General features: G+C 34.0%; 3 protein-coding genes across 4 annotated transcripts in view; all 3 read right to left on the bottom strand.

Moving 5' to 3' along the window:
- Positions 1-13,852: 13,852 nt before the first annotated feature.
- LOC147073431 (pfs47 receptor-like) lies at positions 13,853-31,859 on the bottom strand. 2 transcript variants are annotated; one of them, XM_085945543.1, is made up of 4 exons: positions 31,723-31,859; positions 17,995-18,197; positions 16,019-16,162; positions 13,853-14,017 (listed from the first exon to the last, which is right to left on the bottom strand). In XM_085945543.1, exons 1-4 carry the CDS (start codon positions 31,727-31,729, stop codon positions 13,931-13,933), a joined length of 441 nt encoding a protein of 146 aa, XP_085801669.1. In that variant the 5' UTR covers positions 31,730-31,859; the 3' UTR covers positions 13,853-13,930. The 2 variants fall into 2 exon arrangements, with proteins under 2 accessions (XP_085801669.1, XP_085801668.1); XM_085945542.1 differs by lacking the exon at positions 31,723-31,859 and adding an exon at positions 20,601-22,052.
- Positions 31,860-33,773: 1,914 nt separating this feature from the next.
- Positions 33,774-50,753, bottom strand: LOC147073430 (putative peptidoglycan muropeptide transporter SLC46). The gene is made up of 9 exons (XM_085945535.1): positions 50,657-50,753; positions 47,830-48,037; positions 46,292-46,585; positions 42,999-43,151; positions 41,839-42,028; positions 38,775-38,876; positions 37,612-37,749; positions 37,404-37,487; positions 33,774-35,315 (listed from the first exon to the last, which is right to left on the bottom strand). The coding sequence occupies exons 1-9, from the start codon at positions 50,710-50,712 to the stop codon at positions 35,119-35,121; spliced, it is 1,422 nt and encodes a 473-aa protein (XP_085801661.1). The 5' UTR covers positions 50,713-50,753; the 3' UTR covers positions 33,774-35,118.
- A 9,945-nt stretch (positions 50,754-60,698) lies between these two features.
- LOC147073429 (putative peptidoglycan muropeptide transporter SLC46) overlaps positions 60,699-72,089 on the bottom strand; it is a 20,480-nt gene continuing 9,089 nt past the window's right edge. The window contains exons 3-9 of the mRNA XM_085945199.1: positions 71,562-71,855; positions 70,097-70,249; positions 68,999-69,188; positions 68,471-68,569; positions 67,736-67,873; positions 65,644-65,727; positions 60,699-62,140 (exon numbers count right to left, since the gene is read on the bottom strand). Coding sequence (XP_085801325.1) covers positions 61,863-62,140; positions 65,644-65,727; positions 67,736-67,873; positions 68,471-68,569; positions 68,999-69,188; positions 70,097-70,249; positions 71,562-71,855 — 1,236 coding nt within the window. The 3' untranslated portion in view covers positions 60,699-61,862. The remainder of the gene's footprint in view (positions 62,141-65,643; positions 65,728-67,735; positions 67,874-68,470; positions 68,570-68,998; positions 69,189-70,096; positions 70,250-71,561; positions 71,856-72,089) is intronic.

Here is a 72,089-nt window from a genome sequence, read left to right as displayed (position 1 = left end):
TTGGACTTGGATTGTAACCCTGAAAACAAATTACAAGACAACTGAATGAACTGCACTGAGAAAAATTTTCACCCTGCTGAATTAAGCGGATAGACAAGGTTCTTGAATTACTATTATGATTACTAGATAGATGGAGCAATGAGATCTTTTTAAAATTTATGTAGAAAGGATTTTATTCTTTTCGTCATAAATTTCATTTCATACTCATGTGATATATGAAATTTTTATCATAATATTTACATTAAGTATGTAATTTTATTAATCAGACATAATTATAGGTTCATATAATTTCTTCATGTTTTCTTTACAGACTTAACGGCCCACATGCTCAGCGTAGGTAAAAATGGAGCTTTTATGGTATTCTTTTTCTTTTTTCTTTCGACAATGTCCGATCCTAATAGGATCATATGGGCCTCCACAGAGCAGAGGTTTGTATTAACAGATTTTGTTTTTTAGGAGAAATGGATTTCAGCCATTTGTTCAACCTATTAGGTATATTCAGAGCATAATCCTGGACATTCCTTAAACGTTTTAGATAATCTATTTATATAATTTTGAAGCCTTATTATCCTTTATATTTATTTTAAACATTTGATGACTGCATTAAGTATTTTTATTACATAAAATAGTATTTTTTTAAACTTTTCGCTCTAATGTTTTAGAATATAAGTGGTCATATTTCGGTACATCCATGTGCAGTGGTATTAATATTTTTTAGATTCATTATTTTTTAAACGCATTTACAAAACCATTAGTAAAATTAATGTTAACATTATATAGTGACATATTTACGATAAAAAATTATATTTAATAATCTTTGTGATCCCAAATTTAACAAAAATTAGGCATTTTATTATTAAAAAATTGGCATGATTAACACATTTGAAGATAATTCTAAAGATATTAATTATAAGCTATGTCTTTGACCATTCAAATGTGATAAACATTCTACGAATAATGTTTGCTTTATAATAATTATTGACCTAAGAATAAGGTACTATTTTTTGAAATACGCCATATTTATTGGCATTTTCCAGTGGTTAAGCTACAACATACGGCCGTAGCCATAGTTTTTTTTTTCTACAATAGACTGTTTACCCTCGGAAATTGATGGTGACATTCTAACTTTATTACATTCCATGCGTAAAATCTTATAAGTACTTACTACTTACGCCAACATTGACATTGACCCAGATGATAAGTGGGATCTCTCTAGGCGAAGAATACTGAGTATTTTTTTTCATCTCATGCGGTAGGTAATAATTGTTCAGGATCCAACTTCGATCACCTAAAAACAATTTAGATTAGGCAAACGACATTGGTTACGTTAATCACATGTCATAAAATGAAGTAAAATCACATCACAAAACTTTAGCTAGTTCAATGTAATAATTATAACGAAACTATACATTCAAAACACTACATTATTATAAAATAAGTGATGGTTTATCTTTACACTTATTATCAAAAATCAAAATGTTTCGAAGTCGCATGACCAGGCACCTGCAGTAGGTACGAGGAACGAGGAACTAAAGAATGACGTCATTACATTTTAAGCGAACTAAAGTAAAAAATAATTGCGCTGTACTTACCCGTGTTATGGGAATTCACCGTCTTCGAGCTGCATTAGAAAACTTGGGATGCCCCGTAAGGAATTATTGCTTTGCCGTAATCTATTTTCACATTGCTGCAAAATTCATAATAATATATTATATTTTCTTATAACGAATAATCGTCAACTTAACCCTTTGTCTATTGTACGGTATAACGATACGCTACGGCCTACGCCAATCGATGTATGAAGCTTCTCTAAGTAACATAGAAAAATAATGAATCATTTCAGCGTATAGGCATGTGGGGCTTATAAAATTTATATCAGAAATACGACTTGGAAGTTAAAGGCTTAAAATAGTATACGATCACTTCGTTATAGTTTTTTAGATCTGCTAACACATAAACAGTAAAAAATAATGATTCATATTATAACACAGCATAATAATTATTAATTATTAATGATTTGCTGTATTTTTTGACTAACAAAGATATTATGGGTCAATGAGAAATGGGACCAGTCTCAGGAAATAAAAACTACAATTGAGATCGCAAGGAGCGCCTTTCTCAAAATGAGACGCCTCCTTAGCAATCGAGATCTTAACCTAGGTCTGAGACTGCGTATGGTACGTTGTTATGTGCTCTCAATTCTTTTCTATGGCATGGAAGTATGGACGCTAAACCAAGAGATGTCACGGAGACTTAAAGCTTTCGAGATGTGGCTGTATAGACGCATCCTCAAAATTCCTTGGACTGACCGGGTGACAAATGTTGAAGTTCTCAATCGAATGGGGAAGGACCGAGAAATTCTACGTAGTATCAAAACCAGGAAACTACAATACCTCGACCACATTATGAGAGGACACATATACAGCATTCCCCAACTTTTCATTCAAGGAAAGATCAATGGGAAGCGTAGCAGAGGACGGCACCGCATTTCGTGGCTTAAGAACCTCCGTGATTGGTACGAGTGCAGCTCCACCGAACTGTTCCGGGTAGCAGACGACAAAGATAAGATCGCCTTGATGGTGGTCGACCTCCGCTAGGGGATGGCACAATAAGAAGAAGATGGGTACCTATCTCTATAAGGTTTATAGATTTTTAATAACACAGGTTTTCAATACGCCGTAAAAAATCAAATTATATGTGGGTACTTATAATATAAGTATTATTATAATTTAGGTAACTATTCTATTCATACATATACTGCATTCCTAATCGCTGAAAAGCCTCAATTAAAATAAAGACTCAACTCGGTGTTGTCGGCAAGTTAGGTACCTAGGTACCTATATCTCGCCTTAAGAGGACGCTCTACAGAATCGGCCTTGAGAATTGAAAATATGATTTTTTTACATGTGGTCCATAATAACTGGTCTACTAGTTAATATAAAAAGGTTGCCGCCAATGTTTGTCTCGATAAACTCCCTACAAGTGAAGCTTGTGAAGTGAAGCTATGGGGTGACCAAAAAATAGTACTTTCTAATAAATTTACTAATAACATTTAATGTTACTAAATTCAATATGTTTATCAGTTCTTTGGTGGGAAGTATTGCAACTGATATAATGGATATGATAACTTTTTTGATTATGTGTTGGCCACGATATAAACTTAATAATATATTAATAACTTTTTAACCTGAAATTGTCCGACAACTAAACATACGAAGGATGTTGACATACATATCAACCTACATTTTTATTTCATGTGCTATCCAAAAAACATTACTAATGAATAGTGCTTATTTGTAATGTTTAGGACCTACATATAAAAAATAATAGGTATTGTTTAATTCTAATGCATATTTTTTAAAACGTAGAATTTACTGTCTGCCTATAAAAAGAAAGTGACTTTGTATTGCCTGCGCAACTTCACTTTTATACTAGTGAAACAAGTGGTAGGTAAAGCCAATGGGCGAAATTATATATTATATTAAGAGTGCCTAAAAATAATTATTAACATACAGTCACTAGACACATTATTTTTTTATTAATCCATCGGACTGGCGGGCATATAAAAAATGACTATAAAAAATGACTGTCGCTAGAAAAAGTGTCTGACAGGGCTGCCGACGCAATTAATTATATTGTACTTTTTAAATTTAATTTATAATATATTTTATTTAAGTTTTGTGCATCTAATGCCGGGTCCACACTGGCGCAAAACAATGTCGCGCGACAACCTCGATAAATTTTACGATAATTATCATAATGGCTTAAAAATTTTTACGATAATTATCATACTTATCGTAAAATTTAACGAGGTTGCCGGCAACATGTTGCCAATTTGGACCCGGCATAATATCCACTGTGGTTCACGTAGTGGCATGTACCTGTTTTTCTGGGGTCAACTAATTCAAAAAGTAAACACCCATAATAGAATTTTTCCAGTTTTGGTTGCATTATATTCCAACTCATTTCCGATATTATTAATGGAAATTTCTCGGTGTACATAGTAAACAAACCTACGAATAAAAAAAGACAGTAAGGAACACAGTGATTCATCGCAGTAAAAACTGGCAACCAAAATGGATTATATAATATATTCCATCGTATTATTTTCTCGAAATCATAAAGATACTATAATAGTATTTGAGTATCAACCTATGTTCAATTTGAATTGGGTTATAATAATAATATACCCGTAGATATATCAATAGTATGTTTACCACGATATCCACCCAAGTTATCAGTATGTACTTGCACAGGTTTGATTAAAAACTATGATGAAATTAACATTTTACAAATATTATATTATTTTGACAGCCCTGTTTTCTGATCAGCGGACACGTGCAGGTGGTGTTTATCAAATAATAATGTAAGATTGTCCACAATAATAATAATGTAGAAGGTCGACAATAGTAATAATACTAATAATAATGTTTTTTTTTAAAATAAAATCTCCGATGATTAGTGATTTTTGCCAAAAGATCGATTTAAGTTAACGTGCGTACGACGCCGAGGTCGATTTCATACTAAATTATATTTGAATACGGAGCTCTTCAGCTGCCCCTTAATGCCCTTAATCAATCTAATATTACGTTCAAAGCTGACTGGAAGAACGAAATAATGAGTTTAATAATTCTGTGAAGATAAAAAACAGGAAGATCGCCTCTCTTCTAAGGAATCAATCATTTTGAGGCTGCTGTTGAGAGATGTCCCAAGACTACAAAATGTTATAAAGGTTTTCGCAACGCCATTTTTTCATTGTACCTAGTCACCCAAGCATTTTGAACCTATAAGATACCTAGACGAAATAATATAGCTTGCCAGCGATTATTATTAAATATATTTTTTCCAACATTTCGATGCTTTGGTAGGTACATTTGTGCCACATTGTTATGTATAATATTATATTCCACTAGTTATTTAATATCTTTGTATTTTTCTATTGAACAATAATAATTATGTGTGTTCTAAAGTGATAATTACTAATTTAATTCACTCAGTACATCCTTTATGTAAACTATTAACGAACTTACAATGTTTTATTTAATGAAATATATTATCTCTCTGGTTTCGATAATTGTATTGAATATTAATTAAATTAAAATTGTTCTAGCGATATACATGACCATTAACATTATACTGTTTTTTTTATCTATTCTATATTTTTAATGAAAATTTTGTTACGAAGTAGGTAAAAAAAATAGATATTTTATTGATGGTGTAGTTAGTAGTGTTATGTACTAATTTCCTCACAACTTCTTTATTATTCCATTATAAACATTTTTCCTGAATGTTTATTATTTCGTAATGTACATATTCTGATTATTTATAAAAATATCAATAATAATGGGCAAAAAAATATAAAAAATTATACTTAAATACTTTTAAATTATAAAATCTCCGTATAAAAAAATATATATCAATATATCCATATATTCCTTGTTAAGATTTTATAGACATGTAGACTGCATTTAGGACTAGATGCCTAGATTTTTTTATTGAGAGTTCAAATCAGATTTACAAAAGATTCCCGTTTGATTGCCCAGTCATTAAAAATCTTGAGCTACTGAACCCCAAAAATGTACTGGAAAGAAAACACCATTCTATAGCCAGCATTGCGAGCAACTTCCCCAATATCGTGTGTAATAATAAATTGCAAGATTTAGACACTGAGTGGAGGTTGTTAAGAAATACCAAACTAGATGTGATACCGACCATCGCGGTAGAAGAATTTTGGAGTGCTGTAAGATCAATGACTACGGGAGATGGCCAATCGATGTTCCCATCAGTTAATGATTTTATTGCAAGTCTATTGTGTCTCCCACATTCGAGTGCCACTGTGGAGCGTGTCTTTTCAACGGTGAATTTATTGAAAACAAAGCAACGAAATAGGCTGTCAACAAAAACTATTGTAGGATTCATTCATACGAAAAGACTTCTACATGAATAAACATATTTCAACTTCCCTACCGGTGAAAATCTCCTCAATAAAATGAATGTGAATATGTATAAAGATGATAGTTATAGTGATGAATAGTTTTATTGTTGTTATTTTATTTCATAATTATTATTACAAGACCACAATATTCTAAAGTGCATCAAGGTCGTTTGTTATCTGCACAAGGTGAGTTCTTTTCTTATTTTTAAATCATATAGGTATATTGCATTTTCTAAAATCTACTAATATTTGTGTTTTCCATAATGTTTGTGAGCAAAATGATGATTATGTTAATAGTAAACTTGACATGATTAAAGCACGCCTGAAAATTCGGAAAATAAGTTTGCAATGGAATATTTCTTAAAAAAAAGCCCTCGCTAATTATTTTTGAACTTTCTGAATTTTGTCTAAAATTCAGAGACGTTAATTACCTTACGCGGCATTTTACTCTAAAAAAACGAGACGTTACACTTTACGTGTATTTTTTTGAAAATGCAGAAAAGAATTTGTCATTCAATGAGTAGGTATTCAAAATCTGAAATCTACTGATATTTTGTCAAATCTACTGAATTTTTTTGTCACATTCTACTGAAATTTTAAATTTTGACTTGGCAACACTGCGGCCGAGCTTCAAGTCAGTTTCAAAATGGTCGGTAATTGTGATGAATGTACTAACGCAGGCAGATCCGACCCCTTGGATTTCTGTTCAACACTCCACAGTGTTGCCATATTTTCAAAGTGGAATTATAGTACAGAGCCTCCAAAATTAATTACGCGTGAAAAACGCGAAATCCGTGGATGGTATTTGGAATCTAGTTGGCTTGAAGTTGTCAACTGACAAGTCAGGTTGAAATTCTACTTCACCGTATAGACTTTGTGAATGGCATTCCAGGACTCCGGAGTCAGGTTGGCTTCCAAGCATTCCATGTTGAAATTCTCTTGAGGAGTAGTGCGTAGCCAAGGGTCCAACGTAGCTTCGCTCTCAATATGTGAGGATCAGGGAACTCAGAAATAATGAGAACTGAAATACATAACGGGTAAGGCGTTAGCAGGTAACCGAATCGAGTAAGGAAGAATCTGGTTTAAACTTACACACGTGTCAAGAATACGTTTTACGTCGAATACTGAAAACTGCTCTCGGCTTATGCATTTACGCTCATTTAATGTTGGTGTATTACACAGCTATTGCACGTGCATAATGCGTGCTTCATTTTCGTAGGACACTCACACATTCAAAACCCTGCATTAAGATGTGGCGTATTGAATAGGATAGCCTATCGGTATTCTATTTATTATCTGTTCTGTGGTGAGGATGAATGGTGCGGTGTCTCATCTCCTCTTTGCTGTGAGCCCATTAGCTATAGCTCCAGTCGTTCCTATTAGCTATTTCTACACTAGTGTACATAGTGTATCGAATAACGAGCTCTCTTCGTAAAGTGGCATCTGTTATAAATAACTCTACAAATGTATGTTTTGCCGTGATATGGAACTGATAGTCGACACAAAATAGTGCATAAACTCATCTTGGATGTCCTTGACAGTTCTTGATACATTCCGTGGAATGCATCGAAGAGGGCTCATACCAGTATCACTTGAAGTGACATGTCTCCAAGATCCAGAAATTATTGTTTCTTCTGTACTAGCATCTTCATTATCGAAGCATCCTTTGGGTGAATAAAGTCTTACCGAATCTGGTGTTAAACGTATAAAATTATGCAGATATACACACGCAAGCACAATATCGACAACAGTATTTTCAATTTTAATCTCTATAGGCTTCTGAAAAATTCTGAAAACCGTAAGTAGCCCGAACGCACTTTCTACATAATTAAAAACTCTCTTCGGGGATTCTCGATTCAGATCTTTTTATATGGCTTCATGCAGTGCTCGAAATGGAAAATTTCACGAACAGGAACGCTCGACCATTTTCCAAAAATGTGTGATATTAGATATAATAATATCTGTAACATAAAAATATCTTTTAGTTTTACATGATGCACTTTTTTCATCATCATCTTCTCCCAATACACTATCGGCTATAACAATTAGTGGTAACATACAAATATAGACATTTAAGTTTACGAAATCGTTTTCTAAAAAATACATTAATAATTTTACAAATATAAATAATTAAACGTATATGAATCTAATTGGAGTGGTAAACATTACTAAAATACATGAAAAAATAAAAAACAAACTAATCACAATTTCCCATTGGTTTCTTTAGCAGTTTGAATAAAAATATGCAACTAAGAGTGGATAGAAATATGAGTGAAGATTCTTCGTCTTAAACAAAATACATGCCGCTTTTTTCAAAGCTCTGATTTTTCGTAAATTCGAAATATTTCGATTAAGGTAAACTATTTTTTAATCAAATTAAAATCCATCGTATACGAAAAAGCAAGGGCATGGTTTTTAATAAATTAATTAAAAAAATATCTAATACGCAAGTTTTACAAATGTAGCATTCTTTATTAAATATGAATCATTTTAAACAACCTCAGAAGTGTAGGTACATATTATTAGAAAAAAATATATTTACATCATGTGGACATGTAGGATAATTTATTCTAATAGGTTTCCAATGTTATAGAAATTGTTATATACAGGGAAATTTTTCATATATTTATCCCGTTGGATTCTGACTGATTTATTTAAATATTTTTATTTCGTATTGTACCTTAAACAATACAAAAAATTTTAACATGCATACGATGTTCACGAATATGTATCTATATTAATTATGGAATTATTTGATTTAAGTTATTAAATGTATTATTTTGTTAGTTTAACCATCAAAAACCCAGTTCATTCAACCCGAAAAATATCCATATAAAATTAAAACAATAAAAATATATGAGGAAATGAATTTTTTTTTGTCACTCAATGTAAAATATTATAAAAGATTAGGATAAATAATTATTATCTGGCGATTCCGTAACGTTGAGTAGGTAGGTAAAACAGCAAATACGTATGTTCTGGTCACAAGGAAAAGCATGACTGTATTTAATATTTAATATGAAATATTTTACCCCATTAGAAATTATTAAACAACAATTTAAGCTATTAAGTACCTACAAAGAGTTTTTAAACGATGTCAGAGCACAAGTTTTTCGGAAATTTAAAAATTTAGCAAAGCAGCTGCAATAGTTAGGTGTTTTCATGTATGCAATAATAATTATTTAGAACCCAACCCATCAACCTCGGTCGATCCAGTGCTGGATGAAGGCCTCCCTTATTTTATTCCATCTCTCTCGGTACCTACTTAGTTTTTCACTGCAAAGTATTTCCGCTGAACTTTATCAATTCATCAATAATGTAAGAAATATAAAAAATTAATTAGTGTAAAGCAGCAAAGCATGGGGGTTAGGTAATGGGAAACCAAAAAAACACAACTTAAAATGATTAAATTTGGAAAAATAAGGAGTCTAATTTTGTCGCTTCCTCTGATGAAAACGCTCATCATTGGCTGCATACAACTTAACCCAATGTTTACGGGCCGCACAAAATTGTGTTTTTGCTAATTACTTTTCAAATGCAAATTAACACGATAATTACAAAATTAATTAAAAGGGCCCGTAAGCATTGGGTTAAATATTGATAAACGACCAATGAACGACCCCGATTGCATTATGAAATTCAAAAACTATGAACGCGTCAAACCCATGTAAATTTCGCTAACATAATAATACGATAAATGGACAATTCGGTCAATTATGGTTGTCTCGATACAAAATTTAAAGTTTCATTACAAAAAACAATTGGCTAAGAATTTCAACCCTCGGTAGGACACATATAGTATACCTATCTCGGTAGATACTTAGATAGGGCACGTAGTTTTATTCACACTATTTTTACTATGTTATTTTTGTGCAATATTTAACAAATTAATTAAGTCATTTATAGAGTAAAGATAATACATGTATTTAATGTGTTTCGTTTAAAAATTTAAAAGTTCCAGTGTGCATTATAACTATTACGTTATTAACTCACTATATTTAGGCATGTACCTTAACCTTAACTGTATTAAAATAATATGTATGAACTTGCAAAAAAATAAATGTCTCGTTTTATAAATTAATACTACAGTAAATCTACATTCCAATGTAAAATAGCTTCCAACCTTTCCTTACAATCATAAAAACATTTTTTTTTTCAAAATACATTATTGTCCCATAACGTGCGACAATGCAATAAATCTTACCCAGTGCATTTCTTTGTATGCAATTTTATTGTTTTATCACCATTGACGCAAAAGGGTATGTCTATTAGTGCATTCAATGCCAAATTCGTTGAAAACAGTATTGTCTTGAAAAAGGTTAGTTCTCAAATACGTTGTCTTACATTTACTTTATCACTATTTCAAAAAAACTTAAGTACATTATGTACGGGTCATAGAAAATTCAGTGGTTCTAAACCAGTAAAATTATTTTTTAATAAAAAAAATATTGATGTTTTTGTACCTTTGTACCTATCAATTCATTTTCGTAAATTTTAAATCTAACCCGGAACGTAATAATATTAAGTATGACGCTTGAGGATTTTACTAGACGACTCGCTGTCCTTCGGATATTTTACGAACCGGTACGCCATTTTCGAGGTTTTAACGAACAGGAACGCCATCCTTGGAAATCCCACGAACAGGAACGGCGCTCCGGGGCGTTCCGCTCCATTCCGAGCGCTGGCTTCATGACATGTTTTAATAACGGAAATGCATCGTCAGCAACTAATGTATAGGCCAGTGGTCGGCAAACCGTGGCTTGCGAGCTACATGCGTCTCTTTGGCCCCTTGAGTGTGGCTCTGCCACAGATGCTCTCTGCTACACTAACCAAGCAATCCTCTCCCCTATATTTGTCTCAATCTATGCCGCCCGATGGCTTCATCACGTCATATTTTATCAATTTATAACTAGAGGAGCCAGCTGGCAAACGCCAATTGTTCAATATTGCAATGTATCAGCTTTAAAAGGCCTTCAACCGGGCTATCTTTTAAAGCAGGGCTTCCCAAACTTTTTCTGCAATGGAAAACTTCGCAAACCCGGAAATTTTAACGGAACACTTAGCTTATTTTTTAAGATTGATTCGTACTAGCTAAAATTAAAAAAAAATGTTATTTAAACACATTATTTATTTAGTAATTACATATTTTTAAATATACAACTATAATATAATATAAACATAAAAATATGAATAAATAAAACACTAATCAGGTACCTAATGACTTTGGTAATTTTGAGTCCTTGAATTGCATATCTTCTTGATATATTGGTAAGTTGCATTCTTATATCGGTGTGGCGTCCAGCCTGTTCCTGCACTTTGACCTCGTTGCAGCATAAATAGAAAATCCCGCTTCGGATAAATAGATAGTAGAAAACGGAAGTAAAACAATCATGGCCCCCACACCCTGAAGCGGGCCCTCAGGCTAGGATCTTTGGCGGCCCCCCTACCTATCTCGAATGTTAAGGCGAAGTCTTCACTGAGCCTTTTTTAAAGAGGCACCTAGCGGAAAAATACGAAGCTTGCAATTTGAGATATTTTTTTGATAATTTACAATTTCAACTGTATTAATGAATAAAATATGTATCTGAAAACATTAAAAAGAAAAATATTTTTTATTTTAATTCAAAGATAAACTTACAATTTGTAAAAAATGTAATAAAATGTGAATTTGTTGAATCGGACCTCACCCTATTATTACATATATTTTATGGTCATATTTATTATTAAAATTTAGTTTATTAAGTTTTCTAAGCATCACTTAAGAGATTTTTGACTAATTCATAGTTTTAATATTTTTTATATCTATTTTAAAAAACATCTATTTTTATAAAAAATATAAATGTGTATAACTAGAATTTTTTTATTTATATCAAATTAAGCTTCAATATTGGGACCATACATAAATAAAATCTGCGGCACATTTACCTAGTTTTATTTTTCAGATATTTAGATTGTTGCACTCAAAATATACGTACCTTTTATTTTTTTAACGAAGCATGAACCCAGTGGATTGATCAAATACCAACATATATTTCTCGTAAAAGGTTTTTTAGTTCAACTTCTATTCTGTGAGGGGTTTATGCTTGAAGCGAAAATGATGATTTATTTTTCAATCATCATTTGTGAAAATCAAGAGAAGGTAGTGTGTATTTCTCTATTATTCTTACTACTGTACCGATTTCTGATAAAGATGCATTTTATATGGATGTACATAATGTCTATGTCTATTAATAAACTGACAAAATACATTAGCAATATTATTATAATTCTTTATTTATTAATATTTATTAAAATAAATAATGTAATATAGTATATTAATATGCTAGAAAATCATACCACACCAGTTTGATATATTATCTAGAATCCCGGCATCTCTAATATGTATTCCACCTTTGAAAATAGACTTCTCGATAATGTAAATATATTAAATATATAGTCAAGAAATCACAACTCGCCTAGTCTGGCAGCATTCATGTGTCGTGACCATGGTCCCCATATCCTGTAGCAGGTCCCCAGGCCAGAATGTTTGGCGGCCCTCCCCTATCTATCGCCAAGCTTAAACGTAGTGTGATGTCCTACAGAAGTGTATTCCGCGGAACCACAAGATTCCGCGAGATAAAATTAAGAGTAGGTAGTCTGTGTATTTTCGAATAACTCCACTTGCCGGCACTTGGCATCATATCATGAAGCACTAATAGCGACCCCCTTTTGTGGTAGCAAGTTACATGCTACCCTTTGCCATATTGGATAATTAGCCATCAGTGGTGAAGGGTGACTTTTGGAAGAAGGTAGGCTGTGGAGAGATCAGAGAAACATAACACACTTGTCAGGTACGGTAAACAAGAAGATAATACGTTATTACTACTGATGAATAGGTACCTACTCACTAATGATAGTGACAATGAGTAATGCCACACTAAGACGATGAAATTTCAAAAACTCACTGACGATGTAAAATTGAGCGAAGAGTTTATGTTATTTATTATCGTATTTTTCAAAACATTTATACACATCAAAAATCATTAGATAAAATTTATTTTTAAAAACTTCAATTTTATTTATATGCGATTAAACGCCATAGAAATTATTTTTTTAAATTATCCAATTATTAATTATTTTGGACATGACAACAATATTATGCGCGATGGTTTTAGGCTCTGCGATAGGAGCCTACCATTGTCATACAATTCAATAGGCTGGCTGGGGTTATGTGACGTAAAATCCATATGAAAAAAAATTCACAATTACTTGAGAGATAATCGACATTTATTTACGTCAAGACAGATGGCGCGCTATGGTATATTATATTTTTAAATCTTTGCAGATTGTTTTGTATTCTGTGTACTACATTCCTATGTATACGACATCTGTCGTTGGCAAATTAAATTATTTTTATAGAATACAAAATAATCAAATTATAAATATGTCAATATGCAATTAAAAAATATTTGTCTTAATAAGGTAGTCTTTAAATAATCGCCTAGAATGGCGTCTTCGCCACTGTTAGCCATTTATTTTTATTAACCAAGAAATACATACAAAATAATTATGAAATAAATTTCTACACGCGAATTATCGCTAATTAATTACATCAATCATCATATCACACTAAATTGTATCGTACAAAAATATATTTTTAAATGTTAATATTATTAATGTAAAATAGCGCCGCAGGCGAATTTTCTTTCTATTATAGAAACTTTGTGATGAGTGTTTCGCGCCACGCTGCCTAGGCTGAGCCGAGGTCATGGTTGTGGCACACAAATGAAGATTTTAAGCTTGAAAGAACCTAAAGGGATCGTGCCGTTTTGCAATTTTGGATGGGACATGCGGAAAGTTTTTGAAGGAATCAACGTCAGCCCTGATGCTAACGATGATGTCTATGACTATTTGTATATGTCAATTGAAAAAAAATGGTACTGGATTGTTATGTAAACTTTATTTTAATGTTAGTATATTATGTTGTGGTTTATATACGTAACAATGTCAGTGAATTTATGTCGAAACAAGAACTTCATAACTCTGCTCGCTGAGCTCTTTTCCGTCGAATGGGAAGTAACAGCAGCCGTGACTTCTTTGGACCTGAAATTAATAGAAAAAATAGCACACATTATACATATTATTACAATTTGTTTATCGCAAAGCCCACAGAAGGCGTCTGTTTTGCAAACGCGCGACCACACAAGAACCTATCTACTAATACCGGGAAGAAGAACTCACATGTATCTTGGTAGATATCCTTGATCCAGCATCACTTCAGGTTGTCGGGGAAATGTGTGACATCATGGGAGACAGGATCAGTTATAACACGAAAATTTTTAATTTGACAGTTCCTCCGCGCGGAGAAATTTAATTACACTAAATTATACAAACATGGATTGTATTACATTAGGATAAACCTTGATAATTTTAAAATAGAAGTTACATCGAAGATCTTTAGATTAGACATGTTATTATTGCGGGTCCATTGTCGCGGCACTATTAATTTATTCGGCGCCGGCACTGGGACGAATTGATTTATTTGGGCACATTTTTAATTAGATACCTTGTGGTAGTCACTTTTGATTAAATTTTACGAGCACCTGTTATGTATTACAATGTTTATTACGATCTTGCGTAATAGGCGTCACAAGGCAAGATATCTGATTTATTAAATGGGCACTTATATTTTTAACTTTGTATATGAATAAATGCGGCAAGTTACTTTTGAAAGGCCGGTAACGGCACGCGATGCGGTACAGCGTCACATCCCAAAGATCTTTTTTCAACTGCCAGTACTGCCACCAAAAACTATATTTTACAGGGGATCCCTTTCCCTTGCAGGGTAAGGGGAAGTTACTTGAAAAAACTCTCCGAAATATTACGGTTAATTTTTGCCGTCTCCCGGCGAGTTATCATTTCCTAGAAACGGTGCTCAGGTATCTGCCCTGACTGAATGACGGTCGCCCAGCGACGCGTCCCTTTGCTAAATATTTACTTAGGTTTATCAGGGGTTCTAAACATTCTTCAGGGGATTGGATGTTTTTGTTGTTAGATTGTTGATTTGGAATTTGGAACTTTTCTCGCGCTAGGATTTTTTGTTTGATGACACTACTTATAATATTATTACGCAGATACGCCTGATTCAGCAATACTGGGTACGGACGGTCCATTTCATAGCCTAGTACAGTGGTTGTGAACCTAAGGCGCTCGTGCCACTAGTGTCACGCGAGATGATTTTGGATGTGTTTCGCACTTTATTATGGATTGAGAATTATCATGCCTGAGGATTTATATAAAAATAAAAGAACTCTTCTCATTGGAATTTAAATATACGCACAATTATTTATTAAATTATTATTTACTTTTGCATATTTAAATTATCACCAAGTATTAAATAATAATATTAAATATATATTTTAAAAGTACCTATAATTCATGAACGTTTATTTATTTTCGAATTTCATTCGACTGCGTGGCGCCCAGTTGTCCCGGCGCCGAATCGTCCTTGACCCTGAATTGTACCGTGTCCAGAAACGTGTACGTATGCAGTTCGCCTTATCACACTTCACCGTGAAATGTTGTATCGGAAATATATGTACCTCTTTGGGTCGTATAGTACTGACATAAAATTCATGTCTAAATAAAACACGGTTCTTGTCGGTTTACATTGTACAGGAAGCCAAGCAAACTTTTTTTTTGAAAAACCGATATACTCACTGGATTATTTGTTAGGTTAGGTTAAGTTTTCATTTCATTGAATTCATGATTTTTTTTAAAATGAACTATGCAAATTGAATTAATGTTCATATTGAATCTACTAAAATTGGAGACCGTAGAGTTTACGGTCATTTCTTTCCGATAAGAAAGCTCACGGAGAAATATTTTACGTACAACTCACATGTAACCGAATTTCACACCCTAGGCCTTAGACAGCAGCGTATGTGATCTAAAATAGGGTTCTTAATCTTTTCCACGCGACGGAACACCTGTTGTACAGTAATTAATTGTCCATTCGATATAATTAGCATGTTATTTAAATGCTGTAATTAAAAAGTGATTAAATGCTCCGCGGTCAACAAGTTAAGAAGAAAGAATGGTTACCTTTCCTGGAGTGACGGCACCCATATAGTTGACACGTCCTAGATATAGAATTTCACCATCGGCAGTCTGGCCAAATTCGACGGCTCCATTAGGAATGCTGCCTCCGCTAGCCCATTGCCAGGAATAAATGGGAACGCACAAGACCTGTGAAGTAAAATATACCATAAAGATCTTGAAGCATTCTTGTGGTGTAGCACAGCCTACTCTATGTGAAAATTAATTTTTCAAATGTATGACGTACTTTATTTCAGTTTCATTCATTATAAGCCATTCTATTTTCAGAAAACATACATTGCTAATAAAAATACGAATTATAAAATGTTATTACAAATCGATATTTCCAGCTGTCTTGACATAGGGAATGGTTTGATTTTGATATATAAGTTACATGATAGATGATACACTAACATTAACACACATTCCACAAACGTAAGGCAAAGCTTAATGCTACATAAGACATTTTTTGGAAATCGATATTACCACAAGTTTTTGTATGAAGGAATAGTCTGACTTTCACAGCTGATGAATAACAGGAATGTATATTACCACGTTTTTATTAGCTCGTATTCTTGTTTGTCCAGTACATTTTTTTCTTGTTTGTCCAAGATTTGGACGATTGAAGATTTTTAACTAACTTCCCGACTAGCTAGACATTTGAAACTTTTAGAATACCTATATCAGAACACGACGACAATGCATTCTTTTAATACTTTTAGCCATTTTTTAGCTGAATTGCATTCATTTTCAGTTAATTCTGTTTTGTATGGAAAGTTATTATTGTTGGTTGCTAAGAAATTATTAATATATGCGTGCGTTACTATGGAAATCAATATGAAATGTCAAAATGTCATTTCAGTATTCTATAATATTTATTCAGTATTTATATCAAGTACTTACAATAAAAAGTTTTTCTTAATACATAGAATTGTCAAGTTTATATGATTCAACCAATGACATTCATTATTAATGGACGACACACTCAATACAGTAGCTAGCAAGTAAATTCGCGCATTCGCATGTATAGGTAGACGTCACGCAATTTCCATTATGCGATATCACGCATCGGGAATTTATAGCAATATGACCTTTATTGTAATGGCGTTAGAGCAGTGTTTCTAATGTCAATGTTCATTTGAGCGAACCCGTTCGAACCGAACCATTCGGCAGACCGAACAAAAAGCATCAGGAATTTATAGCAATATCACCTTTATTGTAATGGCGTTAGAACAGATTATGCCATTCGGCAGACCCGACAATAAAGTGAGTGTCATTTTCTTTTCCAGATGATTCGTCCATATTAATGTCATTGGATTCAACAGAAAATTTAAAAACGTGGTTTACCTATAAAAAGTTCTTTTTATCTTGTAAATGACTTGTAAATGAGTGTAAATGTTGTGTTTTATTTATAAATAGCATTGCTAGGTAATATATTTGATATACGTTTTTTTATAATTCAATTTAAAACGAGAAAAGGCTTATAATTATGTGGTTTGCAAATCAATATGTCAAACAATCTGGGATCTGATTTTGACAGCTGAACAGTGGGACCACATACTTGAAAAATATGCTTGTGCAAAAAGATATGCTCAGGCTTTGTATCTAAAGATGGCGCTGGGTGTAGGAATGTAATCCAAGAGCTACATATTTCACTATTCAACGGCTAGAATCGCAGATGCAGGCTTTAGTGGGTAACAATAATGGGTAACAATAAAAACAACAATGGAATAAATCTGTTTAAAATATCTGTTTTGTTTGACAATAATTCCCAAATAATTTATCATCCATAGAATACTTCTAATAAATAAAAGTCATATTTTAAAATTATGTTTCGGTATTACTAGATAGTGCCATAGATTTTCACACAAAAATATTAACGGCAATTGTGAACTATTACTATATTCCACCCCAATCATAGTTCACTAAAAAGCGCCGACATATATTATTAAATGAATATTATGATTATTTGAATAGTTCACCTCGAATTGGTCCTTAATAATTTCTTCACCGTTATAAGAGACGTAGGCCACCTGCTTACAAGGAATAACCTTGGCTGGAATATTGTCTCCTTGATGGTATGCGCGACCGGCATAGATGGGGCTTCCATCTTGATCTTGACCGACTTGGAATGCTCCAGGAACATTGCAGTTCGAGGAGGTGGCTCCTACAAAATGGTGCTGGCCTAGAAGTAGACAATGATTTTATGATATTTATTGGTTCATACTCCGTCTAGGTGGCATATTCATATCAATGGGCCGCATATTTAGGTTTCAAGATAGAGGTGCACACAGGAGGAAGAGACACGTCATGTTAATACTTATTTAGGCAGATGGAATATCGCATAGTTAGGTGGAACTCAGTACAAATTTATAAGACGGTTTTGTGTAGCTTATTGTTCTCAAAAATAATGGTTTAAACTAAAAGATTATAATATACTTACAATAAAATTTAATTAAAATAACTGATAATACTGACTATTTATATCGGCCAATGGGTAGCTATATAAAGCAAAATCTATCGGATAACAAATAATATTATGTTGGTTAATAACAATAGACCGTCATATCAATAGACCGTCTTAAATATTAAATTCACCTCTACCATGGTGATATTATTAAAGTATTTTAATATTGCCATACGACATGTCTAAAGTCCCCATTTTGTGCGCGCGCCTGCTTCAAGAATGAAGACACAATCATTTTCATATTATATTGTGAACAGTATTGTACTAAGAGTTGGATATTTCCCGAGAAAATCTCAATCTCGAGATTCGGGATGAAATTTTGAATTCTCGAGATTCGGGAGGAAATTTTGAATTCTCGAGATTCGGGATTTCCAGAAAAGAATTCTCGAGATATCGGGAGATTTTAAAAAACCCTGTAAAAATCGTAAAATCAGTGTAAGACAGGCAAATTAAAAAAAAATATGATTTTTTTTAATGTAAAAAAAAATAGATGTAGGAAAACAAAAATAATTCAAAACATTACTTATTAAAATAGAATTTCAAAAAACACAGATTGTCAATCGCTGCGTCTGACAATCGCGTACGCTTTGAGACACAAAATTCCCTGATGCTGCAAAAATTGCGCTCATTTTGAGTCGACGTTGGCTTAATAATTGTGTTAAATGCCCCGATCAGTCTCAATTTCAATTCTCGAGATTCGGGATGGAAAATCTCGAAAATTTCTCGAGAATTCCCGTCGGGAAATTCCCAAAACCCAACTCTAATTATACTGACACACTAGCAGATTTTTGGAGATCGATTCTTTTTTTGGAGGTTGAAAATGAATTTTCATTGATGATTCCGCAACACAAAATCAATCTAAATTTATTTATTGGTTACGGTTCTTACAATACTTGATTGACTATTATTTCTTTCAACAAGATTAAGATTATTCCTAAGGACGGTAGGTATCGTATCTGTTACTATCAGTAAGGGCACAATACCGACGATGAATATTGATATAAACAAAAAGGATTTAAAGTTTTTATAATTAACTTACATTTCAATGATAAAAGATGAGAAGATGAAAGCATTCAATGAACGCATATTTCATAAGTTTTTGAAGTTATACTTCTTTTGGGGCGTTTGGTAGAAAGTTAAATTGAGAGCTGCGCGCGCACACCGTTACGAAAGTGCGCGACAGTATGAAGTTAGCTGCGAATCAGTCTGTATACAAACGCAAGTCGAATTGTTCCGTATTGTCGGCCATTTGCAATTCCTTACGTAAACAAACGATTAAACATCAGAGTGACAGTTGTAATTTTAAAAATAAAAACAACGAGGAATAATTATATAATTTAGTAATATAAAAGTTAAAGTGTATATAAATAAACCAACGGCGCTACAAAAAGCGGCCCTTTTTATTGAGTGTGTAATTTAACAAGATACTCGTAATTATTAAGAGCTGGTCGAAGAATCTAGGTTATTACAAGTTTTGTTTTTGTTTTGTTACGCCAAAGAAGTATAACCTCTAACGCGCGTACATAAGTAGGTACACACACAGATTTTTTTTAAATTCAAAATTCTTTAAAATTTCTTTGTAAAATAATATATTGGATTTCATATTTTATGTTCTGACCCTAGATTTTTAAGTAGCACAGAATTCGCTCTTAAGACTTATTTATATGTGCGAATAAGAATTTTTAAATTATTAGATACCATTTTATTCATATTAATAGTTAGATACAGTTTTAATATAAACTTAAAATGCGATAATATGTGAAATGACGAACAATGAAACACTATATAGGTAATATATAATTATTCCTCCACCAATAGCCACATTTCATAACATAATGTAACGAGTAATGACACTATTAATTTGTGAATAATTAGTGAAGTGTGTGTTAGGATTAGAGAGTGCAGAATATGATTTCTAGTTTGACTTTTGTGACTTTAATACATAAAAATGAGATAATAATTAATTGTATTGAATAAATAATTAAAAGTAAATATACCAAGCATTTCATTAGAGCCGTATAAAGCGTTAGTATTGCGAATTAAAACCACACATTATTAATGGTTAGTTTTAGAAGTAGTAATATCCCGGATGATCAATAAGCCAATATTAATCAGACTTACTCGTATTCGCTATATATATTTCTTCTTCTTCAGCCTCTAATGAGTCTTCATCACCAGATTCAACAACAGGAGACGTCTCCAATGAAGATGGAAAGCATTCCGTAGGACGAGGAATATAAGGATGTTTATAAATGAATCCTGGCGGAGGAGGTCTACCTCGAGTGTCAATACAAGAAGTTAATTCACAACACCCGTGATAACTCAGAGCTACAGGATCAAATGCGCTGTCTTTTATATTTGGATAACGATTATCGTTGTCATCTGGACCACATGTGTTGTTTGGATGTCCACTTCGAGGATAATACGACCCCGACTGGTCGTGAGCCGGACCAGATATTGTCATAGGGCTCATAAGATTATTTAAAATAATATCGTTTACGTCGAGTGATGGCGGTATTCCAGGGTAGTGATGAAAAGGAGGGTTTGGTGGATTTTCAGAAGAATTAGAATCAGTTGGGGGCAGCGGATGATAACCCTGAGTTGGGTAAGGTGGACCTGGATGAAATTATTTTTTCTTACAATTTTGAATTAATCATTCATGTTAATAATAATTGGTTAAATATTTAATATTAAATTTGATATGCTTGGTATTCTTACTTTTAATTATTTATTAAAATTTTATTGTTGATTTTCAATTAAGTATTATTTTTCACCGGAAAATACCTGCAGACAGTGTTATTACTATTTGTATTTTTAGGGTTGTATGTATAATGTATGTATCGACGAGGGTTTGCAATCCCTGAGACTAAGCAGGCTAGCATCTCGAGATTACTTTTAACAAAAGATAACATCATTAAATTTGATTACAGTGGTTTAGTGGCGCAGCCAGGATTTAATATTGGGGGGGGGCCCAATTTAATTCTCTAATTTCTCGTTTATTGGTCTTTTGTTTATTGCACTCGGTGTACCTACACCATGGCCCCCATATCCTGAAACGGGGCCTCAGGCTATGATATTTGGCGGGCCCCCTACCTGCCGCTAAGATTAAAAGCAGTGTGAAATACTACATTAACGTTTTTTAAATTGTGTTTTAGTTTTAGTTCAAATTAAGGGTAGGTACTTATACAGTGAATAATTGGCGATTTTTAATACATCTACTTTAATAATGGAGCTGTCAAGTATCGACACATAATAATCAGAAAATATATTGCACAATTATATAATCTAAAATGTTCATGGCTATGACTTTTTTTACTATTAAAGGTAATTTATGATGTGTGTTTATCTCACTTATCTGGTCAACCCGACACGCCGGGCCCCCAGGCTAGAGCCCTGTCAGCCTTCCCCAGCCATAACCTACACGGTACCACTCCGGAATTCGGGTAGACACCGAGATTTTTTTGCCGTCTATTTTTTTATTTGTAGGTATAGTTTATTGGCTGTCAATTACAATGCTTAAAATCATTCTCATAATTTTCATGTTTGGGGGGTGCCAGGGCCCCTTGCCCCTCCCCTGGGTGCGCCACTGCAGTGGTTGGTTCATGTTGGCACATCCTGAAGCGGGGCCCCAAGCCAGGATCTTTGTCGGGCCCCCCTACCTATCGCTAGGGTTAAAAGCAGCGTGACGCTCTACAGAAACGCTTTCCAAATGGTGTTCCAGGTAAAATTAAAGGTATTCAGTGTGTTTTTAGCGATTTTTTGTATTTTTCAATAAATCCACTTGAGTTATGAAGTTTTCGAATATCGACACACAATAATCAAAATTTGCATCACACAATCACATATTTTAAAATGTTAATATGTATTCTTCGCAAGCAATATATCGCAGGCGACTTTTTACCATTAGAGCAAACTTGTGATGTGTGTTTATCTCACTTATAAGGTAGTCGCACCACGCGGGGGCCCCCCAGAGCCCGGGCCCCCAGGCTAGACCCCTGTCAGCCCCCCCCCCTTGTGGGGGCCTGGGTTGGTTTGTAGAGCAGATAGTAATGTAGTCTGCAAAATGGACGACGAAAAAACAAAGAAAAGTATCATGTCATCAGTTTTTAGCAGCACGTACATTTATGAGCAACTATTTTCAAGGATGAAGTATCTACATGAATAGTAAAATTATAACACAAATTTCTGACGCGCATATTGAGAATTCATTGTGGATTGCTGCCATTTCCATCGAACCAGATATTGATGAATTTGTATCACAAAAACAAGGTCAAACATCCAACTAGTTTTATATTTCCCTTTTTTTATTCTATAATAAAAAGGTATGTAATGAAATTTTATTACTTATTTCACTCAATGTGGCCCAGGTGAGTTAAAAGACTGGACATCTACGCACTAAATACTTTAGAGTGTGCTAGGTACTAAACGTGAGATTACATAAAATTGTTGCGGCTCTACCTTAAGGGTTCGTAGGGATCATCCCCACATCGTTAGCATGTAAAAAATACACGTATGATATTTTTATCATTGTAATAATATACCTACTTAATTACATGATTTTAATTTATTTTATCCATCTAAACCCGTCGCAATGTTATAGAGATATTTATTGTTATTATGGAAATAAATAAACCAATGATTGTAAATTATATAATCACACAATGATGATTACACTGTATTATAATAATTAATTGAAATAAATACGCCGTGTTTCACGGTGACACCTATGTACAAATTAAGAAAGCTATGGCGTCTATTTTCCGCTAACCGGGGTCACTCAGACTCATCCCGTGCCGCGGTACAAACCTCGTTATATAAATGATGTGAATGTATTGGCGTTAGTATACGCATACTGGGGAGCGAATCAAAGACCCCTAGGTGAGAAAAAACGCTCGCTGTATGTCGTTGTCCAAAACTGACAATGTTAAGTCTATAGTAATTATTATTATTAAGTAAATTATTATTTTTAAGCACGCTTTTAAGATGTGATCAAGTAACGACTAGATAATCATATTATTTATTCTGAAAAATTACTCATTTCGTCATTAATAAAATCATATCATTATAAGTAGATTGGTACCGAATGTATAATATTAGAAAGTAGGTAGGTATATATATTTAATAATTAATGGCTAAACCCTACTACCTAGAAAGTCATCGAGCCGCCACTGTATATTATGAAGATGTCAGTTCCAGAAAGTAAAAATATTTAAACAAAATTTCACTTGGGAATGAAAATACAATTATTAGTACCTAATTGCTGGATTGACAATATTGTCTGGGATTGCTACACCTATAGTCTAACAACATCTTCTTGGCTACGTGTTAAATCTGTGAACTAACAAGCTCCTCCCCTTTTTAATAACAATTCCATTATAAACTAACAAGCTCCTCCCATTTAGTCGATGACAGCGCCTTCCGGTTTTTGCCTAAATCTTCGTGTTGGAGAGTAGTAGGTATTTACATACTTACACTATGTAAGCATTTCCAAGATTATTTATGATTCAGAATTAAATAAATAATGCTTGTTTATAATAACAAGATAGTAAGTGTCTACACCGATATGAGCAATATTATATTTAGTGACTCGGTAAAGTTCCGACCTTATGCAGACTTGAGTGGACTCTACAGAGTGGAGGTTTTTGTTTTTACTAGAAATGGATGTTAGCCACTTGCTCAACCTATTAGCTCCATACTCTGACACTACACACATTGAAAAACAATACGTGTACTTGCCAAACCCAAGATTCGAACCTGGTACCCACAAGCTATAGGCCGACGCTTAAGCCGCGCGGCCATCGTAGGCAATTTTATTCATAATGATAGTTAGGTACAGTTTTAATTTTAACTTAAAATGCGATAATATGTGAAATGACGAACAATGTAACACTATAATAGGTATTATATAATTTTTCCTCAACCAATAGCCACATTTCATAATATATGGTATACAATATATACCTACCTTATAACGCCACTATTAATTTATGAATAGCATACATTAGGATTAGACAGTGCAGAATACGATTTCTAGTTTGACTTTTGTGATTTTAGTTTCCTACTTTAGTACATAAAAATGAATAATTGTATTGAATAAATAATTAAAAGTAAATAGACCAAGCATTTCATTAGAGCCGTATAAAGCGTTAGTATAGCGAATTAAAACCACACATTATTAATGGTTAGTTTTAGAAGTAGTAATATCCCGGATGATCAATAAGCCAATATTAATCAGACTTACTCGTATTCGCTATATATATCTCTTCTTCTTCAGCCTCTAACAAGTCTTAATCACCAGATTCAACAACACGAGTAGTCTCCGATGAAGATGGAAAGCATTCCGTAGGACGAGGAAAATGAGGATGTATATAAATGAACCCTGGCGGAGGAAATCTACGTCGAGTATCAATACAAGAAGTTAATTGACGACGCCCGTGATAACTCAGAGCTACGGGATCAAATGCGCTATTTTTTATATTTGCATAACGATTATCGTTGTCATCTGGATCACATGTGTTGATTGAATGACAACTTCGAGGATAATATGACCCCGATATTGTCATAGGGCTCATAAGATTCTTTAAAACAATGTCGTTTACGTTGATTGAAGGCGGTATTCCAGGGTAGTGATGAAAAGGAGGGTTTGGTGGATTTTCTGACGAATTAGAATCACTTGGGGGCAGCGGATGATAACCCTGAGTTGGGTAAGGTGGACCTGGATGAAATTAGTTTTTCTTACAATTTTGAATTAATCATTCATGTTATGTAATAATAATTTGTTAAATATTTTTTTATTAAATTTGATATGCTTGGTATTTTTACTTTTAATTACTTATTTAAATTTTTAAATAAATAAATACGCCGTGTTTCACGGTGACAACACGTTAATTACAAAATTAATTAAAAAGGCCCGTAAGCATTGTGTTAATATGTATTTATAGTTATTGCATTTATAAAATGCAGTTGTCATATTTTTGTCATCGTTTAACAATTATAAAATAATTTACCTAAACTATAGGAAAGAGAATTTTGTAAATATGGTATTATTTTCAATAGAAATGATCTTAACTAAGGAAATTGTTTCTGCATAGTGTTTTCTGCTAAGGAAATTTTAGTTATGACAAATGTTTCTGCATTCCGCTCCTAGTAGGTATTTACATACTTACACTATGTAAGCATTTCCAAGATTATTTATGATTCAGAATTAAATAAATAATGCTTGTTTATAATAACAAGATAGCAAGTGTCTATACTGATATGAGTAATAATTATTATATTTAGTGACGTCCTAGGCAAAGTGACGCCCTTATGCAGACTTAAAATGCCGACTCATTTCATTTTTAGTAGTTAGGAGCATGGCCCCCACAAGGGGGGACTGACAGGGCTCTAGCCTAGGGGCCCGGCGTGGCGGTTCAACAAGATAAATGAGTTCAATGAACATTCCAAATTTGCTGCAATAGTAAGAAAAAGTCGACTGCGGCGCTATTTTTCTTCAGGGTGTTATGTTCAAAATGAACATAACCAACATTTATACCGTTGGCAACCCCGACGATGATCTATGGTAACGTCGATGGAGCAACGCGATTAATAACAGATGTCGCTGTTGGAATTTCCGGCCGCAACGGAGGTCGCAAGGTGCGAACGCAGCAACGAGGCTTTTTGATTCTGTCTGTCATCCAGTATAGTCGTGCTCTGCTTTGGTTTACCCAACATTTATAATGGACGTCACTTAAAGCAGCACGATTGCAGCCGCAGTGCTTGAGGCCTCTGTGTCGTTCCAAGTTTGGTATTTTAAAACTATTATTATTTGATTCACTTATCTTCCAATGTTTCTTTTAAAACTTAGCTGCTTGCCGTTATTATAGTATTTCCTTAACAACCTTTTAATGTAATATTCTTGTTTTTGCTATAATATAGTTTCGGTCAAGTACATAAATTGCTCTTTCATTTATTATTCCCCCTTTCTTCCTCACTGCTATATAATTATAATCTTTCACGGTATCAAGACCGTGTGGCATCCAGGACTTTAATAAGTACATCTTTAATCATAGATTGCACGTGCCTTCAGCCGTGCAATTCCTTTTTGTATTCTAATTTAATTTTTACAGTTGTCAGTTGCGAGGTTACGGAAGTAATTATTGTTCAGCTTGAAAAGGATGCAAGTAACCCATGGCCTTTGCTTATGTCTCATGCTCAGCTCTTTAACTTTATACTTTATTCCATCCCATCTAGAGAGACTTCATTTCTCTTTTATTTTGTAGTTGTGACGATAAGGATCACAACTACAAAATATTAATATATCAAGGGTTATTGATGTTTTTTAAATATTAGGTTGTGCAATGAAAATTTTGATTGTTTTTATATTGATATGTGTGTGTCGACAACTCCATAATACAAGTAGAAAGATGTATTAAAAATACACAGAATTCACTTAATTTTACCTCGAACACTATGAGGAAAACACTACTGTTGAGTGTCACACTGCCTTTAACCTGAGCAATAGGTAGGGGGGTCACAAAAGATTCTGGCCTGGGGCGCTCGCTTCAGAATGTGGGAGCCATGGTTAGGAGCATATATCTATATCATCCAGTGAGGATTAGAGAATTTCTACGAAATCTATTCTTAAACATCAGTGGTTTTAGATACATGGAGGTCTGAAGGGCTGACTAGTTTGGAGACTCCCTTATGATTAAAAAAAATTGAAATGCCGGTATGTTCTAAAGAGGTGACCTCATCTCTGCTTCATGGAAAATAGTCACTGCTTTCAAATGTTAGCTAGAAGAAACGTTGCATTCTGCAATAATCAATCATACTCAGCTTATTTAATATAAGTTAAGTTACGTATTACATTATATATTTGTCTTTATTTAGTTGTCAGTCAGTCTGTCTGTAACGCAGTACAGCACACACATACACACACACTCTCTCTGCACCAAAGGAGACGAATTGCACTGCATAGAGTTAATGATGGCGCAATCGGGCCCGCGTGGTGGCTGTCTCATGCAACTGTCATTCTGTACGAAACTCACGTAAAATAAACCGGCTTTATCGAAATATATACCTATCAATCTATATTGGTATTCAAATCAACGTGTTATTTAGCTATACATATTGTTACAAAATATTACTTTGCTTATATTATCATTGTCAGCCGGTGGCGAAGGGTGGAGGTAGGCTGTTATAAGCTGAGATCAGTCATAAATAGTGTACACTAAACTTTGTCAATCATACGTACTTCTTTTCATTTAAATAATACTACACTTTACAGACGGTGTTGGTTAGTTCTTAACATTCAATTAAACCCTGCGAAACCAAGCCATACCATATAATTGTCAGAAAATACTCGTATACATAAAAAATATCTAAAATTATGCAATTAAACCATACATAACTTTATATTGATATTTTATAGATAGAATAATATTTGTTTTCTATTATAGCATGGCTTAATGAATTTAGAAAAATGAACCAATATACCAGTAATAGACAGGAGTACGCGATGTAACAGACGTTGCCAAACAGCTGAAATGGAGATGGGCGGGGCACATTGCTCGTCGAAAGGGCGGCCGCAGGACAAATGCCGTCATCCAGTGGTACCTAAGGGGCACGAGGGCACGAAACGGCCACAGGGTCGCCCTAAAAGTCGCTGGATTGACGAACTGGTAAAGTTCGACGGAAATACGTGGCAGCAAACGACACAGTACCGAGAGAGTTGGAGGAAGCTTGGGGAGGTCTTCATCCAGCAGTGGATTGACCCCGGCTGATGATGATGATGATATGAGTAATATGTATTTTTAATCCAACGAAAACAAATAAGTATGGATGAAAAGTGTCCACAATGTTGTCTTATCGCCCAAAGTATAGCACAACTATTATGATTTGGTTTAGGCAGGGCTTAATTGATTTTTGAAAACTAACCAACACCATCTGTAAATTGTAGTTTTAATTCAATCAAAACAAATACGTATGACTCACGAAGTTTAATGTGCACCATTTATGGCGGATCTTAATAGCCTACCTCCACCCTTCGCTACTGTTGTCAGCTTATATTAATATAACTATAATACATCTTTTCGTACATAATTATTCAATATTCTTTTTTTTATTTTTCTTATGTGATTTCTTTCTATTTTATGTTCTTCTTACTTTCTATCTTGTTAGACTTTACTGTATTATAATTTATATACTTATGGAAAATTCGCAGGTTGCAATATCTTCTCTCCAAATTTTTTTATACATATTTATAATCAATGCAACTGTTTGTTTTCATTAAAATAAATAAAATAAAATAAACTTAATAATTCAAGAATGTTGACAGTGATGGCACAGAGATCTAATATTTTTATATATTATATAAGTATTGACTCATTGTCATGATATTCTCATACATTCACATGTGTATTAATTTCATATTTTGATATGTGAGGATATAATCTAATGATAGATAAATTCCAACGGTACCCGAATTTTTTTTATCAAATTTATCACTCAAGCTACGATATGATATCAATAATTAACTATCCAGTAAATGTAATATTTGTGTTGTGTGCATTTCATAATGATAACAACTTTGAAATCGATGATATAATCGTGTCATAATATATTTTTATCATTGATCGATAAAAATGTGATAATATTAAACATACATAATTTGGAAAAAAAAACTTATGAGAAATATAATATTATAACCACTAGAAACAATCTTTTTAAAAAACAGACGACACTAAGCTATGTGTCAGTGGCGAAGGGTGGAGGTAGGTTGTTAAGATCTCCCATAAATAGTGCACATCAAATTAATTTATCGATCATAATATGTATTTATTTTTATTGAAATAAGATTACAATTTACAGATGGTGATGGTTAGTTTTTGTAATTCAATTAAACAGTACGAAACCAAGCCATAATAGATAAGAGTCAAAAAATATTCCTCTATCTATAAAATATCTAAAAGTATGCGATTAAATCACACATCATAACATTGGATATTTTATAGATAAAATATTATTTTTATCTATAGTTTGGTTAGGGCATAATGAATTTAAAAAAATGAATCAATAATAATATGTGTAATATGTATTCTTAATCCAACGAAAACAAATATGTATGAATGAAAAAGTGTGCACAATTTTGTCGTATCACCCAAAATATACTAAAACTATTATGGTTAGGTTTTGACAGGGCTTAATTAATTTTTAAAAACTAACCCACGTATGAATAACAAAGTTTAATGTGCGTTATTTATGGTGGATCTTAACAGCCTACCTCCACCCTACGCTACTGCTATGTGTGTCCTATCTAATCGTGACAAAATTAACTAGCGATTTTTAAAATTCTCTCACTGAAGCGCTTTCTAAATTGCGCTATTGTTTTGACAAATTTTTATCATCAGAAAAAATCTGGTGACTAATGGATGTTTAATAGTTAAAATACGCGTATAGTGGTACCATTCTTAAAGTATTGATAACATAGAGTGATCAATGTGTATCAATTCTCTGTAATAATTGCTTGGAAAAAGGGTACACGATTACGCCAATACGAGTCCGAGTATTTTTTGAACTTCCCATTTTTTTTAAAATACAATTATTGAAATAACTAATCTAGATTTTTGGTTCTGAATATAATAAAGAAGGCTGTTACATTATGTAATCTATTTTATCAACAATCTCTAAACAAGGACTTGAAGCGCCTAGTTTCAAAAGTCCCTAAAACGGTTTTAGGTTGTTCTGAGAAAAATGAGAAAAACGATTTTAGGTGGTTTTGAGAAAAATGAGAAAATCATATCTATTAAATCTGTGAACTTAATGTATTTATTTTTTAATTCGTTACATTCTAAATAATATTTTCGCTTTGCATTTTAGGAGTATTTGAAAAGCACACCCACCCATTTTAGCGGGTTTTGAAATTTACCCTAATTTTTGATCATACGTATTAACGGTTTTTGGCGTTTTATAAAGTTCAATCTTTGGCCATAATATAAGTAACAAAAACATCAATCTAAATACATATCTAACTCAAAAAATTTCAAAAATTGTTTTAGGGGCTTTTGAAACTAGGCGCTTCACTTGTGTACTAGATTTTTTTTTGTGTGAAAATCATTTAGCAATGGAATCCGAAATGGTTAAGTACCTATTTCATTTTTTTTAAACATTAATATTTTCATTCAACAAACATAATTTGAATACACCTCCGAGTAATATATGGGTTACGACTAAAGAGAAAAAATATGAAAAAATAGACAGCATGTAGGATTCGCGCCCACGTGTACCTATGCTAAACGTATTTAATCACAAATGCGATAAAAATTTAATAATGTTTTTAAAATTCTCTCTAAATTGCGTTATTCAAATGTTGCGTTGCATAAATGTTTTAAAAAAAAGAATGTTACATTTTTAAATATTGTGAATTCGATGAATAAAAAAATAGTTTATTAATATATTCATAATCCAATTGAAACTGGTCATAAACTGATAATAAAATTTGTGAAAATATTACTTAGAATGAAAAATAATAATATAACTTTCTTCATTACAATGTCTTTCCACCGAGAAATAACAGTATAAAAATGTCTTATTTGGGTAATGTTTGTAAATTTTCTTCGGCAACGGTATTGAAGATTTAGGGATATAAAATAATCAATGGCATACATAATATCGAAAGTGTTTAGGAAAAAGGACGTAACCCTCGATTTTTCGAAATGTGCTTATTAGAATTAATACACATAAAATACAATGTATACAACTAAATGCACGTTCTATAAAAAGGAAGTAAGCCGCAAATGTCGAATTATTATCTAAATTCAGGTTTTAATTTATTAATTAAGTTTTAATTTAAGGAAAAAAGCATTTAACCTCAATTTTAATCATATTTCTGTAATGACTTCTTTAATTATTATTAGATCGAAAATATATTACACCAAATCATCAATCATCATGCACCCAATGTCTGTGGCTATTTAAAAAAAATATTAAACTAAAATCATTCAAAAAACGTTTTTTGCCCCTCCTGTAAAATTTGTTCTGTGAGGGTTACGCCCTTTTTCCTAAACATGGTCGATATCTAATATTAAAACTTGATTTAGTTTGATTGATTCCTTTGACATGATTATTATTGAAGATGCTATTAATAATTTAATAATGATGTTCTTACGAAAAAAACAGGAATTATAATTATTAAGTGTATATACTTATTTATTATTTTTATAAAATATTATATAAATAAATGAAAATAGCATTTTCAACTTACTGCTCATGTTGCTGTTGCCTGTTGGAGAACAATCTACTATTAGTTATGTTGGTAGCTACGTATAGAGCTTAAAATATATCACTTCATATCTCCTTATCTTATCACTGTTATCGGAAAACTGTTTATCACAATGCCACACACTACAAGTCACCTTTTTTGATTCGAACAAAAAAAAACTTTCTTATAATATATTATATACGTAGGTATAGGTACATCATTTTACAGTGGCACTATGGGTACGGCAAATGCGGCTTGCAGTTGTAGTGGTATTGTTTGCTAGCATTGAATCAGGCATTGTCGCAAGCAATTCAATACACGCGCGAATCGCCTATGGTGCCACTGTAGAATGTTATACCTACTCATGTATTTATTAAAATTGTTCTTCCAGCTGTATAAATAATACACAATATATTATTCTTACCAGTGACGTCCCGTGAGGGTGGGCAGATTGAACATCGCTGGGGGGTGGCAAATCGGAGAGAATCATTTAGTATATTATATGGAAATAGGTACATAAACTGAGTAATAACGAAAATATCTTTCCATTAAAAAAATTAGCTCACTAGTTGGAAACAAAGTGTATTAATTATTAACATAAAAGGTTTAATATGACTGTAATTTTTTTGTCGTGTTCCGCGACGTCTAGTTTACTTCCGTTGCTCTTCGACGTCCTTGGTAACCAGGAATGACACGTGCAGATCGACGAATAATTACAGTCCGATTTATTAAGGCTATACCTCGGTTGAGGCACGGTCTAAAAAGAACGTGGATTGCGGGTCGCGGGTGCAAATGACGCATGCCGACCGAAATATAATTTGTCATATAAATCCAACATGCGTCCATTTAATGTTCTGTTTATTGTTCTATTAGTAACAATAATAATATATTCATTGACATGTTTTCTTTTTCAAGTAAATGGGTAACGTTTTTAGTCATCTTTACACGAATTAAGAATTAATACCCCCGTTGCCATCACGAAACGAATTGACGTGTTCCCAGCTCGACGTTCTCTCTCCTAATGCCAGCGAGTCCAATATTCCGTCGCGCCTATAGTTGAAAATTATTTGCCGTTTCACTGATGTATCGTCTTAACAGCACACGGAAGTTGCGTTGGCCGTCAAAACTAAAGATGCACCCCCTTCTTACAGAGTGTCCCACATGCTCCTGGTCCATGATTTTAGTCTACATCAAAGCATCGCGCCTTCATCGATTATCGGCTTAATAATGCGTAAACCTTTGCGATCTCAGGCTAAAAATATTGACATGACGTATGAAGCTACTGTATTTCCAACGTCAAAAAATCCCCACTTTTGGGGAAAAATAATTTTGTATGTTTTAGTGGTGAATATTTTGTTATTAATGTACTATCCATACAACATATTTCTTAGGTATTGAAGTCATGAAAGGACGATAAAAAATACTGTAAAAAAATGGGCCTGCATTTTGGTGCCGCCTAGGACTTTGTCTAGGGAAGTCACTGATTCTTGTTCATTTTTCTGCGGAAACTGCAATTAAAACTAAAATGTAAAAATAATTATGAAAAATGAGTCCACTATATTATTATAAGCATCGATTTTGAATAAAAATGGTTTCAAGTTATTACCTACACGTTTATTGTTTTAGTCAATGTTTTTTTTCAAATAAATATAAAATAATAAATATTTTTATTGTATTAGATTAAATTTTAATGATTAACATAACCATAGATTAATAACATAGTAGTAAGTAATAAAACGATGGGATCCTTTTTAACGTAGTCAAATGTCATAACATTTTTAAAACTGTAAGTTTATTTTTATCTTTAATGTTTTGTTTTTTATGCTTCGATTATTTTTTAAACTGAGATGTCGATTATGATGCGAAAGCATTGTCTGCTTTATGGAAAACTGCCACTGCCCTCAAAAGTAGTAATATGTATGTGTTTGTATTCGTTCCTTCATTCGCCCTGTAAAATGTGCCGTACTTATGAAACGCATGGCCTGCCTACCGCCACGAGACGTCACTGGTTATTTCACTGTGGGTATACATGCCAAATTAATTATTACAAATCTCCAATAAATAAAATACTTTATTATATTGAGCAGTGTATTGTAACTTATTTATATTAAACAGAAACTGAAATACCAGTCACAGTTTGGCAGCGCATCAACTATTTATTTATAACTCCTTTTCCATCTTTGATCACTATAACGAGATTTTGATATTTATGAAATAAGATGATTTTAATTTCAATTGGGTCCATTGCGGATTTATGAACATTTCATGGTATATTATTTGTATCCAGACCATGGCCCCCACATCCTGATGCGGGCCACCCTACCTGTCGAAAAGGTTAAGGGCAATGCGATGCTCTAAAGCAGCGTTTCTCAAATAGTATTATGCGGAACCCAATGTTTTCGCGAAGTAAACTTAAGGGTATCTATTCCGCATATTTTCAGTGATTCTTTTGTATTTTCAAATAAATCCACTTGAATTATTAAGTTGAAAGCCCTCGGCATCATATAAAGTACTGATCGCGACCTCCATTTATGGTAGCCAATTAACATGTACCATATTGGACAAACAATCTTTATTATTAGGAAACATACTAAACATACTTATAAAAATCCTACACCTGCATCTATAGCAGTGGTTCTCATGTGAAATTTAGCTGTGGCCGCACAATTGACATTGACAGTTCTATGGAAACGTCTCGTGGACGAACCAAATTTCACTTTTGTTATGATTGAAAAAATTAAAACTAAATTTTATTTACTAAAAAAATGAATCAATTTATTTATAGACACGCCCATTTAATAAAAGACATTTGGACATTTGTGTACATATCTATTTATTTAAAAATAATGAAATGGAAATTCCTCAATACTCCTTTTTTCCAATGCGAGCCGCATGACTGCGTCAAGTTTACATCTTTCAACTGGCTTCGATATTTGTTTTTTATGAAGTGCATTAAACTGAATTATCTTTCACAGTATACAGTAGTAGGAAAAATTCGTCAATATTAATAAAGCGATTGTTGCCAATTCTTTGAATTGACTTGATTCTTGGTCAACGTATAACTTCGACCAAAAATTTTCAACCGTGGTATTATTAAAATTGTTTTTAAGTACTTGGTCATGACTCATTTCCAATAACGCATATTATTTAACGTTAGCCCAGTTAATTCAATTAAATACTGAAAATTATGTTGGTGGCCGCACATGAGAACCACTGATCTAGACACATGACACATTATAGAGATAAACATAATAATATGATGTCTAATTGAAATGCGTAAGATATCGGAAGATCGTAAGGATCGGGAAGCGCCTTTGTGAATAATAACATCTTTATTGTATGAATTTTAATTGCTTGTTGCTACCAAGCTTTGGCTAGTACATGATAATTAAATACTGTTTATCTTCTAATTACTTTTCGTTCTACAAATGTGACACATGAGTATATTGTAATTTGTAGAATTGCAGCAAATATACTCAGAAACAAAAAACAGTTTGGGCACCATGATATCGTCTTCGAGTAGATGTAATGAGCCAAAGGAACCACTGCAAACGACATGCATCTATCGGCTAACGCAGTCATAGCATTGAGTTTTCCTGAAATTTAACAAAAACTTATTTATAAATCATTCTAAAACTAAGCTAATTTCTACAAAACAGAATCATTCTGCAGTATATACGACAGTTTTTTTAATTATATGACAAGTAATTATACCTATAAGTAATGTTAATAATTTATTATAGAAAAATAAGTCTGTTTACTGGAAGCCAGGCAAGAGCAGCAGCAATTTTCATAGCCGAATTAGGCAATTTCATGAATTCACCTAACCTAACCTAACCTAACAATTAATCCAGTATATCGGCTTTTTTCAAAATTTGTTTACCGCTGGCTTCCAGTAAATCCACAAGAACCGAAAAATAATATATTATGTGATATAGAGCTATCAAAGATTAGATTAGTACATAATTTGAAAACATCTCATGCATATACCCACTAGACAAAATCTTTTAAAAAATATATACGGCACCCGACGGGACAATGGGTATATGCATGAGATGATGTTTTCATAATATATATGTTCAATATATAGGTATATAATGTTACATTCTCAAATCTTGTGAATTATTCGTTGAATAAAAAAATAGTTTATCAAAGATTAGTTATAAATCGTATAGATATGTACATATTACTACCAAAAAGTCCCAAAGCATGCCACATTTTTTCCCATAGGGAGCAGTACCGGGTAGTTAGTAATTGATTAAATTAACAATACACTTTTTAAAAATATAAATTAGTGTAATAATAACACCTAGGAAACAAGTCTGTGGGCATTCGAGACTTGGGAACCAAGATCTTCCAGAAGAACGAGGTGAAGCTCGAACTTGTCAGTAGACTGAAGAGGGGAAATGCAGAGTTCCTCGCACTGAAGAGTCTATCCAGGTCCAAGCTATTGTCCAAAAAGATAAAATTTCGGGTATACAAGGTGACGTGAGACCAATTGGTCTGTAAGGGTGTAATCCCAATGGAGAAACAACAGATGGCTCTCAAGGTATCCGAAAAGAAAATCATCCGAAGAATACGTCAACCGGTTAAAGAAAACCAAAGGTGGCGCATCCGTACGAATGAGTAGCTCTGCGAAAAATTTAAGCCCAATATAGTCAAAGGATGTAAATTGTTAATACCTCAGTCACCTCCGCTTTGCAGACGACATTGTTGTCTTCGCGGAAACTCAAAAAGAACTCCAGGGCATGATGCAAGACCTCGCAAATGAAAGCTTGAAAGTAGGTTTAAAGATTAATGTCTCAAAGACCAAAGTAATGATAAACCAATTCGCTGATCCAAAAGCGATCTTCATCAACGGCAATCATATCGAGAGGATCAACAGCTATGTCTACCTCGGATAGCAAATGTCTGTAGATGGAGGTATAGATGACGAGATTGCTCGAAAAGCCAAGCTAGCTTGGAGTGCATTCGGGCGCTTAAGTAATATCTTCAAGAGCGACCTTCTAATATGCCTGAAGCATAAAGTATTCAACCAATGTGTGCTACCAGTGCTAACGTATGCTTGCGAAACATGGACTCTCAACACACGAGAGATCCAAAAATTGAGGGTAGCGCAACGTAGCATGGAAAGGTGCATGTTGGGCATAACACGTAAGGACCGCAGAAGAAACCAATGGATAAGGAAGCAAACAAGAGTGAGAGATATGATAGAGGTCACCAAATTGATGAAATGGCGCTGGGCCGGACATATCGCACGGCGAACGGACAACCGCTGGACGAATACAGTCATTCAGTGGTACCCGAGGGGCTTGTCAGGTTTGGTGGAAGTACGTGGCAGAGAAAAGCAATGGATCGACCCCAGCTGAAAATATTGTCAAAGGCCACATTGTTAGATGCGGATGTATCTAGAGCTCTTCATAAAGTTTATGAAGGAACCCCAGTATGCACTCGGTTTCTGGGCCACCACTGCAGGAGACGGACGGATAACATCAGGAGGGATGCAGAGAGGCTGAGTGTGACTGACAAAGTAAAGATAATTCGGGATAGAGATCCTGGAGGACGGGTGAGCAATCGACCATGCACTTGAATGGTCTGTAGCGCCAGCTTAAGTAAGTTAGTAATAATAATAATATTTAACACATTTTTATCTTAGCTCAAAACAAACTGTCAAAAATGCACACCTTGCTCGTCCGCAGTGATTTGCTTATTTAGTACCGGTTTCTCAGCGATGATTGAGCCACGTCCAAGAATCCCAAGTATCGGTGCTGAAATGAATTAAATATCGTATTGTTAAGTTTACATTTTTTATTTTATATAAATGCTTTTACAGAATGAGACAACAAAACAAATGAAAACTAAGGAAAAAACATATTATTGAAAATTCCTTACCCAGGAATACGACGGAAGTACTGTTGGCCAGGATGAGAGTACTCGAGGAAGCCAGGGAAGACAGTGCACCAATTAACCCAATGGTTTCATCATTTAGTTTCATTCCATGTTTTAATAATTTTACGATTAATATCGTTCCTGAAATGTTAATATTATTAAACGATGCCTACGTAGGTATTGATACTCTCGTTATTGATGAGATCTTATAAGAACCAACCAAAAAAATGTTTGATCCAGAGCATGGACCTAATGGGTTGACCGTAAGACTAAATAAAGACCATTCCTCGTAAAAGTAGATCCATTATATTTTACTTTTCTCGTACTAACATCTCCCTATCCTGAGCCAGTCATATCAGATCAAACGGCATGGAAATTCAGCCGAACCACATCACGGATGTTGCATAACTAAGAGAATCTCGTTCTGTGTATGCTTTTGGCGCACTCTACATTTACTTGCATTATAAACTTATAGCGCCTTTACACGTGCATGGATTTACTGGCGGCAATATTGCGTATTTTAAACTATCGTGACAATAACTGTTTACACGTAAAATTGAATTTAAACCCACATTCCGTGGATGTCTCAGCACTCCAAACTTGGCTCAAATTAATCGATGTGAACCTATTTTTTTTCTCCTCAGAAAGGCGTTTCTTAGAAATAGATGAAATTAATGTTAACCACTTTCTCAACCCATAAGGTCCATGCTCTAGGTCCAACACACAGGGATTTGAACTCGAAACCCACAGCTTCATAAGTTGACACATTACCACTCGTCCAGGGAACTCATAAATAATGGGAACTGAAATATCTAACGGGTAAGGCGATAGCAGGTAACCGACTCGAGTAAGGAAGAATCCGGGTTAAATTTACACACGTGTCAAGAATGCGTTGTACGTCGAATACTGAAAAATGCTCTCGGTTTATGCATGTACGCTCATTTAATGTTGGTGTATTACACACACTATTGCACGTGTATAATGCGTGCTTCATTTTGGTAGGACACTCACACATTCAAAAACCCTGCATCAATATGCGGCGTATTGAATATAGCCTATCGGTATTATATTTATTATCTGTTCTGTGCACTCGTCCATCGCGTGGGCGGCTTACTAATTATAATAATTAATATTGCTTATATTTATGATTTGTCAATTTTTCTCACCTGTTAATTGCGAAATACCTCTAAAAGCAGTGAAGTATCCATATTCTATCTCTGTCCAGTTTAATCGAAACCTCAAATACATGTATAAAATTATCATCTCGGCTAGAAAAAAATGAAAATAAACAATAATTCACTTCTATTGTTTTAAGTTCCTAGGTAAATTTTGTTATGAACATAATAAAATACAATGTAACAGATGAAGCGCCTAGTTTCAAAACCCCCTAAAACGATTTTAGATAGTTTTGAGAAAAACTCATCTGTGAACTTTAAGTATTTATTATTTAATTTGTACATTCTAAAGAGTATTTTGGCTTATCTATTTTAAGGGTATTTGAAAACCACACCCAACCATTTCAGCGGGTTTTAAAATTTTCCCTAATTTTTGATCATACGTATTGACGGTTTTTTAAAGTTCAATCTTTGGTCATCATATAGGTAACAAAAATATCCGTATAAATACATATCTAATACAAAATTTTTCAAAAACCGTTTTAGGGAGATTTGAAACTAGGCATTTCATATTTTTTTAATACACATGACTTAACATCGATCAGGTAAGGTTTTGTAAACTCAAAAACATAACATAGTTTATCGGTCGGGTGAGGTTAGAACGTGAACCATCATTATTAAAATCGTTTAAAAACTTGACAGAAGAATGAAACCACATACAGTTGAATATCTTACTGCCGTATTCATACACTTTTGAACAGCATTCAACGCAGTAACCGGTTTATCGGCCAAATAAGAAAACTATAAAAAATGCATACGTCACGAAGATGCGTACAGGAATGCGCACCAAACTTAAAATGGCGGCGATCTCCGCGAGCTGTCAGTGTCACTTTAATATACGTCTAAAACGAGTTCATCACAACAAGCGTTTAGTAAGAGACTTGAAACAAGCCGTTGTGCTATAATCGGATTCATGATGATGCCAAATGCTTGTAAAATGTATACAGATCGTGGATCGATGGAGATGTATGTAATATTGTCAATGAGTCTGCGAAGCTGTATTGCCATATTATGGAAATATTTACTAGGTATACTTTATCATTTTGTGCATTACGAAGTATAAAATAAATATGATTTTATAACAAATAAATTATTTAAAGTTCATGATAATTATTCATTTATAATTATTAAATTTATATGATACCGTTCGCACATTTTTACACCTATTCACAATTTCAAAATTCGGGAAATTTTAATTTAAAAGTTGGTAACATTAGCCACGGCATGACGCGTATTACGTCAGCGACGTGACGTCATTATTCGACAGATTCAAATTAGGTTTATGCATGCAAATTTGTAGTAAATAGCTTGAATGCAGTTTGCTGTTACATGCATACGCCAGTTAGACTACAATAATTATTTTTATAACAACCTAATATGTTATTACAAGCTGGAAAGCTCTTCCAAGGATGTGTGACAATAATCAAAATATAACCACTCAAATAAATGCCCTCTTCACCATGCAATATATTTGTGCAACTAATTTTACATTGCGTAATGATTTTTTTATTTGATTAACATTGCAAAACTATTGTTATTGGTTTTGTAAATCTGTCATAAAGTTTATAGTGTACCGAGGTGAGGAGGATTAAACGAATGCATGTCCACCAGTTATCAAGTTGGGTAAATCGATTTCAAATTTAAAAATGAGACTGTAAATTTAACGTGTCTTGCCTGTTCTTCAAGCCAACCGAATTCCGGCATCATGTAAGGACGCTAAATATCATCCGATGGGTGTATACGGCGGAGGTATGGAATACTGATATGGCCCTGGAAGATGCATGAAGACAGATATTGAATTCTGTTTTACGCATATATAATATCGTCTCTGTTCTGGCAGAACACACTAACTGGAGAATCCTAGTTTTGAGTAATCTGACTTTGAAGTTGTTAAAATGTTTAAAATAATGGTCTATCATGTGAGTTTATTAAGTAATCGTAAAAAGGATGACTTTAAAATAAAGACTTTTTATTTATTAAGAAGGTTTCCAGACGGAAAAGTTTGAAATAAGGAACATTTTGGTACTAACTCCATTTGTCATTTTTTCGAATTAGTGTTTTCTGCCAGAACAGTGACGATATTATGTATATATATTGTGATGTGAAAACTACACCTAATTAATTTTAAATTATGTCACTTGTACTCGTTTAATCCTCAGTACCTTTTATCATATAAGTATGGTAAAATTGTAATAAAGTGAAGTAGATATATGTGCATTCTTTGCTCTACTGCATTAATATAAGATATAATAATTATACTAGGTAGAAAGCTCATCCAAGGATGTATAAAAATATCGAAGTAAATTCTTATTAATTATTAGGAATTTTATACTGGAACCTATAATTTTAAATTTAGAAACGTGCCTCATGGGAAATAGCTGAAAAAGATTGCTTAAAGCTCCCTAAAAAGATGGTACCTAACAACATTATTTCAATTTCAATTTTCAATTTCAATTTTGTTTACCACCGCCTATGTAAATACCTTGCGTAACTAAACTTATTATTTTGACAATAAATATGTTACGAAGTCACCCCAATGTCCAGAACGTCTTTTAAAACCTTCCAATAAATCTTTTTCGTGCTTTGCAAAATATTCCCCATTATTTATTTTAAGGAACCACCGCAATAATGATCAGGAGGTTGCTGCCAAAAGTTGGTAAGTCAATAATTTATATAATTAGAGTTAACAGTGGATTATGTGAAATATGTCTATATATAATTATGTATGCTAAAAAAACAAGGCCATCCGATATATACAACATGTAATTAAAACACAAATAAATTAGCATTAGTTATGCCGGATTTTAGAGGGTACCTATGTCAAACTTTTAAATTGCAAAGACTTAACAATTTTTGTCAGTAATAATATGCACGTATGATTTAATTAACAAAGTGAGTTTAGTTTAGTGTTTTGTTAATCTGTCATCGACTTTAATATTATGTTTTTGACATTAGATCTGCGTAGACACCCCTGTGCATTTCAGGATTCATTTTTTGACACGACGTGTTAAATTATAATATAGGTACAAAATACCAAGGGTATGTAGGGCCTTACTTGCAAATGTGAATGTGGTGGTACAAGGCAATAATACCATAAGCATAACATTTTTCCTCCTGGGTCCCTCTCTCTTTTTAAAAAAACATTTCACAGCTTGTATGGGAAGAGTCAAATTGAAGGGCGATGGAATATTTCTGGTCGGATTCAAATCTTTCACTTTCCATATAGCGTAACAGAACGAGAACGACTGAAAAAACAGTAATAAATTAGGTATGTAAGTATATTTCGACATTTCCCATGTAAAAAATCTGAATAATATATATATTGATTGTGAAAGCTGTTTTCTCATGACTGGTCAATGCACTCCCTAGAGTTGTAGACATTTTTATGAAATATTTATTTTGTTTTTAAAAATCTATTTTATTGTTTAATTTGTATTTTTCTTGTAACATTGTTGTTTTTTCATTTTATTTCTTTTGCCATAAAACTGTTTTTTGCTTTGTTTTCTCTCTACTAAGTTGATTTTTCTGTACTTTTTATTCTAAATGACATGTTGTTAACGTCTTGAATTAATAATTTGTTATGTGCTCAATGTGTCATTTTTAAATAAATAAAATAAACAAATATTTAAGTATGTGATTTTCTCACAGCCTGGGTTTTGTAATTGTTTCAATTATATTACTAAATACACTACCGTCATTATGCCTCTATGCCTGTTATAGTGTTAAAAAGAATATTATATTATGTATAAAGATATGAACGCCAAATTTACAATGTTTATTTTTAAGTTATTCATAAGTGACATGTGCAATAATTTTATCAGATAGAAATTTGAAAAATTAATTTTATTGGTTCCTTTATATACTTTTCATTATCTCCCCAATGCTGACTATATTCAAGCCGTGGTACTGAATTGCGAATTACGATGGTAGTACTGGTTTTTTTTTTAAATAACCATGGCATTGCTTTTTTGTACAAGGTTAGTGGTACTTATTGATTATCTTCGAATACAATACGGGGTAACCTATTCGCGATAAATTAATGAAGATTTTCGATTGTTTATTTCGTTCAAATTACTTATTATCATTAATTTTATTATTTCAATAAGCAACACTCATAATTTTCTACGAACAGTTTACCATATTGCATTAGGAGTTTGAGGAATAACTTCACTACATTATAATGAGTGTAAAATGCATTTTATTTTCATTTTTTACCTCTAAAACCGCAGATATTCCAAAGACCCCTACAAATCCGGTACTTCCAAGGAGAAATGGAGCTGAAAGTGCACCAATAATGGATGCGGCTGAAATGCTGGCACTATTTGTCCCAATCAATGTTGTCATACATCTACCAGTTTTAAAGGAAATCTAAAAACATAGGCACCTGCACAATATTCAGACAATAATAATTACAAGATAAAAAGAACTTTATATATAGGTACAACGTTTTTAAATTTTCTGTTGAATCATATATACTTGACTTGCTAGCTTAAACGATCAAAAAAATTTGTAAGTACTTGATAGAAATAATACTGAAATGTCATTTTGATTTCCATAGTAACGCACGTATATATTAATAATTTAGTTCCTAGGACCCCAGACTCCTAGCAACCAACAATAGTGGATTGGATTACGGATTTCTTCCGAAATAACTTTTCATACAAAACAGAATTAACTGAAAATGAATTCAATTCTACTAAAGATGGCTAAAAATGCATTGGCATCGTGTTCTGTTATATTCTAAAAGTTTCAAATGTCTAGCTAGTCGGGAAGTTAGTTAAAAATCGATTGCAAGATTTGTACTGGATAAACAACCACCGGACAAATAATAATACGACCTAATAAAAACGTTGTAAAAATAAAATAAAATAGCATGTCATTAATTCTGGATATTACGGGATACTATTTTACCGACAGTTCTATGTGTGACACCTTTTGTTTTTATGTTAAATTTTAAATATACCTTATATTATGTGATTTAAGTATATGGTGCTATAAAAAGCCGATATAATTTTACCAGTACCTACTTAATACTAGAAATATAAGCCTAATCGATGGTGATATCACTGATTTGAATCAGTACCTACAATCAGGATACATGAATCGCTTTTTTTAAACTCACCTTTATTGATACAAGATCGTATCTTTGTTGTGAGTTGTGAGAGCTGTAAAAACATCGTACAAATTTGCCGTTTGATATAAAATATAGATTAAAAGAAATAAACATGTCTTGGGAAAGTCATGCTCATTTAGATAAAATAGCGACTGATAGCACACGTTGCCAGGGAAGCATCTAGGACGATTTGGTGCCGCTGACTTGACCCCATCCAGCGTTGCCAATTTAGCGTTTTCTTGCCAGATCTGGCAATTTCAATAGAAATCTAACTTGCAAAATATGCATCTGGCTTGTAGCGTTTTTACTAGCATCTTTTGATGCCTCCGACAGCTTTAAATGTGTTGAAAATACGCTAGATATTTAGTTTATTTATTTACATACGCATCAAATTTCTGACTATCAGTCACCTAGGTAGGTTGGTGCCTATTTTAGAAGCTTCAGAAATAAAACGATATAATTTAACACTTCAAACAATATGAGTATTCATGGCCTTATAGTGGAATGGTATAATATAATTTAATTTGTGCTTATTTAGTTTGATGATTATCGGAATGGCATGAAACGAAACTTGAACGCTGTTGACACACTCAGTGGCGCACCCAGTATTTAATATTGGGGGGTAAATAAATCAGTATGATTATAAATATAAATCAGTCCCATAGGCTCTTTTTCTTCTTCATATAATTATTTTTACATATTTTCACAATACACGGCGGTATATTTGTACAGTTTCTCATAGTTTTTATTAAATTGGAGGCATAACGGCGGTAACCGTTGAGCGTGTCATCAGCGACTGGCGGATTGGAAGTGACTAACAGCAACCATGCTGGACATGTGCGCCTAGTATGCTAAAACATTACTCAAATATTATCGGCTGTGCTACCCGCTTGAACTAGAGAGCTACAATATTAATGCCGAATTCCACTGAAAACAAACATTCTTTGACTTACACCACCAACGACTAGTGGGTGTAGTCGTTCTTTTCTTACTTTAATAATGGAGCTGTCAAGTATCGACACATAATAATCAGAAAATATATTGCACAATTATATAATCTAAAATGTTCATGAATTTTTTTACTATAAAAGCTAATTTATGATGTGTGTTTATCTCACTTATCTGGTCAACCCGACACGCCGGGCCCCCCACAGCTCGGGCTCCCAGGCTAGAGCCCTGTCAGCCCTCCCCAGCCATGACCTACACTACTCCGGAATTCGGGTGGACACCGAGATTTTTTTGACAGTTCCATTAAGGATTGGGTTTCTAAAAAAACCCGACATTAGTGTTTCGAAATTTTTGTGTTAGAAATTAAAATCATTTTTTCGTCGTGTTCTTATTTGTCTAAGCCCAAGGTATAGTTTATTGGCTTTCAATTTCAATGTTTAAAATCATTCTGATAATTTTCATGTTTGGGGGGTGCCAGGGCCCCTTGCCTCCCCCTGGGTGCGCCACTGGAAACACTATAGGCATTTGTTGTCAATTTTGAAATATTATATTTCTGTTAACATGTGTGGTTTTTACATGACGTATAGACATTTTTTCGATTCTTGCACTTTTTTGATATGCGAAAGGAAAGGTATTGACTTTGTTCTTGTTAGAATAAGTAAAATCACTTCCAATTTTATTTTTACCACAGTTAGCAACACTAACCCCATCTAGACGCAAGGACAACGACAACATAATGTTATACCTATATCTTTATATTTAAAATACTAATTTAATAAAGGTATCGTGAATTATACTTCCTAGCTATTTGCTGTTTCGAATCGTAACGTTATCATAATTCTTCATGAATTACATTCACCTTTATCGGCGCCGCGTTGGCCATCGTCCGGTTGAACATGTCGTCAAGATGACAGCGTCAAATCATCCCATAAATAGATCCAATTCATTTGGTTGTCAATTAGATTAGTTAGCGATATCCATGGTAATACTCCACGTATGATTAATTTGATGATAACTTAACCCAGCGCTCGAAATGGAATATTTTACGAATCGGAGCGCTCAATATTTTATGAAAATGTTAACATAGTTATCTAATTGCTTGTGTATTTTATAAAAAATAGTGTGTTATGTCATGTCCACATTGGCATCAAGTTGCTGGCAACCTCATCAAATTTCGATTAAAATAATTTTTAGTCAAACAAATTTTGATAATTATCGTGAAATTTAATGAGGTTACCAGTGTGGACAAACTTTCCGATTTTTACATTAAATGGCAAATCTAGATCACTGTCAATTTAATATGTCCACGAGACGGAGCAATAATTTTGGAGATTTTACGAACCGGAGCAGGGCTCCGGTGCGTTCCGGTCCATTTCGATCTCTGACTTAACCTAACCTAACATTTGGGTATATAACACATAACAAAATATTAAATCTCTTCACTTACATCACCGAGGTAATTGAAAGTGGCCATCATTAACATAGCGTTGCTTCCACCAATTGCAAATGGCATTATCTCCAAATATATCGCCCATGGTACAGATGCCTTAGGGAAAGCTTGAAGTATTAGTAGAGATAGAGAAGTAACAATCATCCCAGCTATTGAGAATAGGATCACAGGTTTCCTTCTTCCACTTGAATCGCTCCAGGGGCCTAAGAACATGATCATCACCACGGTTATGGCTCCTCCGATCAGGTTGGCTGTATGTGATATTGACGACACAATTTGCTGGCTCTGCATCTTAAATAATAAAAAAATGCAGAGCTTATTTCAATGGATTGAAGAGTTTTACTGAACTAAGACTACAATTTACATAAAATATGTTGTTGGTTAATTTAAAAAAAACAATTAATCCATGCCAAAACCATACCATAATAGTTTTGGTATGTTTTGGGCGATACGACCAAATTGTGGACACTTTTTTATTCATACTTATTGGTTTTCGTTGGATTAAGAATACATATTACACAATATATTGTGTATTGTCTGTTAATTTTTTTAAATTCAATAAGCCCTGCGTAAACCACACTATAATAGATAACAATAGTATCAAGGCTCGAAATGGATAGGAGCGCACCCGAGAGCCGTTCCGGGTCGTAAAATCGGCAACATTATCGTTCAGTTTCATGGAAAAAATAATTTTACCGTTTGAGTTAGAATGGCCATTTAACAAAAAATCAAACCCATTTATTTTTATAAAACACAAATAAAATTTGTTAAAAATGTATTTAAATATTACGTGTCAATGAACATGATAAATAATCTCTTAGTATTGTGTTTATACCGTTGTTGTTGGCTATATACCATGAGCTGTTAAAACCTCTCGTATGTCGATTTGTATAAAAATGTATTTTTTTTGCATTTACATTACAACGCATAGTTTAGTACATCCTCAATGTTATAGAAACCTTTTATATAACATATCGATACCCAACTTATATACGCGTCCCGAAACATGTACGTATACAGTTCTACGTATCACACTTCACCGTCAAATGTTGTATCGGAAATATATGGCCGTATATCAAAGACGGTCCAATTTCTTTTGGTAGTAGTATATATAAAATTCATCTATAAATAAAACACGGTTCTTGTCGGTTTACACTTTACAGGAAGCCAGCAGCAAACAGATTTTGAAAATAGCCGATACACTGGATTATTTGTTAGGTTAGGTTAGGTTTTCATCCTTGAATTCGTGATTTTCTCCAAAATCAGTTGTGAAAATTAAATTTATGTTCATATAGAATGTAATACAATTGGAGACCGTATAGTATACGGTCATCTCTTTCCGATAAGAAAGCTCACGGCAAACTGTGCCACGGTGAAATGTTTTACATACAATTTACATGTAACCAAATATTATTGTTTTAAGTAGGTGGCTATTTCTTGAGATTTTCCATTCATATATCGACTGGCATATTGGTTGTTATAAAATTGCGACTAATGACTAATCTAATACAATATTTATATCACGGTCTACTTACTTCAATCAAGTGTTTTACAGTACCATTGGAGTGGAGACAGACATCTTCAGAGTATCCCATATCCACCATGCAAGCTCTTTGGATAAACTGGTTCTGGAACGCGCTGAAACCCATCGTCAGAGAAGCTATGGCTCCGAACCAGAGTGGCTCCATGGTAACTCTGGACCAACATGATGTGTATTCTTCATCATCTTCTTCAATTGGTTCGCTGGAAATAAGGAAATACATATAATTATATTCTTCAACCACTCGCCTGGATACTAAACTGCATTACCAGTTCATATCTTGCAAAATTTCCTCAATGTAGCGCTGTCTCACTACATTGAAGTAATTGACCCCGCCAAACCACACCCGCCCTGCACCACAGCTGGTCTTAATCGGGCGTATTACGTTTGGTGTGAAGCATCGATTTTTTGAAATTAAACTTCTTTTGGGGCGTTTGGTAGAGTGAAATTGAGAACTGCGCAGTAACACCGTTACGAAAGTGCGCGACAGTATGAAGTTAGCTGCGAATCAGTCAGATGTATACAAACGCAAGAAGTGAAAAGATCTTCACGTTGGCAGTATGACGCCGCAAATTTTCTAAATGCAATAAAATTGGCCTTTGTTGCAACCAGGTCGGACGTTCCGATGTTGCCCAACAGCTGGTTGAACCGACTTGAGTAGCTTTTCCCTTTCCGTACACATTTTACGACATTCCTAGAGGATGTGGTTTGCATCATGTATTTCTCTGCCGGTAACCGGACAAAACAGAACATGTCAAAACAGAACATGACAAAACAGAACAGTTACAAAACAGAACAGCCAGGGGAAAAATGAAACATTAATTTTTATGTAATCTATTTAGGTTAGGTTAGGTCATTATTTCGTTGTACCTAGTCACCCAATCATTTTGAACATATTATATTGATTAAGATGAGATATCCTAAACTTGCCGCAAAGTCCCGTTTATTTGAGGCTTTCTAGCGATTATGCAGAAAATAGGTATATAATTTGATTTATTATGGCGTATTGAAAATTTGTGCTATTAAAAATCTATCAACACAATAGATATAGGACAATTTTAATATTAAATTTATATTTTTCCTGAAAGGTCATAGATATATTTATCGTTGTTCTGTTTTTTCACTGTTGTTTTCAGGATGTTTCCCTTATTTTTTTCAGTCTTCCGTCGTACTTCGCTGTCTCACTTCGTTATTGTTATTGTTATTATTATGATGGTTTGATTGGAGAAAACCTCCTATATACACTCTCTCCTACCCAATTTTATAATTATAATAAAGCAAAACTCGAATTTAATTCTGTTAAACATTCTATTGTTAAAAATATTTTTATTCGTTGAATAATTCACAAGATATAAGAATGTAATATTCCTTAATTCCGGCGGCTCTCGTGGTGCAGACACAATATTTGTGTGTTTTTCTCAAAGCCTGGGTATTTGTGATCAACCACCTTGTTCGAAAAAGCAAGGACATGGTTTTTATTAATTCTAAAAAAAAAAATATTGGCCCGCCTGTACCAAAAATATTTTTCTAATAATATGTACGTTTAGGTATGAGGTGTTCTGAATTATGTAGGAAAATTTGTGTTTATTAACAAGCATATTATGATACATTAATTACACTGTGTTTTTTTAAAATCTGTGACACACAAACTACCCTTACGTAAGAAAATTGCCTAAAAGTATAAGGCTGAATCAGAAATATGACTTTTTTATCGATCAGCGTTCATTCGTTAATTTATTTGTAAGAATTAAAAAAAAATAATATCTATATTTTTTAAATTGTGAATATAATGATTACTGATTACGTAGATTAAATTAACGAATTGACAATTAATTCGAAATAAATATTTTTGCATTCTTGCTGATTTATCGATGAGAAATTACCCCGGAATACTCTAATTATTCAGTAGCTGATCATCCAACAGTTGCAGGGGGTCCCTGATTGAAAAAAGAAATGACAGACAGGGAGCTTAAAGTCAGCCTGATTATCTGAAGTGTCAGTGTTTATCTGCCACTCTAATCGCTGCTGTATTTATTGCACATGTCGCTTTTTTGAAAGTCTTTTTATAAGGTCTTCGATAGATTGTATCTGTATAGACGTATCTTCAAAATTATTAACGTGACGACACATATTGACATGTTCCAATGGAAGGGAAAGGACGCTATAGTACCTATTAAAAACAATATCTCTGATATAAAAATATAACTCATTATCCATATAAATTAAACGTAACATAGGAATACGAAGCATTGTGTGGCATTAGAACCTCAGTAATTGAACTATTCAGGGTATCAGACCGTCACTATAGGATTGGTTTGTCGAATATCCGTTTTTGTCGAAATCGACCTTTGAATGCAGAGTGATTTTTTGTATCTAAATGGACCAGAACCATCCTTTTCTTTAAATTGTTTTGTAATGAAAACAGCATTCATTTGCTGTAAAAATAACAATTTAAATACCTTCATGTATTTAAATATAGGATAATCAAATTTGTTTATCGTCTCCTGAACATTTGACATTTGGTCTATTCGACAAACCAATCTAACAACGTTAAAGGTTAAAGTAATGATCGTCCTGATAGAGGTGAGGGTATCACAAGAAAAAGAATAAGATATTCAAGTGAATACTTCCGGATTAGAAAATTTACATAGAAAAACTGTTTTTTACTTGTGTAATTTATTTAAAAAAATGAAACAGTTTTGACAGCTGATTTCTAAACATCGTTCAAACAAACACAATTAAGTATTTCATCAAAATCTCTACTAAAAACAAGTGTACTTCTAATATTTTTTAAGGGTGTGGTACTTTTAAATTGCACTAACCTTACAACTGCACAATTCAATATAGATTTTCCTTCTAGGGTATTTTCATCCTCCATTTTCCTTTAGGTTATCAACAAAAAAAAATCTTATTACTTCTGGCAAATCTTTAGTGGACCGCTAAACTTCGTGAAAATATTTTGGTAAACGTGACTTTTTATCAGATAATATTTTGTTATCTCATGTCAACCAAACATAATTTGAGTTTGTAAAGGTCAGGAATTCCCAACAGCGTGCGCCTGCACCAAAATGTTGACAAAAATGATGATTTTTATTTTAAATACAAAAGTCTTAATTTCGTGTAATTACAAATGTTCGGAATTCGTTAAAATATAGTATAATAGGTATATTGATGTTTAATAACTTGGGCAAATTACCTAGAGCAGTCGAGGTGATATCAACTCGCTAATTTCAGCGCGATACATTATACTCGCGGTGGGTACTTTTGAATAAAAGCGCTGGAACGGGATAATAAAGTTAATACTTACATACAAAAAAACTTTATATTACTTTTTTATAATTTTTCAGAAAACTATATACTTAGTTAAATGTAGTAAAAATCGGTGCGGTAAATGAGAAAACGAACTTCCTTAGAAAGTCAACTTATTTCCCTTCCAAATCTTCTAAATTTCAATAAAAACACATGTTTTCTTCTTGAGTTTCTGTTTTATACAGTAATAAAAATGGCCTGTGGCACAATTTTTTCACTTTTTATTAACCTTCACGAACCAATGTTTGTTTGATCTAAAAATAAACAAGTTGTAATCAACGCTTGAAATAGAAAAATTTAAGAACCGGAGCGCTCGATAATTTTACGAAACTATTAATATATTATTTTTCTAATTTTATGTGTATTTTATAAAAATAAGTGTCTTCAATTTTTCAGATGGTCAAATGTTTTTTCCACGAGACGGAGCAAAAATTTTGGGGATTTTTTGAACCAGGACGGTGCTTCGGTGTGCTCCGGTACATTTTGAGCCCTGGTTGTAATTCGTAAATAAATATTGTTTCCACTCTCTAAAATTAGTTGCATCGCGAAAATATGACGTGTCAACTAGGGGTGGAAAAACTGGTCGATTTTGAAGACTAAGTTTACCTACTACAAGTATAAAAAAATACTTAGTATCGAAACTTGTTCCAAAATACTAACTAGTATTTTGAAGAATCGCTAAAAATACACTGACCCGATTCCATTGGCTTTTCGAAATGTCCCATTTATTATAAAATTTGTAACACATTTTTAATTTATGAGTTATTTTTTGTTAGGTGATAATATTTGTGTTAACATAAAATGAATATACAATGATTTTTTTAAATTTTAAACACGTTTTGAGCTGTCATAACGAGCCCGTGCCGACACCACATTCCCAAGGGAATATGCTGCCAATTACACAAAATTTATGACCTATCGTTCATACATAAGATTATAACATTCGAGTGCATAGACTAATAAATTAAAATATACTTGAAAGTCTACCAACTAGCCAGCGACTCGCGATGATCTCATCGCATGCGTTCGAACAAGTTTTTTGGAACAAGTTTATTGGGCCACACGTACTGAGTATGGGTAGTTGCATCCGAGACTTTAGTACACACACTGGTGACAGTATTTCCAACTCACCTCTAGTGTCCACCATTTTCGTGCTGTTTATATAAATGTGCTCTTAGTGAAAAACCAGTTGATATCCCCTGGTGTAGGATACGAGAATTTTCTAAACATAATACTAATTACAAGGCCACGAATAGCCTGAAAATAAAATTGATGTATTGTTTGATCCATACCTACGTAATGAAAGTATGCCGCGAGAATCTGGCAACACCATGAAATTGAAACTTTAATCTTATGTAAACATGGATTAGTAGTATGTGATTAACGGCATCAAAGGAAAAATAAGAAACGTTAGATTTAATACAAATAAACTAGCAATAAAAACAATTGACGTTGACACGACATGACATAAAATAAGTGTTAACAATTTTTAAAATAAAAATACAGAGAAATGTGAGTTAATAATACAATAAGAAATAAAATAAGAAAATAAATAAAATAAAATAACAAAAATAAAAGTAGATGGAAGCACACAGAGTGAACTATTGATAGACCCTATCTTAAAAACTCATAAACGTCCACCTAAATTCACCTTCACGTAAGTGGAATATATCAAGCGAAGCGATTTCAATAAACATGGTAATTGCCTTCCCAATTGGCATCACTAATGGCAGGTTAGTTCTGCACCTTGGGAGAACAAACAGTGGATGCCCTCGATTCCTAAGGTCATTATCAGAGACACACAAGAATGGCAGAGTGCACATTTACTCCGCGTATAAGTCGGAAAAAACATGTAGCTAAATAAAGATCCCTTCTAAATTTTAAGCTACAGTATGTTAGCATACCTAAGAGAAAGTCAGTCGGATAGAGCCATGTATAATATCCATACAGCCGAAAGTAAAGGAGTCTCAAAAATTTATTTTAGATTCTCCACCATAAGTCCGTACTTCAACTGATGCGGGGTTCAAACGACAGACCCACAGCCTGCTTCTAACTAAGGAGCTATAGAGAATTTTTAGAACGGTAACATCCGAAAAGACCCGGGAAGTACGCAAGACAAAGCCCAATATTTTTAGCGCCTTTTTACAAATGGTACGGACCAAAACGGCAGAAAATAGGATGATGTTGAACTATGACTAACCATTGTTCATTAAATCAATAGGTACCATGAACAACAGAACAACACACGGTAAATTGAGTAAAGATCAAGATACTATGCAAATTTAAACCTATCGTAAATACATCGTGGTAGTATATTATAAGGCAGCGGCGAAGACTCCATACTTGGCGATTATTTAAAGCCTACCTTCTTAATAAAAATATTTTAAATTGCATATTGACATATTTATATGATCACTTGATTATTTTACATTCTATAAAAATAATTTAAATTGCCAACGAAATATTTTGTCGTATGACGTATATTATTATATAGGAAATTATTATACAGATTACAAAACAATCTGCAAAGGTTTAAAAAATATATAGCACAGCGTGCCATCTGTTTTGTCGTAAATACATGTCGATTATTTTTCGAAATTGTGATATTTTTCGTATGGACTTTACGTCACGTAACCTCAGCCAGTTTATCAAATTATATGAAGTATGGTAGGCTCCTATCGCAGAGCCTAAAACCTTCGTGTATAATTTTGTTCTCTTTGTCCAAAATAATTAATAATCAGATTGCTTAAAACAAAATCTATGGCGTAATATAGATTGTGTTTAAAAATAAAAATAAATTTAATCTAATGAATGTAGGTATACATATTTTAAAAAATACGTAAGTAATTTAAACTCATCGCTCAATTTTTGTCGTCAGTGAATTTTTGTAATTTCATCGTATTAGCGTGTCGTTATCATTAGTGTGTACCTACCTATTCATTAGAAGTAATATCGCATGATCTTCTTATTTCCCGTACGTGACAGGTGTGTTATTTTTCTCTGACCTCCACAGCCTACCTCTTTCCAAAAGTCACCCCTCGCCACTGTTATGAGGATTTCTTTGCGTATTGCGTTAGCGTCTACTAAACACACTAAGTCGAGCCTTATTGATAAATTCGATAACAAGATTTCAGTTCGATGAACTCAAACAAACATTATTGACCACATGTTTGGAGCACTAGATCGCCCTCATTTCTAATAAAATGTATTTATCATTTATTTTTCCAGGGCTGGATTTGAATCCGCGACCTATGGATGTAGATGTGAACGTTTAGCCACCACTCCATTGCAAGCACACAAGATCTGATGGAATCTTATTGCTTGTATGTGACATCGCCCCAATTTATCATGTGACATGGGGTAAATATTTTTTTTCACCTTCAAATCCAGATCGCGTTCTAACTGTAGTGATAATAATTTCGATTGGAAGCTTATCTTTAGAAATTGTTCAGTCATTTTGACTGAAATAGACTCACCTTTGACGCGAAGATCCAATACAATTGTTGTGGTTCTGTTATGTCCCTCGGGGAGGAGGGCAAAGGAAACAGGTAGCTTGTGTTGACAGGAACCTGATGTAGCGTGATGGTACTCGTATTACCTTTCCTTCGTCTCCTTACCAAAGACAAGACTTCTGTTCAACTCCTGATGTAATACAGATTTTACGCTTAGAGACCATCGTTTTGAAGGTAACCGTAAGGTAATTTACCTTCAAGGATGTATTTAGACTAGATAGCGAGATTAATGAAAGAAGAAACAATAAGTTTTCACCAGTGACGTCCCGTGGGGGTAGACAGATTGAGCGTCGCTTGGGGGCGACAGTTACTCGATGGGCGGCAAATCGAGAAGAATCATTAGGTATATATAGACATAGGTACTGATGGGTATGGGTTTACGTAGGGTGTTGATTTATATTTTTCACTTATTAAAAACACTGATTCAGGGACAATGTAAGTATATTTCGCTTGACAAGTAACAATTAATTATTAATAACATTTGTAAACGCACGCTTTGGCGCAAAAAGGTGGCAAATCGTATTTATAGACGACTTTCAAGGCTCAAGTGTAGGTTACCGACTGACCGTACCTACTCTCGACCCTTCGTTCGCCCAGAAACAGATAACGGTAACTTTCTTTTTCTTTGTTTCGCTGTGCATCCTGGTCTAGCCTTGACTCATTTACAATTACAATAATATCATTATATTCCCAACTCTGTCGATTGGAGGATTTTTAATGGGGGATTTAGGCATTATGATATTTGGTATCAGTACCTAAACATAGTAATCGCGGAAATATCTCTCCAATTAAAAATCAGCTCACTGGTTGGAAACTAAATGTATTAATTAACATAAAATGTTTCACCGGAGTGTTTCTTTGTCGGGTTTACGATGTCTAGTTTGCTTCCGTTGTCCTTGGACGTCACATCCTTGATGACCAGTAATGACACGTGCTGATTTGAGAATTATATTTGAATTATCGGTAGGTAGGCACATTCTTATTTAATTAATTTATCCAATTATTCTTGCCGTTCGCGAGTTTTGAAAGTTGTCAGGTTTATATTTTTAAATGTATCTGAAAACCGTGGACTCACAATATTGTCTATTGACGTAGAGATGGCATTTAAATTAGATTTAGTGGTATATATTTTGTTAGTAATGTATCCATACAATACTTTTCTTAGATATTGGAGTCATGGAGGATGATAAAAAATACTGTATAAAAAATGGGGTGGCATTTTGGCGCTGCTTAGAGGTGGCATTTTGGCTAGGGACGTCACTGGTTTTCACGGAAGAAAGTTTTTTCAATCGGAAATGCAAGTAAGTACATAAAATGCAGATTCTGTCCTTCATATATAAGCGTTATAAAGACCTAAAAATACATGACAAGGGCGCAAGTTGCGTGTCCTCTTTTACATATTATTTTTAGTGATAACATTATTTTAATTACTTTATTGACGTCTCTTATTGACGGGTACAATTTCAAATTACTTCCGATGCCCTACACATTTGTGTTTATCAAGTTTCAGGGCTTGAAATGGACTGGAGCGCACCGGAGCGCCGTTCCTGTTCCTGAAATCTGAAAAATTATTGCTCCGTCTCGTGGAAAAAATAATTTGACCGTCTGAGCTAGATAGGCCATATAATAGAAAATCATACTTATTTTTATGAAATACACAAAAAAATTGATAACTATGTCTTCTAACTATGCTAACTATGTATAGTTCTTCAGAAAACTGTCGTGCGCTCCGGTTTGTAAACTTTTTCATTTCGAGCGCTGTCAAGTTTAGAATATTATGTAAGAAACTGTATCATATTACATGGTTATAGTTTATTAACCCTTATAACTTATAAAGTTTGGTAGGTATAATACCTATGTTATATTTATGATGGATTGAAATGCAACAACGTGAAGAGCGAGAGTGAAGTAATTTATTTCCGTTCATAGACAATACGTCAATAAGTCAACAAGCTTACACATCTACATCATAGATGGTGCTATTAGTAAAGACATGGTTATTTTGAGCAGATTTCAACAACCTACATAACAGTTCGATTAGGTGTGAAGATCTTGTTTTTTTATATAAATATATTCTACAGTTTGCGTCTACTTTTCATACAATATTATGTCCTTCCGTTTGCAATCCATAATAGTGACAGGTCAATTAAGTAATAATGTAATAATGATTCTATTTTGAAAATGATGAAATACTAATGTAATATTTTATTGTCTGATTTCACCAGTGACGTCCCTAGATAAAATGCCGCCCCTAGGCAACGCCAAAATGCCACCACATTTTTAATACATTTTTTTAATCCTCCTTTCATAGACTAATTATTCGCAAATTTTCACGTGTAGTTTCTAGTCACCAAAGACGTCGAAGGGCAACGGAAGTAAACTAGACATCGCATAAACAAAAAATAAAGTCCTGTTTAACCTTTTATGTTAATTAATACATTATGTTTCCGACCAGTAAGCTGAATGTTTAATGGAAATATTTTGGTACTGTTCGGTTATACGGAATACAGCGGAAAACGCATTTTGAAAATAGCCGATAAACTGGATTATTTGTTAGTTTGGGTTAGTTTAGGTGAGGTTAGATTGGGTTAGGTTAGGTTAAGTTGGGTTATGTTTGGTTAGGTTAACCCAACAAATAATCCAGTTTATCGGCTATTTTCAAAATGCGTTTTCCGCTGTATTCCGTATAACCGAACAGTACCAATATTTTCGTTATTACTAAGTTTAGGTGGCGATTTCTCCTCGATTTGCCGCTCTTCAAGTAACTGCCGCCCCCAAGCGACGCTCAATCTGCCTACCCCCACGGGACGTCACTGGATTTCATTTTTTAATATCTAGCAGCCATCATGGGAAAAATTGCGTGAGATATAAATCTCATCAAATTTTTGTTCGTAACAATAATCCCATGTCGCTTCCATTTTGATAAACAGTGTAGGTTTTTATTATATTTAGAATCCGATCCTGATCTTTGAGTAATTACATGTATGATACGGGCGCGCTATGTGCCTTTATGGACTCTACTTTTTAAACCACTCAACTGCTGCATAGCTTTCGACCAGACGAGTGAGATAAACACAGACCACAAATTTGCTCTAATAGTAAAAAAAAGTTATAAAGTTATAAGTTATAAAAAAACAATTATTAATAATTAAAATATTTGATTGTACGGTGCAACTTTTAACTGTGTGCCGATACTCGAGAACTCCATAATTCAAATGGATGTACATATTAAAAATTGGAAAATTTTATAAGGGTATAAGTAGGTACTTCCTTAATAAATAAATTCGTAAGGGTTCGTTGTGTTGTTGAAGGCGAAACCTGAGCTCGTACCTACCTCACCACAATAGCTCACTGTACACTGATAGAGTCACGGAAAGCCGTGTGTACCGTTGTCAGTGTAAGCAAGACTACTATGCTGAGTCAAGGCCAAGCTGGCCCAAGGTTAACTAATTTGTTTGGGGCTGCGTAGCGCCTTATATTGCCATCCGGGCGACCCTCTCCTCGCCGTCCAGCTGAGACGCCGGCGCGCGCAGGTAGGGAACGCCTCGATGGGAGGCGCCCGCGTGGACTGTAGGCGACGGCCGCGGTGCGAGGGAGAAAGTATTCGGTGCGAGTGAGAGGTCCCGCGCTACAATCTCCCCCTCTGGATCTGATAAGCGCCCCGCTGAAGATCCAGAATCCGCCCCTTGATGTTTGTTCTAAGCCGATCCTTTCTTCGGTCTTTCCCGTTTTCGTAGAGGAATTATTGGTCCTGGTAATGGGGTTGCCCTCCCGTCGTAGAGCAAGCTTGGACCTGAAGCCTTTTGATGCGTTGCTGAGTACATGCGACGCAATTCGTACGGCGTCTCCCGGGTCTGGGTCAGGGTCTGGCCTACGTTTGTGGTCGGCATATTGCTTACTGATATCATGCTTATTGTCATCCACTGCCCTAGTGCGTCTGAGAGTATCGGTGAGTTGGAGTAGATTCGGCGTTATCTCGGATATAACATTCTCTGACTCCGTTGTTGAGTAGTTTCTCCCTGCGTGTGTGAGTAGACGACCAGCATGTTCTACTGGTTGCTCTTCTTTTCCCTCCCCCTGGAGTGAAACAGCCCCTGATGCATTACTGCTTGCATCAATTTTGAGCAGATAAGAGGTTGTTTCGTCCACTTGGCGTTGTGGAGTACCGGTTATCGGGCTCAGGAAAATGTCCGGTCCGTATACTCCAAACTCTTCACTCGGTATTGGTTTCTCTGTTGAGAGGTCGGCCATCGCCATCTGAGTGTCTGCGGTTGTTTCCCACTCGAATATTGTTCTTTCACTCTCCAGGTCGTATTTTCGCGTTGGTTGGTAGTGGACCTTGGTGTCACATTGTCCTTGTGCATTAACTGCACAGAAACTTAGCTTTATCGGTGATAATGGTTGCTTTTTTGGGCAACTCGGGCAGTTGGATCTCATTACGCCAGGCTTGCCGCATCCGTAACATGCAAACTTGTCGGTTATGCGTGTCTCGATGTTCTGTTCGGTTGGGTTACTGTTATGTTGTACCCTTTTCTGGCATGCATCAGTTTGGTGTCCCTTCCTGTGGCACAACGAACAGAATGGAGCTGGCGTGTGGTGATTCTCATCCGGTTGCGTCTTGTATGATTTTTCTCTCAGCTTGTCCTCGATCTCTCGAGCCCTTTTGATGAGATCGTCGAAACTTTTGATAGTGTTTCGCGGCATTCCATCGCGTATTTGTATGTGCAGTTGAACAAATATCATGTCAATCTGCACTGATTCCGAGTATGCCGGAGCTGGGAGTTCTGCTAACAGAGCTCTTTTCTGGTTGATAAATAAATCAGTCAGTTTGTTTGTTTTCTGACTGACTGTGCATAACTCCGTATACACCTTGTACGCGTGCCTTTTGGGTACAAAAACGTGCCTAAGCCCCGCCATTGCATCCTCCCAGGAAGTGATGGTATCTTTCACTCCCATCCACCATGTAGCAGCATGTTTCTCCAATAGAAGCTGTAATCCAATCAGTGAATTATACTAGTTGATGTGTTCGATCGTCCTGAACACAGTCGCAGCTGCGATGAATGCTTCCACTTGGCTGCTATTGTTGGTCCCATCATATCTTGCTGTACACTGCGCAAAACTTCCATGTTTTGCGTCTTTTGTCAGCTCTTTTATCAAATCCTTAAACTGATCGCTTGTCAGATTTACGGACGCCATTTTCACTTTCAGCCCCACGTTGGGCGCCAATTTATAAGGGTATAAGTAGGTACTTCCTTAATAAATAAATTCGTAAGGGTTCGTTGTGTTGTTGAAGGCGAAACTATGGCGAAACCTGAGCTCGTACCAACCTCACCACAATAGCTCACTGTACACTGATAGAGTCAAGGAAAGCCGTGTGTACCGTTGTCAGTATAAGCAAGACTACTATGTTGAGATGAGTTTGCAAGAGTAGCTCACTGTACACTGATAGAGTCACGGAAAGCCGTGTGTACCGTTATCAATGTAAGCAAGACTACTATGCTGAGTCAAGGCCAAGCTGGCTCAAGGTTAACTGATTTGTTTGGGGCTGCGTAGCGCCTTATATTGCCATCCGGGCGACCCTCTCCTCGCCGTCCAGCGGAGACGCCAGCGCGCGCAGGTAGGGAACGCCTCGATGGGAGGCGCCCGCGTGGACTGTAGGCGACGGCCGCGGTGCGAGGGAGAAAGTATTCGGTGCGAGTGAGAGGTCCCGCGCTACAATCTTAATTTTACCGCGTACCTACACCATGGAAAACGCTAATGTAGCGCGTCAGACTGCCTTTACCCTTAGTGATAGGTAGGGGGGTTCTCCAAACATCTTAGCCTGGGGATCCGCTTCAGGATGTGGGGCCATAACCTCAAGTCTCGGTCTTCTTTTTAAGTATAAGCCTGCCCCAATAGGAGTAAGCTCCCGAAACCAACGTGGCCTCAGAAGTTCGCCGCTGAGATCCACTTACAAGATTTAATATGGGCATCATCAGATTCAAAGTCTCTTACTGAAAGTAGAACACAAAATATGGGGAAACAATAAAAATAAATGAAGATTGAAATTTATATAACCCACTGTATTTAATAACAAATAACTATTTACAAGAAGTTATAGTTATAGTTAAGTTATAGACTTGCATAAAATAATGGAGCAATGAAAACAACACAACACAGTTTTACGTTTTCTTTTATGAATTTAATAAATACACAAATTCTCAATTAAAAAAATAATTGATAAATCTCTCATTTTCTCATGTGTAAATTAACAAATCAGTCGATAAAATATTTAAAACAATTACAATTTTTTTTCGGTCCGAATGATTGCGTATTAACATCAAATCGAATTTATCTAGTGATCGACGGATGAAGTCTGGCAACTCGGAGAGTAAAATATCAAACATATTTGAAATCCAACGAGCCTGGTCTGCGGATTAAAAACTCCGCAGATCTGGGGTGCTCCACGCGAAAAAAAAGTCCAAAGACTATAAATCAGCTGACTTGTGTGCCAATGGAGCACCAGCATTAGCTAGATACTGGTTGGAATTTTAGTTTCAGTTCCGTCGGATTTCAGTTGCTCCGTGGGTATGCCAACGTGAGAACTGGCGGTTGCCATTGTAATAAATTCCATGCGGACCATCAATTGAATACAAATTGTTCCGCCAGGAATGTTACATCGTAACAATGTCTGATCTCAACAGCCTACCTCCGCCCTTTGCCACTGGTCGGCACGCTTTCAGTCTCTTGGTTTTTTGGCATAAAATAATAAAACGAAGCCTGCTTCAAAAGTGCTACCGTTCCCCGGCAGGGTAAGCCAGTTTCCATTAATTTTTATCTTCCTTGGTAGTTAATGTACTTTTTTTCAAAATTAAATTATTATTTACTAACAGTAGTGACCATACTTCGTTACGCACGCATAGCTACTTTACCGAGAGTTTACAAAATGTTTTAACGATTCGCCCAAATAAAAGAGGTTGAGGATCACTGTTCTATTGTTTTATTATTGGCTTCTTTTCGGTTTACAGGAAGCCAGCGGCAAACAAATTTTAAACATAGCTGATAAACTGAATTATTTGTTATGTTAGGTTAGGTTTTCATTTTTGAATTCATAAATTTTGTCAAAATCGGCTATGAAAATTGACACGGTTACCGTCTGGTTTCCTGTAAACCGACTTGTACCTGATATTGTTAGAGTTATGTACTTGGCACTGTTTTTTTATATTCCTTAATGCGTATTATCGTTTATAACCTTATTATTCTGGTTATTTATAGGTAAACACAATTCGTTCGTATTACATATTAATTGTTCTATTACTTCAGTCTTGGTTGGTTCCTTTTTCACCAATCCATAGCAAATTAACGGTAAAATACTTCCTGCGATACTTATTAACATAAAACTGCTCGGTAGCAATGTGAGAGTTACATTATACACGTAATTAGCTAGAGGTATTATGACAAAGGACGTGCATTTTGTCAGGACCGCTGTTATGCAGGATATTTTGCCTGAAAATAAAAAGTAATTCATTTTTATTATTTTTTAGAAATGACTTATCAATAATCATTAAGTCACCTACATTTAGCAGATTACTTACTCATTTTTTTTAAAGATTCCAGTTGACCTCCAGATAAAAATTGCAGAAGTCAATCTCAATAAATGTTTGAAGAGTAATGCTTCTTAGAAATATTAACGGCCCACGTGCTCAGCGTAGGTCAAAATGAAGATTTTATGCTATTTTCAGAGCATAACCCTAGACATTCCTTAAACGTTTTAGATAATCAGCTATTTATATAATTTTGAAGCCTTATTATCCTTTAAGTTTATTTATTTTAAGCAGTTGATGACTGCACAAAATATTTTTATTACATAAAATAATATTATTTTAAAACTCTCACTCTAATGTTTTAGAATATAGTCATATTTCATTAAAAAAAATACTACCTTATTCTTAAGTCAATAATTATTATAAAGCAATCATTATTCATAGGATGTTTATCACATTTGAATAGTCAAAGACATAGCTTATAATCAGTATCTTTAGAATTATTTTCAAATGTGTTAATCTTGCCCATTTTTTGAATAATTATTGGGATCACAGAGATTATCAATATAATTTTTTATCGTAAATATTTCACTATAATAATGTCAACATAAATTTTACTAGTGGTTTTATAAATGCTTTTAAAAATTAATAGATCTAAAAAATCTTAGCACCACTGCACATGGATGTATTGAAATATTACTATATTCTAAAACATTAGATCGAGAGGTTTAAAAGAATACTATTTTATGTAATAAAAATACTTTATGCAGTCATCAAATGTTTAAAATAAATATAAAGGATAATAAGGCTTCAAAATTATATAAATAGACTAGCTGACCCGGCAAACGTTGTTCTGCTATATAAATTATTTCTAGTGAATATTTTGGTTGTTAAATAAAAAATAACGAATGTATCGTAAGTGTGTGGGGATGGGATCTATGACAGAAAGAGGAATGGAGCGCTGTAGATGATGACCGCCGATAAAAACAAAAAAAACATCAACCATTCATTTTCTCAATTCAAAATGAGTAATGATGTTCATAATGAATGAATTATCTGTGACAGGATCTCATTGTTTAATGTTTATGCAATATCCGTCTTGTCCATTCCAGAAAATTAGCGGATATTGGAGAGCGTCTTATGAACGGTGTGTGTTAGCGATGAACTCCAGATTATTGTTTCTTCTTCAAATCACGATTTCTCGCGTCGATGTGCGGTCGCCAACTATGATTCCAGCAATGTCGTCAACAACAGTCGCATTGAATTGACGTACGTGCTCTCCAGCTGGTGTTTTATCAGGATTAATGACAATAGCGTGATTGTCTCTTTGCAATTCGTGCATGTGTGCTTTGAAGAATTTCAATAATTCATTGTGCTCATTCAACAGAGTGTCCAGTTCGCCGACGATGCGCCTGGCATTGGGCGAATTGAGGCTATTGTAGCCGCAACGTGCATCCACATGATTGATGTCCTCACCGTCCATGAAGTAGATTTGTAAAAATGTATGTGGTTCGTTTGGCATTGGCAGCAATGAGCCTACTTTGTGGTATACTTGGCCTTTGATTTTGAACGTATAATGGAATTGTTGACCATTTGCCGCAGTATTGTGAACTATTTATGTTGCTCCGGACGAAGTCATTTGGAAGCGTGAATTGAATGTGCGAATGGACTTCAGGAATAGGTTTGAATCTGGAACCGTTCAAATGGTTCTGGTGGTATCTCAATTTCTGGTAGTTGCACTTTTCCTGATGCGCAACACATCCCGGCTGACTCATGTTTGAATTTGAGTGCATGACAATGGGGAAATTATTTGTCCATAGCACCAATCAGCACTTTCGGATGAGCGGAATATTCAATATCTGGCTCGTACTCGAATGCGAGACGAAGGAACGAAGCGGATGTAAATGTTCGATGTACTTGTTGGCGTTGTCGGTCATTTGCTCTGCGTGTGTTAACTACGAACCGGCGCGCTTGGCTCCGTTCCAATTGTCGTTGTTGATTTTGTTCAGCTTGTGCCTCTTGTGATTGGGATGCACGCAATTGCGACATGCTTACACGCACGTTTTTGTTATCTTGTTGGATTTGTTCGTCTGTTCTTTCTGCTCTACTATTTCGCATGTTTGTTGCTTTATTCGTTCTACGGCCCAAATGGCCCCCTTGCGTCTTGCTGGCATTGTGCACTGTAATACACGCACATAAAAATAGATAAATAAAATAAATCGTACAAAATTTTGCACGCACTGCGTTGTGGTATGCCGAATGAAATGTCAAAATGACGCGACGCTTCTCTTGAATTCTTCTCGGACGTAGCGCCATCTGTCATTCAACAACATAAATAATTTCGTTCTGTTTGACGACGGTTAAATTTTTTCATACAAAAATAATAAAATCGCGATTAAAAAATGGGAGGGTAGGGGTAGGAGGGTGAAAATTTGGAGTTATAGGTATTTTTTATGCCAAATAATAAAAAAAATACAAAAAAAAAATTGTCAAAAAAATAAAAGAAAATTTTTCTGGATAGAGATACCTTAATCATCTAGCGGTATGAAATATACTTGTTGACCTATTCTCATACCTAACAAATATACATAAAAAGATTCATAAAAATCTGTCGAGCCATTTCGGAGGAGTTTGACCACAAACATCGTGACACGAGATTTTTTATATATATAGAGATTATCTACAACGTTTAAGGAATGTCTAGGATCATGCTTTGAAAATAGCATAAAGTCTCCATTTTGACCTACGCGGCGCACGTACCCCCTTAAAAGGTAAACTGATTTTTGGACACATTGTTTTTATAAATGGAATTCAGGTCAAACATGTTGAGCGTTATTAAGAAATATTATTTATATAGGTATATAGATTCACCAGTGGCGAAGGGTGAAGATAGGTTGTTAAGATCCGCCATAAATAGTGCACATTTAAATTTGTCAGTCATACGTACATATTTGCTTTCATTGAAATAAGATTACAATTTACAGATAGAGTTCGTTAGTTTTTAAAATTCAACTAACCCTGCGAAACCAAGCCATGACAGATAATAGTCCAAAATACTCGTCTATTTATAAAATACCTCAAATTATTCACTTAAATTATACATAATTTTGAATAATTTATAGATAGAATAATATTTTTTATCTATTATAATTATTAATGAATTAAAAAAATGAACGAACGATATGACGTGTAATAATATGTACCTATTCTTAATTCAATGAAAACAAATAAGTATGAATGAAAAAGTGTGTACAATGTTGTCGTATCGCCCAAAATATACCAAAACTATTATGGTTTGGTTTAGGCAGGGTTCAATTGATTTTTAAAAACTAACCAATACCATCTGTAAATAATTGAAGTCTTAGATCAATAAAAACAAATACGTATGACTACCAAAGTTAAATGTGCACTATTTATAACGGATCTTAATAGCCTACTTCCACCCTTCGCTATTAAGATACATACATTGTTCAGAAGCAACAATCTGTTTGTTCAAAACTGGTCGCTCTGCTATTTTTACTCCACTTTTGAGAATGCCAAGGATGGAAACTAATAAATGGGGAAAAAAAGATTTATTTCGATTTAGGTACTTATTCATTATAATGTATTGCATAAGTTTAATAACACGACAGTGGGAAAATGATTAAAAGGTTCGAATACCATTCGAATTCTAATATACGCACCACACATTGCTCTCTTACAACTAAACTGTCACAAGTAAAATAACATGTTTTCAAATTAGTTTAATTATGTTCTATTAATTATTCATATTAGTAATATAAAAATAAATAGACAGAACTTAAAGTTTTTCATACACTAGAGAAGGTATACTTGTTTTGATTTGATATTATTTAAACATTCAATTTATGTTTAAGAAAAATATCAAATATAATTAACTTAGTATTTTCAACTGCAATAATAGAACATAATATTATTATACACCCATATATTGCACCCACGATGGCCGCGCGGCTTAAGCGTTGGCCTATTGCGTCGTGGGTCCCAGGTTCGAATCCTGTATCTGGCAAGTACACATATTGTTTTTTAATCTGTGTATGAGTCAGAGTATGGACCTAATATGTTGAGCAAGTGGCTGACATCCATTTCTCGTAAAAACAAAATCTGTCAATACAAACCGCCACACCACCAGATTATCCTATTAGGATCGGACATGGTTGAAAAAAAATTATTAAATATATATATAAAAAATGTGGTGCGTGGCTGTGCCATTTATATTTGCATTCATCCATACTTCCCACCTCTCTCAAATCCCAGTATTATTGTCACAAGACCAAGTGACCGGCAGTCACGGGTCATGATATACCGTGACGCAAATAACATTGAGTTACTTTAAAACCTCTATAGCGCGTGAAGTCAGCTCAAGAAAACGAATGTGCGTATTGCCGCACAGCGTTATACAGAGTTATTCAAAGGTTAACTCAAAACATATCTGTTCGACATTAGTTGAACGTCGCGTCTAGGGATTGTAATACCAGTATTTCATAACCGGTATTACAATAATTATTTATCGATACCGAAATACCGGTTTCAAAAATCCAATATACCGGTATTTTCGGTATTAAGAAAGAATACACATTTATGTTTTTCCAAAATGAAATTAATGTTTTTTGATATTACTTACTACTATATTGTTTTAATTTTAATTGAATATATGAGTTGTATACTGTCAAAATGCAAATATATTGTCTGATACTAACAAAAGTTAAATTATATTAAAAACCCCTCAAATTTACTCATAGACTAATAATTGTCGCGATTAATCAACATGATTTCGAAAAAGATAACATTCGTGGCTTATATTCCCAAGTAGATAGTATATTCAACAAACGTTGAATTTCAGATAGATTTTTCTGTACCCGGACTTATTGTATTTGTAAAAATTAGCATTTGTAAAATATTATGGTCTATGCATATTTACAAAGGCACTTTAGGTTGCTATAAAATATTGTTTTAAATATATTTTAATAGTCATATTTATTGATAGGTACTTATTTTTTTCTGTAATATGTTTTGACGAATACCGATATTAATACCGGTATTCAATAAGAAATACCGGTATTGATATATTCATTCGGTATTGCACTCCCTAGTCGCGTCCATCATTCATATATCAAATATCATCCATCAACAGTGTACCTTCAAGTAACCCAGGTAACCCAACAAACAATACCGCGCGAGTGACAGTGCAATCAGACCACGGAGCCATCATCAACATCATAAAAGGTCAGTGTCAGGCATCCTGTTACCCCTTCTCCTAGATCCGGAAACCAGCATCACCTTAAAACTATACAGTCCACTGCTAATAGACCAGTGGGTAATAGTTGATATTCTCTGACTTGGGAGATGGGAGACTAGGTGCGATATGTTTTGGAAAATAATTAACCACCACCCAAAAATCTTCATTAGTAGGTACATTAAATATATCATAATATTCCGTAAATACAAATTATTTACATTCAATTATTTATGATAAGAATAATAGTAATTAGTTTTAATACCGAATTGATGCATAATCTCATAACATAACATGACTTACATACAAAAATCATCCACCTTTGAAAACTGAGCATGAAGGCGATTGCTGCAGCTAATTGCGAAATCGCTCCTATCAACCCGATAACTTCGTCTCTCAGTTTCAATTTATGTTTCAGTAACTTCACTATCAAGATCATACCTGGAAAGGTTTAAAATAGGTTTTCACATAGATAACTAATTGATGCAAATAAATATACATTACCTTAGTAATTAAGAAACTTTACTGAGACCCTTCGGTATTATACAAAAAATGTGACATCCTAATGCCGTGTCCACACTGGCAACAAGTTGCCGGCAACCTCATTAAATTTCACGATAATTATCAAAATTCGTTTGAGCAAAAATTATTGTAATCGAAATTTAATGAGGTTGCCAGCAACTTGTCGCCAATGTGGACACGGCTTAACAGTTAGCCAATTGAATTTGTTAATGTTGTGTTTTGCAATATTTTTATTACATTCAGAATTACATATAACTTTGTATTATATTTAGTCGACAACTGAGGTAAAAACATTGTCATTATGAGATTAGTTTTGTTTTAGATGAAAAATGCATTTTATTCTTTATATAGGTAGGTAACTAATTTTGAGATCATAATCGTACATATCCATTCAAAGGAAAAGTAATATATTATGTTGTCATTGAAACTTTTTAGTTACTGATTTCTTATCATAGCTATTACATTGCCTATATATTTTAACAAAGTAAATACATAAATGGATTTTAGTTTTCTTACCAATTACGTGAATAATGCTTCTATACCCTAGAAGTATTCCGAATTCCGTTTCAGTCCAATCAAATTGTTTTCTAAGATATAAGTATGTGATTGATAGCTCTGTTAAAAGAAAAATATGAAATTATTTAAATGAAATATAGGAATTGAGTACGTATTACAATTATAAATAATAACGAAATTAGTTACTCGTATTGTAGAAAGTGAGATGGCCAATTATCTTTGAGAGGTCAAAAATTTATAGTCCAGATACCTACATACCACTAAACATATAAAATTCTAGCAAAAACAGCAGATTTTTAGTTTAATTACTTTTTTTATTAAATGAACAATACACACGATTTAATAATGTTTAATTCTTTATGAAACATACCTATATCAGAACCACCCGGTACTTACCAATATTTTTTTTTTCAAAATCTTTTTGCAATATAATAATATATATATCTGAGAAGTTTAATAAAACAGATAATTAAACAAAAACAGGTGTCACAGTCAATAAAAAGGAGAATAATAATGGAATGTACCCACCTGCCATAACAGCAGAATTGGAGCACGGTAGAATCATCATGAGTATAATTATTTTTCTCTTATTGCCTTCCCTCTTTTTGAAAACACATTTTAATGCCTGGAAAGGAAGGGTTAAGTCCAAAAGATTTGGAACCTTTTCAGATACATTTATGTCATGCACTTTCCACATGGCATAGAGCAATGAGGACACCTGTAATTTATGTGAAAAACATTTAAGGGGGATGTTTATTTCACCAGAGGCACCTAGCGAAAAATACGAAGCCTTGCAATTTGAGACATTTTTTTGATAATTTGCAATTTCAACTGTTCTGTCTTATGAGTTTTTTTCACGGGTACATAATTAAAAGTTGCCTGCGGCGCAATTTTCTTCAATGTCATTAAAAATAGTTTTACAAATTTGAGCGTCCGTCATTCATTGATTTAGTGCTTTGCATTATAATTCAGAATGTTATATTATTTAATAGATACATTTTTGTTTTGAATATTTTGTTATCAATAAAATATTTTTTCAAATTTTCTTTGACTTTCAACATATTTCCACTGAAATAATATTTTTCTAATTTAGGCGGCGGAAACATTGGTGCTTCCCTGCATACATTGCAATTGTCGATGAATGTAAAAGAATATTACTATATAATTTACATAAGTGAGTAATGGTCACCATTTGGGGATGTTTCTGTGTATCTGGAGAGGCCCAAGTCGGCATCAAATCCAACAAATAGTAAGGGTTGATCACGAAAATAAATAATAATAAAGCCGGCAATGCCGTAAATCACGACCGTTGAAAAATATTTGCAACGTCGCCGTTTTTCGACAACGTTCTCGTTGAAAACGAAACACAAGATGGCGGGTAATACGTGCCAGACGGCCAAACAGAAAACATCGTTAACTCGCGCTTCATATAAAATAAATTGTAACTGTGAAAAAATGTAACCATTAGATAATATTAAACGACAATACATCTCGTCGTTTCCATCACAATTCCGGTGTGTTATTTGTCCACCTCCAAGTCCTGAATCCAGACGAAAATCCATGCAAAGAAACAAAGTGACAGCGTGCTTCTCACTTTCGAAAATGGAGGAAAATGACAGTACCTACCTCTAATACCAATGATATGGAAAAAAGTCCAATAAATCCGAGAGTTCTATATAAAATAGGGCCAAGAGCACTTCCAATGACCGTAGATGTAGTTATAGCAGCACTGTTTGATCCCATTACAGTTGTGATACATCGACCAGTTTTATAACATATCTGTAATAATTAATAAAAAAGATTCCTTATTTTATTTTAAATTTACAGGGATCTAATAATCCTATTAGTATTGCTAGTAATATACTTTAATCCTAAGTGATCGTTTTAATAATCTACCTACCTTTTCTTCGATAGCGTTGCAACCTAAATGAAGCCTCGTCAATCCTCCACCTTTTGGGTCATCAGTTGCTTCAATCGATCCCCAACGTAGTCAGTTTTTCCTCGGACATAGTCTTCATTGGAATTCTACCAAGCATATTTTTTGGAAAGCGAAGCAAGCAGAGCGGTTCTACCGTAAGGGTTCATAGGGACCATCCCCACATTCATATCATGGCATAAATATACCTACGTCAGATATTTTTATTATTGGATATAATATACCTACTTCATTAAATGATTAAATGAACTTATTTAATTATTTATTTCATCCATCTAAACCCGACGCTATTTTATAGATAAATTTATTATTATTATACAAATAAATAAAGCAATGGTTGTAAATTATTATCTAATAACATAATGATTACGAGTTTATAAAGGAATTAATTAAATTAAGTACCCACCTGACACATATGTACAAATTAATAAAGCTATGAAATCTATTTTTCGCTGACCGGGTTGATCCGGTTCCGTCCCGTCGTCGCGGTACAAATCTCGTTCTACAAAGAATGCGAATGCATACACATACCGGGGAGCGATTCAAATAACCTTGAGGTGAGTAAAAAAAGCTCACAGTATGTCGTTGTTCAAAACCGACAATAGTAAGTCTATAATGCGTATTATTATTAATTCGGTTTATATTCTAAAACAGGCTTTTTAAACGTGATTAAGTGACGACTCCGATAATCATAATAATATATTATTAATTCTGAAAAATTACTCATTTCCCTTTAATATAATCATATTATTTAAAGTAGCTTGCTTCATACAAAATGTATAATATGACAAAGTAGGTAGTTGTACGAAAAAGCAAGGGCATGGTTATTTAAAAAAAATAAAAAATAGTAGGTAGGTATATATATGTAATAATAATTAATGGATAAACCCCACCATATAGAAAGTCGTTGAGCCACCACTGGTTTAAATGTCTAAGTTTCGCTAGAAAGTCGCGAATCCTTGGATACGTTGTATAGTTTGTCATACTACTTCATCATTTTTTACCGATCCATATTTTCATCGCAGGATCCACGTCATTGCTCACGTTGAGATGTTCTATTGGAAATAGAACGCGGTATTGTATTGACATTAAATTCATGTCGAAATATACCATTAAAAAATAGAGCTAGTGAATTTTATTTATTTATTAACTTACATCTCCCAGGTAACTGAACGCTGCCATAGAAAGAAGTGCAAAATTTCCTCCAATAGCCAGCGGAATCACGTCGATATATATCATCCATATGGTGGAAACCATGGGGAAGGCCTGCATTATGAGCAAGCCAAGACTAGTTATAATGGCGCCGACGATTGGCAGTATGATGAGAGGTTTCCTTCTTCCACTACTGTCACTCCAAGGTCCAACAAAAACGAGAAGTGTACTCGTTATAACTCCTCCAATGAACCCGCTGGTGATCGCCAAAGACGAGACGATTGTTTGAGCTTCCGTCTAGAAATACAAATTGGGAAATGTCTTCATGTTGAATAGTACTAGTAACTACTTACTTATATGGTTAAATTTAACTTTTACCATAGCCTACAGTAAATAAAAAATATTGTTTGCCATCCTGAGTGAATCAAATGATCTGAAGGCTCCTACGATTGATGTGAAGTATCGGCATTTTTTTATGACTTGAAATATCTCAAGAGCAGTTTTCAAAGACTGTGGTCCCCACGCAATCAA

The sequence above is a fragment of the Rhyacophila brunnea genome, unplaced genomic scaffold, assembly GCF_057557595.1.
Source record: "Rhyacophila brunnea isolate RB1 unplaced genomic scaffold, BYU_Rbru_1.0 scaffold_18, whole genome shotgun sequence".
NCBI classification, from domain to species: domain Eukaryota; kingdom Metazoa; phylum Arthropoda; class Insecta; order Trichoptera; family Rhyacophilidae; genus Rhyacophila; species Rhyacophila brunnea.
Note: the sequence above shows the minus strand (reverse complement) of the source record. Positions and strands in the feature narration are given on the sequence as shown.

Coding starts and splice junctions, on each gene's coding strand:
- LOC147073431 (XM_085945542.1), bottom strand. CDS start 20,952: ATGAGCCCTATGACAATATCTGGTCCGGCTCACGACCAGTCGGGGTCG. Junction 18,198..20,600: donor AATATATATAGCGAATACGA/GTAAGTCTGATT, acceptor GTCTACTTCTAG/GCCAGCACCATTTTGTAGGA. Junction 16,163..17,994: donor TTATTAAGGACCAATTCGAG/GTGAACTATTCA, acceptor TTTACTTCACAG/GTCTTGTGCGTTCCCATTTA.
- LOC147073430 (XM_085945535.1), bottom strand. CDS start 50,712: ATGGAGGATGAAAATACCCTAGAAGGAAAATCTATATTGAATTGTGCA. Junction 48,038..50,656: donor TTGAATTGTGCAGTTGTAAG/GTTAGTGCAATT, acceptor CCTTATTTCCAG/CGAACCAATTGAAGAAGATG. Junction 42,029..42,998: donor GAATATCTGCGGTTTTAGAG/GTAAAAAATGAA, acceptor CTGTTTTTTCAG/TCGTTCTCGTTCTGTTACGC.